Source organism: Schistocerca gregaria, chromosome 2 (assembly GCF_023897955.1).
Source record: "Schistocerca gregaria isolate iqSchGreg1 chromosome 2, iqSchGreg1.2, whole genome shotgun sequence".
Classification (NCBI taxonomy): Eukaryota; Metazoa; Arthropoda; class Insecta; order Orthoptera; family Acrididae; genus Schistocerca; species Schistocerca gregaria.
Window position 1 is genome coordinate 427,201,308 of NC_064921.1, and position 72,089 is coordinate 427,273,396.

The window sequence follows — 72,089 nt, forward strand, 5'->3', positions numbered from 1 at the left end:
TTAGGTTAGAAAATTTAAAAAGGGAAATGGGCAGGATAAAGTGAGATGAAGGGTGAATTAGTGAAGTTGAGTCGCAGGAGGAACAGAACTTGTGGTCAGGCGAATATTAGATTCTAAATCCAAAATCGAATAGGGGCAATGGAGGAATAGGTTTAATAATAAACAAGAAAATAGGAATGTGGGTAAGCAACTATGAACAGCTTAGTGAACGCGTTATTGTAGTAAAGATAGACATGCAGACCACACACCAACTAGTTCAGGAGATGACGAAGAGACTGAAGAAATGTGTGATGAGATAAAACAATTTATTCAGATAGTTAAGGGAGGCGAATTTTTAATACTTTTGAGGGACCGGATTTCAGTAGTAGGAAATGGAAGAAAAGGAAAAGTAGTAGGTGAATATTGACTGGGGGAAATGAATGAAAGGGGAAGACGCCTGGTAGAATTCTCAACGTAGCATAATTTAATCATCGCTAACATTTGGTTTAAGAATCATGAAAGAGGATTTTATACATGGAGGAGTCCTGGAGACACCAAAAGGTTTCAGATTGATTATGTAACGGTAAGACAGAGATTTTGGAACCAGACTTTAAATTGTAAGACATTTCCAGGGGCTGATCTGTACTCTGACCACAATTTATTAGTTATGAACTGTAGATTAAAACTGGAGAAATTACATGAAGATGGGAAATTGAGGAAATGGTACCTAGATAAATTCAGAGATTATTGAAAGTTTCAGAGGGAGCATTAGGCAACAATTGACTAGAACAGGATAACGCAATACAGCTGAAGACGAATGGGGAGCTTTGAGAGATGATATAGCGAACGGAGCAGAGGATCAAATAAGTAAAAAGACGAGGCTTAGTAGAAAACCTTGAATAACACAAGAGACATTAAGTTTGATGGCTTAAAGGAGAAAATACAAAAATACAATAAATGAAACAAGCGAAAGGGAATACAAACGTCTAAAAGTATGAGACTGACAGCTAGTGCAAAATGGCTAAGGGGAATTGTTAGAGGACAAATGAAAAGATTTAGAAGTGTATGTAATTTGGAGACAGATACTGCAAACAGTAAAATTAGAGAGAACCACCTATACGAATGCCTAAAGCTCAGATGGAAAACCAGTCCTAAGAAAAGAAGGGAAAAAAAGAAAGGTGGAAGGAGTATATAGAGGGTCTAGACAAGTGAGATGCACTTGAAGGCAATATTATGGGAATGGAAGAAGACGTAGAGGGAGATGAAATGGGAGATATGATACTACATGAAGAATTTGACAGAGCACTGAAAAACCTCAGTCCAAATAAGGCCCAGGAGTAGACAACATTCCATTAGAACTACTGGTAGCCTTGGGAGAGGCAGCCATGAAAAAACTCTTCCATCTTTTGAGGAAGATGAATGAGACTGGCGAAACACCCTCAGACTTCAAGAAGAATAAAATAATTTCGAATGACAGGTGTGAAAATTACCGTTTAATAAGTCACGGCTGCAAAATACTAACACGAATTCTTTGCAGGCGAATGGAAAAACTGATAGACGCCGATCACTGGGAAGATCAGTTTGGATTCCGTAGAAATGGTGGAACACGTGAGGCAATACTGGCCCTATGACTCATCTTAGAAGATAGGTAAGAAAAGGCAAACCCACGTTTCTAGCATTTGTAGACCTAGAGAAAGCTTTTGACAGTGTTGACTGGAATTCCCGGTTTCAAATTCTGAAGGTCGTAGGGGTAAAATACAGGGAGCACAGGCTATTTCCAATTGATACCGAAACAAAGAAGACGCAGTTATAAAAATTGAGGGGGCATGAAAGGGAAATAGTGGTTGAGAAGGGAGTAAGACAGGGTCGTAGCTTATACCCAATGTTGTTCAATCTGCATGTCGAGCAGCAGTAAAGGAAACAAAGGAAAAATTTGGATTAGGAATAAAAATCCACGAAGAAAAAATAAAAACTTTGAGGTTTGCCGACGACACCGACGACACTGTAATTCTGTCAGAAACAGCAAAGGACCTGGAAGTGCTACTGAACGGAAAGGACAGTGTCTTGAAAGGAGGATATAAGATGAACATCAACAAAAGCAAAATGAGGATAATGGAAAGTAATCGAATGAAATCAGGTGTCGCTGAGGGAATTAGATTAGGAAATGGGACACTTAAAGTAATAGCTGAGTTTTGCTATTTGGGGAGCAAAATAACTGATGATGGCCGAAACAGAGAGGATATAAAACGTAGACTGGCGATGGCAAGGAAAGCGTTTCTGAAGAAGAGTAACTTGTTGACATCAACTAGAGATTAAAGTGTCAGGAAGTTTTTTTCTGAAAGTACTTGTAGAACTGTAACCCACTGATGTCGGCCAAAAAAGACAATTTTTTTACTTTCGAATTGTGACAAATATGTTAAAAGTGCTGAAGAAATGGGAATGTAATTTTCGTCAAGGATGTAAAACATTGTTGAAAGATATTTAAATAAGTTTCATTTTATAAACGGTGCATCTTCAAGAGTGAACGTGAGTGCAACGCTTCTGTACGATCTTTGGATATTTGGTTCGTGATGTTTGCTGTCGAATTTGCAACACGGGTTGTGGCTACACCGGGAGGCGTTTTTACAGATGATCGAAGTAGTCTGTTGTCCGAATACACATGATCGAACCAGATGGTAACTGAAACGCACTGGATCACTTTACAAGGCTTCTATGCAAAGAGGTACATACTACCAGCAATTTACAAGCGACAGGAAGAGATCTTCAGCTGCTTCTACACACGAGATTGTCGAGAACCATTAATTACTATCTTACAATTACTGTCTTACGGGTTTAACTGAACTGAACTTAAATGAGGACTTTCCTTGTCACGAAATAACTTAATTTCAAAGCGTTTGCGTATTAGGCCTTGTTTATTACATACTTACTTACTTCAGCAGATCATTTCCTTAATGTGTAGGAGTAGTAAAGCAAGTAACAACAGTCTATTATTTATCCAACCCCCTGGCCACATGTGAATTAAAATTATAGGTAATGTTATAACACTGACCACGAGATGCGAGTTTGAGTTCAGGTCCCGGTCCATCGCACAGAAGTAATAAACCAGAAAGTTTAAAAACTGAAAATTCATTCCGACTTGTAAGGAAAAGTTCAGGGAGCTGTTTAGTGAGGAGGGACGCTACATGATGCGAAGGCTTCAGAAGCCCTATAAATGTAGATGTGAAGGAAAATTGGTTTGAAATAAAATGACGAATTAAGTTATGAGAGGATATTGAAACGGTAAATGGGGAAGAAAGTAACTAAGGACAATCAAGAGTGGTAGGTAAAACTTCTCTGTGTCATCCAGCGTGGTCGAACTAGAAATGTAAGAATGATTTAGAGAAATCTGCATTATGCATAACGCATCCCAGTCTTATCTCGAAGCACCACTCCAGTCCCATCTTATCTACAGACGCATATTTCAGGATGACAAATTTACACACACAATAATCCATGACGTCATAAGTAATGACTGTGCGGATCCACGGGAACACAATGGGCTGGCAATAAAGCCCGCCTGTGTCAGTGATACAAGTCGAGGGCGACAGCGTAACGCGACCCTTGAGTTGAAAAACAATGAGAACTGGTGGGAGGACACATGTCCTGCTGCCTTTAAATTTAAGCGCGATTCCTGAGGGACTTCTTTTTCTTCTAGGATGTGAGCGAAACTGAAGGTAACGCGCTATCACTGGAAAACGATACAGGTACTGCGTTCCTGTTAGGAACTTACAGGCTTCTATTTGTAGTTCTTCTTCTTTATAGTAGTTCATTTTAATATTTACTCAGTTAAATATCCTCCGTTATACGAGATGAACGATAATTCCAGCGACAAACTTTCAAAGGTTGTCAGGAGATACCTTCCGAGTGTTTTAGTATATGGGACCTGTGGTCTACGGCATCTCGTTACAGAGTAATAACTTGATTATGACGTATTCCGTTTGTTATAGCAATAACCCTTCTTTCTATGAAAATATTGCTTAAACAACTGCTGCAGATGCCAGAGCCATGTGGCGAACAGTAAGGTCTTCCCTCTCGGTGATGTCACGCAGCCGACCGGAGTCTGGTCTCCTTGCAACCGTTAGATTAGATTAGATTAGTGCTAGTTCCATGGATCATGAATAAGATATTTCGTAATGATGTGGAACGAGTCAAATTTTCCAATATATGACATAATTAAGCTAATTTAACAACATAATTAAGTTAACATAAGAACTTTTTTATTTTTTTGTTATTTTTTAAAATTTGTTTAATAATTATTTTGTTTGGTTTTTTCTTTTTTTCTTAATTTATATCTAAAAATTCCTCTATGGAGTAAAAGGAGTTGTCATTCAGAAATTCTTTCAATTTCTTCTTAAATACTTGTTGGTTACCTGTCAGACTTTTGATACCATTTGGTAAGTGACTAAAGACTTTAGTGGCAGTATAATTCACCCCATTCTCTGCCAAAGTTAGATTTAATCTTGAATAGTGAAGATCATCCTTTCTCCTAGTATTGTAGTTATGCACACTGCTATTACTTTTGAATTGGGTTTGGTTGTTAGTAACAAATTTCATAAGATAGTATATATATACTGAGAATCTACTGTGAATATCCCTAAATCCTTAAATAAATGTCTGCAGGATGATCTTGGGTGGACTCCAGCTATTATTCTGATTACACACTTTTGTGTAATAAATACTTTATTCCTCAATGATGAATTACCCCAAAATATGATGCCATATGCAAGCAATGAGTGACAAGAGGCGTGGCAAGCTAATTTACTAAGATTTTTATCACAAAATTTGCAATGACCCTTATTGCCTAAGTAGCTGAACTCAAACGTTTCAGCAGATCATCAATGTGTTCCTTCCAATTTAATCTCTCATCAATGGACACACCTAAAAATTTTGAATATTCTACCTCAGCTATATGCCTCTGATGAAGGTCTATATTTATTATTGGTGTCATACCATTTACTGTACGGAACTGTATGTACTGTGTCTTATCAAAATTCAGTGAGAGTCCGTTTACAAGGAACCACTTAGTAATTTTCTGAAAGACATTATTGACAATTCTTGCTTGTCAGGTGTTATTACTATACTTGTATCATCAGCAAAGAGAACTAACTTTGCCTCTTCATGAATACAGAATTGAAAGTCATTAATATATAAGAAGAACATCAAAGGACCCAAGACCGACTCTTGTGGAACCCCATGCTTGATAGTTCCCCAGTTTGATGAATGTGCTGATCTTTGCATATTATAAGAACTGCTTATTTCAACTTTCTGCACTCTTCCAGTTAGGTGTGAATTAAACGATTTGTGCACTGTTCCACTCATGCCACATTACTTGAGCTTGTCTAGATGAATTTCATGATTTACACAATTAAAAGTCTTTGAGAGAGCACAAAAAATCCCAATGGGTGGTGTTTGGTTATTGAGATCATTCGAAATGTGATTGGTGAAAGCATATATGGCATTTTCTGTTGAAAACCTTTCTGGAAACCAAACTGACATTTTGTTAGTACTTCATTTTTACAGATATATGAAGCTACTCGTGAATACATTACTTTCTCAAAAATTTTTGGATAAAGCTGTTAGAAGGGAGATTGGATGGTAATTGTTGACATCAGGTCTGTCCCCTTTTTTATGCAAAGGTAAAACAATAGCATATTTCAGTCTATCAGGGAAAATGCCATGTTCCAGAGAGCTGTTACACAGGTGGCTGAGAATCTTACTTATCTGTTGAGAACAAGCTTTCAGTATTTTGCTGGATATGCCATCAATTCTATGTGAGTTTTTGCTTTTAAGCAAGTTTATTATTTCCCTAATTTCAGAGGGAGAAGTGTGTGAGATTTCGATTGTATCAAATTGCATAGGTAAGACCTCTTCCATTAACAGCCTAGCATCTTCTAATGCACACCTGGATCCTACTATAGCCACAACGTTTAGAAAACGATTATTAAATATATTTTCAACTTTTGACTTTTTGTTCGTAAAGTTTTCATTCAGTTTGATGGTAATACTCTCTTCCTGTGCTCTTGGTTGAACTGTTTCTCTTTTAATAATATTCCAAATTATTTTAATTTTATTATCAGAGTTGCTTATTTGAGACATGCTACTCATACTTCTGGATTTTTTAATAACTTTTCTTAATATAGCACAGTAGTTTTTATAATGTTTGATAGTTTCTGGGTCGCTACTCTTTCTTGCTGTCAGATACATTTCCCTTTTCCAGTTACAAGATATTTTTATATCCTTAGTAAGCCATGGTTTGTTACATGGTTTCTTACGAGTATATTTAACTATTTTCTTGGGGAAGCAGTTTTCAAATGCATTTACAAAAGTGTCATGAAATAAATTATATTTTAAATTGGCATCAGGTTCACGGTACTCCTCATTCCAGTCTAACTGCTGTAGGCTTCCCCTGAAATTTGCAATTGTTAAATCGTTGACTGAACGTACTACTTTGAAGGACTGTTTAGTACTGCTGAATGGAGCTATGTCATATATTGCAACTAGCTGTGCACCATGATCAGAAAGACCATTCTCAACAGGCTGTGCATTTATGTGGTTAAACTTATCTTGGTCTATAAAGAAGTTATCTATCAATGAGCTGCTATCCTTTGCCACCCGAGTAGGAAAATCAGTAACGGGTGTCAAATTGAAAGAACTGAATAATACTTCAAGGTCATTTTTCATATTACCCTCTTTCAGAGAATCGACATTGAAGTCCCCACAAAAAATAATTTGCTTCCCCCTGTCTGGCAGATAGCACAACAAGGAGTCCAAATTTTTCATAAATAGATGAAAATTTCCCGATGGGGACCTATATACAGTTACAATTATAAATGTGCCTTTATTTAATTTAAGCTCACAGGCACATGCTTCTATATGTTTCTCTACACAAAACTTTTTTGTTTCTATACTTTTTGCACAATGATAACTTTTGACATATATGGCAACTCCTCCTTTCTCCATATTTTCTCTAATTACATGTGCAGAGAGCTTACATCCACTTACATTTACCTTATCCATATCAGTAACAATGTGATGCTCAGACAGGCATAGTATATCTATTTCATCCTCAGCTTCTAAATCTTCTAAACAAACCAAAAGCTCATCTATTTTATTCTTTAAACTTTCAATATTTTGATGAAATATACTTACGTTGTTCTCGTGACCACCCCTGCCAGCAGTCATGTACAGTGGAAATCTGGCTTCTTGCAGCAGTATTACACGACCTCGTTCAAACTCAGTGCGGGGTTGATAATGGTGTCTTTGTCACCTTTCTTGACTATCATAACTTACCATGTCCAACTTCAAAGGCAACTAACGCTGACGACCGTTATAATGTGTACTTAAAGCAAACCTGATTTACATCCTCATAGCCACATCCTCAGATGCGACTGGCGCGAAATTTTTATAGACATCATCTTTCTGATGTAGAAACACTCCTACCAACTATCCTTTACGTTACACAACTCCTTCTTGGTGTTGTGATTTTTTTTTTTTTTTTTTGCCTGTCTCATGTATATCTGGTGGACCATTTTAATCCATAACAGGGAATAACTCGGGATGCACGTGAGATAAAGCAAAATGTTTTATGTAAAAGTTGTAGGTGGCAAAAAGCGTTACACATTGCTACTAATAGCCATCACCTTGAAAATGATTTTCAAGCTGATTTGGAGACTAAAGTGATTTTTTTGAAATGGGAACCGTAATATTTGATTTAAAAATTGGAAAGAGCGGCAAATTTTACTTATAAAATGATACATTGTTCAAGGGTATAGCAAGACTGAATGAAGGTCCAACAAGGAAATATATTTTTAGTTGTAGTACGGATTGACTCGAAATGGAGGAGGATGCGAAGTAAATGATCGATACAAATTGCAAGAGGCATAAGGGGTGACGACGTATTATTATCAATAGCCATGATTTTAAAGGTAATTAGCGAAGATCAATCGAATGTTGTGTTTTATTTCATAGAAATACGTATTTGTGACTTTGGATTTCGAAATAATGAAGAGAGATTTGAACTTTAAATTTTAACTAAGTTGTTAGTTGGCAAAAATAAATACATCACAACGTACATTTTTTGGACATTTTCAAAACAGTGCAAACATAAATAAAACATAGATAATTAATTTACAAGTCGTTTAGTGAGTCCCCTCGACTCTCATACCTCAGGATGTCCTTTCAGTTTGTATTTAACATTGTATTTAGCTGTTTCCCTCTTCTGTTCCGAGGCAATCCAATTAGACCTAAAAATCATCTGCTCGTTTGACCTTCATTGAACATCACCGTGGTCTTGAATAATGTATCATTTTATATGTATAATTTGGCCCTCTTATGAAATCAGATTTTAGCGTTTCCATTAAAAAAAATTAACCCAAGTCTCCTTGAAAATCACGTTCAAGGTCAAAGCCATTAGTAGCAATAAGTGACCCTCTTTGCCACCTACAACTGTTATCCAAAACACGTTGCAGAATCGTATCCCTAGCCCGAGTTATTCTCCATTATGGATTAAAATGTTCCACCCTGTATGTGTATGTGTTCCTCATCTTCTAAACTACTGCAGCGATTTCAACCAAACTTGGTACACATTCCCTTCACTGTCAGGCCACAATTGATACAGGGGTAACAATGACGATTATCATAGTTTAGGAAATATAACGTTATTAACACTGAGACGCCTGAAAAATTGTCACCTTGTGAAAGACGTTTAAATTTATTTCTTTTTTTGTTATTAACTCTGTTGGCAACACAAGCAACGCAATTCAGCGTGTGTAGCTTCCATCTACTTAGCGTCCGCTGCTTCGCAAGCGTAGTCTAAATAGCCTGCACAGATTGTTTCTTTTGTATCGATTTAATCGAATTTTTATGTTTAATAAACGTAAACATGATAAACATGATCCTTTATTTTGTTCACAAATTGCAGTACTTTCTAACTTTTTCACGATAATTAAGGATCGAATGTACTTGTGAGCGAAAAGCGATTGGGTAGCTGCAGTCCGGAGCTTTTGTTAATCATGCCTCTTGCGTTCTTGTGAAGATATTTCCATAGCAACTTTCATCACCCAACAAATGTTTCTTTATATCTAACCGAGAAGTGTAATACGAATTTTCATAAATTTTGCTTTATAATTTCTTAATGTAATAAAATATTTTCTTAGAAATTTTCATCCCCTATTGCACTTTCTTAGGGGTTAAATTTCCATAAACGCATTTTTTTTATTTCTGACCGAGAAGTCAAATACTAATTGTCATAGATAGCCTTAGATATCCTTTAGTAGTTTTTTAATAATTATTTACTTATCAAAAGACTTTCACCCACTACTTTAATCGCTTAGTGGCTGAGAAATCAAATACCAGTTTTCGTAGTCCTAGCTTCAAAATTCCCATAATAGAGACATACTTTCAAAAAGCCTTTCTTCCCTTATTTCGTCCCCTTAGGAGTGAAATTTCGGACAAGCCCTTCTTAGAGGATGCCTACAATAAAAGTTCCTCACACTCCCCAAATTTCAGCTTTCTATCCTTAGCGGATTGGACTGAGCGATAATGAGTCAGTGAATCAGTCCGACCCTATTTTACCTCCTTAGGGATTGAATTTCGAAAAACAGTGAAGCACGTATTTTTCATCTCTAACCGAGAAGCCAAACTCCAGTTTTCAAAGATTTAGCTTTAAAAACGCTTTCGAAATAAAATATTTTCATAATATGTTTCACCTATTTCACCCCTCAGGTATTGAATTTCCAGAAACAATGGAATGCGTATGTTTTATTTCTAACAGAGAAGCCAAACACAAATTTTCATAGATTTAGCTTCAAAAATTGTTGCACAATGAAATATTTTCATAAAAATTTTCATCCATCTTTTCACCCCATATGGACTAATTTCAAAACAAGTGAAATACGTAGTATTTTATTTCTAACTGAGAAGCCATTTGAAATTTTCATTGATTTAGATATAAAAATGGTTTCATAATAAAATATTTTCTTGAAGAACCTCAGTCCCTATTTTACGCTCTTACAGGTTCAATTCTCAAAAACACTGAAACACGTATTTTTTTTTTTCATTTGTAACAGAGAAGTCAAATACCAATTTCTATGGATGTAGCTTTCAAAGTACTTTAGTAGTTCTTTAACAAAGACATATTTTCGAAACAAGCTTTTACCCACTGCTTCACTCCCATAAGGTTAAATTTTCAAAAATGCTGTACCATGCGTTTTTTAAATTTCTGACCAAGAAACGAAATACCGATTTTCGTTGGTCTAGCTTCAAAATTGCATTAATAGGACATTTTTCAAAAAAATCCCGCCTCACTTATTTCACCCGTTAGAGTTGCAATTTAGAAAAATCCCTTCTTAAACAACGCCTACAGTAGCACATTTTTAAGTGTAAATACGGAACGTATAAGTAGGTCAGTATCATCAAACACACCCACCGTCTCATCGATTTCAATCGCAAATTTTTCATCCATTTTCTTATTTTCTACTATTTGGTCAACAATATCTTGTCCCATATTAAGAATTTTACGCCCTACATTTGCGTCAGAATTCGGAATAGTTTTACTTATTTCAGAGGAATTTTTGGGTATAATTTTATCTGATATAACCAAAGAATCAGGAATAATAAGAGATTTGACTGTCATATAAAGTGATTTAACGCTGACTCATACGATGTATCCAGTTTGTTGATTTTGTAAAATAATGTATTAAAATGGTTCAAATGGCTTTGAGCACTATGGGACTTAACATCTGAGCTCATCAGTCCCCTAGATTTATAATTACTTAAACCTAATTGGTCTAAGGTCATCACACTCATCCATACCCGAGGCAGGATTCGATCCTGCGACCGTAGCAGGAGCGCGGTTCCGGACTGAAGCGCCTAGAACCGCTTGGTCACATCGGTCGGCTTAAGTTATGTATTATGTTTGAAGTTTTATTTAAATTTTCTTCTTTGCGGACGGAAAATCCGACTAGCTTGTCTTTAAAATTGGTGATTGGTGACCAATCCAGTTGTCTGTGACGTACAGATGGTTTCAGAAAATTATCCGACGGGGTCTGGTTGCAAATAATACATAGTGGAAGTGACGGATCACATCAAGTCGATACGAATCCTTATTTAATGTACAATGTATTATCTACACTCCTGGAAATGGGAAAAAGAACACATTGACACCGGTGTGTCAGACCCACCATACTTGCTCCGGACACTGCGAGAGGGCTGTACAAGCAATAATCACACGCACGGCACAGCGGACACACCAGGAACCGCGGTGTTGGCCGTCGAATGGCGCTAGCTGCGCAGCATTTGTGCACCGCCGCCGTCAGTGTCAGCCAGTTTGCCGTGGCATACGGAGCTCCATCGCAGTCTTTGACGGACTTTGAGCGAGGGCGTATAGTGGGCATGCGGGAGGCCGGGTGGACGTACCGCCGAATTGCTCAAGACGTGGGGCGTGAGGTCTCCACAGTACATCGATGTTGTCGCCAGTGGTCGGCGGAAGGTGCACGTGCCCGTCGACCTGGGACCGGACCGCAGCGACGCACGGATGCACGCCAAGACCGTAGGATCCTACGCAGTGCCGTAGGGGACAGCACCGCCACTTCCCAGCAAATTAGGGACACTGTTGCTCGTGGGATATCGACGAGGACCATTGGCAACCGTCTCCATGAAGCTGGGCTACGGTCCCGCACACCGTTAGGCCGTCTTCCGCTCACGCCCCAACATCGTGCAGCCCGCCTCCAGTGGTGTCGCGACAGGCGTGAATGGAGGGACGAATGGAGACGTGTCGTCTTCAGCGATGAGAGTCGCTTCTGCCTTGGTGCCAATGATGGTCGTATGCGTGTTTGGCGCCGTGCAGGTGAGCGCCACAATCAGGACTGCATACGACCGAGGCACACAGGGCCAACATTTGGCATCATGGTGTGGGGAGCGATCTCCTACACTGGCCGTACACCTCTGGTGATCGTCCAGGGGACACTGAATAGTGCACGATACATCCAAACCGTCATCGAACCCATCGTTCTACCATTTCTAGACCGGCAAGGAAACTTGCTGTTCCAACAGGACAATGCACGTCCGCATGTATCCCGTGCCACCCAACGTGCTCTAGAAGGTGTAAGTCAACTACCCCGGCCAGCAAGATCTCCGGATCTGTCCCCCATTGAGCATGTTTGGGACTGGATGAAGCGTCGTCTCACGCGGTCTGCACGCCCAGCACGAACGCTGGTCCAACTGAGGCGCCAGGTGGAAATGGCACGGCAAGCCGTTCCACAGGACTACTTCCAGCATCTCTACGATCGTCTCCATGGGAGAATAGCAGCGTACATTGCTGCGAAAGGTGGATATACACTGTACTAGTGCCGACATTGTGCATGCTCTTTTGCCTGTGTGTATGTGCCTGTGGTTCTGTCAGTGTGATCATGTGATGTATCTGACCCCAGGAATGTGTCAATAAAGTTTCCCCTTCCTGGGACAATGAATTCACGGTGTTCTTATTTCAATTTCCAGGAGTGTATATTTCACATTTCTCAGGCTTTTCGACTTGCACATATATGGTTCAGCCTCAACGCAGTTTTTATCGATGTCCCGCGGTGGAGCACGCGTTGTTGCACTTTGCACTGACGGTGGTTCAACACTAAAAATTAGTTCACAGACATAAAGAATTAGATGTGAGACTTCGAGTAAAGAAAAGAAACTTACATTCAACAGTCACGAAAATATATTGACAATGAACCCCTTGAATAAGAAGTCGCAAAAGGCCAATGATGTCTGCGGCATTCGACGACCCACATATTACCCACCATGCAATCATACAATTGGCTGCTAATTTCAGCAGGTGGCGGCACTGGAGGTATCCAGTGGTGAGTACAGAATGAGGCTACGGAGAGTAGTTGAACTGCTCAGTCGACGAGTGAATAACAACAGTGCTACAGAGTTAGTGGTGTTGACACAAAGGCAGAGCAATGGCATCGGTAAACAAAGCAAAAATTACATTATATCTGCAACAACAGTTGAAAAAGTTGGAAAGGAACCGCAGGAATTTCACTGAGTGAGAGAGACGTGACAGGTGACATATTAGTACTTGTGCATTATGATTCAGTGGATTGTGTGGGGTCGCATTTACTCGACTGCGCGGACGATGTACATGAGGAGTACAGTGTTGACAGTACGTGATTAACAAGTGAAACTGGAACTGAAACAGGTGTCGAGCTAGTTAGTTCTTCATCATCCTTGTCAGCCAGGGAGCCACAAATCCCGTCTCCAGTGAAACTTAGTGAATGACAATCGTCCAAGGAGAGGGTACTAAACATAATTAGTGCATGGAAGATCATCCGCAGCATAGCAAAAAGACGATTATGATCAGATGTCGAATATTTCCTCACCAATATTACCATGAAGTGCATAAGAAAAACCACCGATACTTAAGGTAGGACAAAGCGCACTTGTTTTCAAAAAGTGGTGTCTGCGCGTTTCAAGGATGCTCGATAAAGTTTTCAGGATATGATAGTCATTTACTACGTTATGCACTTCAAATAGCACGCTAAACAGTTAACAGTGATTTCAAGGTATGCCGTGAATGTTTCAATAACTTCAAACTGTGCTACAGAGCTGGAAATCGTCAACCTTACGATGCACAGAAAACTGCGGGATGGGCCCGAAAATTTATAGATGAGATGAATAAACTTATCTCGTCATTCAGTAAGGAATTTGTTTTCAACTCCGACCAGTCGCGATTAGAAGGGGAAATTCATATGGAAGGAACCCTGAAAATTGGCGGTACCAGGGGAGTTGTATCAGATCAGCTAACATCAATACCTTAACCCATTCGTATACAATTACGCCGACTGTTAATCTGGATGATAAATTGGTTTGAAAGTTATTTATTGAGATGCGAGAAGTTGAAGGTGTTCCGCCCCCGACGATTATTTCTCGTGTGTGTGATCCTGCAAGGGCAGCAGGGAACATTTACGTCACAGCTTGCAAGAGTGGGTAAATGGGTGTAAGAGAACTACAGTTGTGCTATTAGCACTGTTTTTTGCCAACAGCTGGTCAAAATAACTCGCTTTTGCTTGATTTCTGACTAGTGTATAAAAATTATACTCCTGAAAATTGTGTGACTTTCAAATTCATGCCACAGAACAAATTTAGCCTCTGGATGTTCGTTTTCCGTGCCCTTTAAACATATTGTCGTACTATCTGCAGATACTCCTTAAAGAATATTCAGTTTCACGATAAGCTCCACGACAGAGTGTTTCGCATTCGGTTACATACCATCACGTTCTATCATTTCGCATCATCCCGTACCACTAACATGATTCTATATGCATTATTCAAGAGTGGATATCTAGCTGAGTGACTGGAGAATGGTGTACTTCACCATCTGGCTTGCGAAGCAACAGGAACATCCACCAGAAAACTTCTTCCGGGACACACATCCAGGCCTGAGGTCGTGTCCTGGGGCGACGACGACGACGGGTCCACGTGCATCGGGTCGGCGAGCGGGGACGACGGGGCGTGGTCGTATCGTCCATCCACTCCTCCTGCAGTGTCCTGGTGTCACCAGCGAGCGGCTGCGAAGGCCCCGCGGTCCCGTGAGTCCGTGAATCTGGGAGAACAAAACCAGGAGAATCAGGGGGCAAATGACTCACACGAATTTGGTTCTGGTGGCGGCGCTGCAAACGATGGGGCCCGGCAATCAAGTACATAAACGAGTCCATCCGTTCCTGGATCACGCCTCTTTCCCAACGCCCGCCGTTGCCATAAACCCTGAAAACGACAAGATCGCGCTGCGCAAAGCGAACTTGCGGACCACTGGCAGAGCAGGACGCTGCGGTGGGTGTAACAAGTCTAGCAGCGTCCGATGGCGGCGGCCATGCCGAAGTTCCTCAGATGATGGTCCGTCTTGTGGGTGGGAACGATAAGAGACGAGAAACAGTTGCAGCGGCTGTTCCCGTGTGTGGATGGTGCAAAGCTGGGCCATCTGTTGTTTAAAACTGCTTATGAAGCGTTCTGGTTCTCCGTTGGACTGAGGTTGAAAAGGAGCACTTGTCTCATGAGGAGTGCCTTTTCCTTCACAAAACTGTTCAAAATCGCGTGAAGTAAACTGCTGCCCGTAGTCCAGCACAAGTTCTCCTGCTAAAGCTTCTATGCGAAAATGGAACATAACGCTTTAATGGTGCTACATGATGCAGTAGAAGCCGTAGGCACCGCAAATGGGAACTTGCTAAGAGAGTCTACCAGTATGAAACAACGAGTGTTCCAGAAGGGTCCTGCAAAGTGCGTTCCTTGCCATGACCATTGAGCCTTAGGCCAAGTTGAGAATGTCTGTGGCGAGCAGCTTGGGCGTCCATGCCCTGCCAAGTACAGTGCCGTCGCGCTAACGCGGAGCGTTCGCCGGATAATTACGTTATTTAAGGAAATAGGAAGTGTTCTGCCACATGTGAAACGTCAACCACGACGTGCAACAAATGATGATGCGCAAGTAGGTGTTTTAGCTGCTGTCGCGGCTAATTCGCACATCAGTAACAGACAAATTGCGCGAGAATCGGGAATCTGAAAAACGCCGGTGTTGAAAATGCAACATCAACATCGACTGCATCCGTACCATGTTTCTACGCACCTGGAATTTCATGGCCACTACTTGAAACGTCGTGTACAGTTCTGGCAGTGGGCACAAGAGAAATTACGGGACGTTCACAGATTCTTTGCACGCGTTCTTTTTAGCGACGAAGCATCATTCACCAAAAGCGGTAACGTGAACCGGCATAACATGCACTATTGGGCAACGGAATATCCACGATGGCTGCGACAAGTGGAATATCAGCGACCTCGTTGGGTTAACGTATGGTGCGACATCGTGGGAGGAATGATAATTGGCCCCCATTTTATGGATGGCAGTCTAAATGGTGCAATGTTTGCTGATTTCCTACGTAATGTTCTACCGATGTTACTACAAGATGTTTCACTGCGTGACAGAATTGCGATATACTTCCAGCAAGATGGATGTCCGGCACATAGCTCTCGTGCGGTTGAAACGGTATTGAGTAGTATAATTCGTGACAGGTGGATTGGTCGTCGAAGCACGTTCACCTGATCTGACGTCCCAGTATTTCTTTCTGTGGGGAAAGTTGAAGGATATTTGCTATCGCGATCCACCGACAACGCCTGATAACATGCGTCACCGAATTGTCAATGCATGTGCGAACATTATGGAAGGGGAACTACTCGCTGTTGAGAGGAATGTCTTTACACGTATTGCCAAATGCATTGAGGTTGACAGACATAATTTTGAGCATTTATTGCATTACTGTGGTATTTACAGGCAATCATGCTGTAACAGCATGCGTTCTCAGAAGTGATTAGTTCAGAAAGGTACACGTATCACATTGGAACAACCGAAATAAAATGTTCAAACGTACCTACGTTCTGTATTTTAATTTAAAAAACCTACCTGTTACCAACTGTTCTTCTAAAATTTGTGAACCATATGTTTGAGACTATTACAGCGCCGTCTATCACAAAGCGAAAAAAGTGGTCCAACTAAAACAATTATATTTCGTTACGCGCTACACGAATATGTAATAAAAAATGGGTGTTGCGCCATCTAGCGGGCCAATGATAGCGCCATCTGGTTTATCCATTCAAGCTAGACAAGTTTCGTTCTTTGTAATTTTTTCGTTTGAGGCTTATTTCGTGAGATATTTGGCCCGGTCACGATAAACGGACCACCCTGTATACATAGATCTAGAAGCATCCAGCGCATTTAAGTAGCATTGATTATCGATTTATGTTTTTCAGAAATGCCGGAAACTGACGACAGGCTCCCTCCGCCAGAGTGGCTGGACGAGAAGCTGGTGGCGCAGGCACTCAGGAGAGCTGAGCAGGACGAGGACCTGGAAGTGGAGGCGCTGGACGTGGGGTACGCCTGCGGCCGCGGCGTCAACTTCCTCAGCGAGATGCTGCGCGTGACCGCGAGCGTGAAGAGGTGCGCGGGGGAGGCGCGGGCGCAGCGGCGGTCGCTGCTGGCCAAGTGCCTGCTGCGCGCGGGCCCGCTGCGCCGGGCGGTGCAGGAGGCGGGCATCTTCCTGAGGGAGACGCTGGTCTACACGGTGGTGCTGCCCGCCGCGGAGGCGGCGCTCCGGGCCGCGGAGGGCGACAGGTGGAAGCCGCTGGCCGCCCGCTGCTACCACAGCGGCTCGCGGCCCACGGACTTCCTGCTGCTGGAGGACCTGGCCGAGGCGGGCTTCGCCATGTCGGCCCGCGGCCGGCTGCTGGACAGGCAGCACTGCTCGCTCGTCCTCCAGACCGTGGCGCGCCTGCACGCCGCCTCCGTGCTGCTGGCAGACCACGAGGCGCTCGCCGCCGAAAGCTTCTCGCAGCACCCCATGTTCACGAAATACGGCAGAGATCATTTCTCGGCTGTCACCGATAGGCTGTATTCCGCGCTGGCAGACGTTCTAGGGACGATTGCCGGATGCGAGAAGTACGCGCTGATGTATCGTCATACCAAATCGACCGTATTTGATAAGCTCCAGGGTGTCTTCGACAGCTGCCGGCCTCAGCTGAAAGTTTTGGCGCACGGTGATTTGTGGAAGAACAACATCATGTTCCGATACGTGGACGATCGCCCTGTCGACGTGAGATTAGTAGATTTCCAGGTAAGTCCAAGTAGATCAGTTCATAAAAAATGCTTCTTTAGATAACTATTACTTTTCTTCATCTTCAGTTTCTATTCGTCCTTTTATTAATATTCTGATCCCAGAAGAATCTGCTAAAGCCACAGAATAACAAATTCAGCACAAGAGAGTGTGTGAAATAAGCGGTTCAGTTAAACTTCCTGGCAGATCAAAACTGTGTTCCGGAGCGAGACTCCAACTCGGGACCTTTGCCTTTCGCGGGCAAGTGTTCTGCCATCTGAACTACCCAAGCATGACTCACGCTCCGCCCTCACAGCTTTACTTCTGCCAGTGTCTCCTTCCGGCCCACAGTTTTAATCTGCCAGGAAGTTTCACATCAGCGCACGCTCCGCTGCAGAGTTAAAATCTCATTCAAGCGGTTCAGTTGTTTCCCACACATGGCATGACATGCGCTAATCAAAGTACACATGCAATTCATGCGTAACGTCATTTCCTTGCCTTCAAGGTCATTTCCTTGCCTTTAGCTAAATTGTTTAGCTAAATTCTTCTCTTCGCCCACGACCAAAGCGCCAAACAGGTGCAGTTCGTCACACTAACTACGTCCAAAAGCAGAAACAGTTTCAGACGACGGTCGGTGGGAAGGCCCATATGTGAATAACTAAACAGGCGTTACAGAGTGAATCAGGAGCCCACTGAGAAAACTTTGGAAGTAGTTCAGGGATATTTCCTGAGTATTTTGGTATAAGGAACCCGTGGTCTCCGATTGCTCGTCAAACGGTAACTCTATTAGTGAGTCTTCTTACCCTCATTTATCGTTATATTTGTTTTGCACAGATAATGACTACAGAACAGTGCTAACGTCGACGATATGTGCTGTGTCTCTTGACTAAAATAAATAAATAAAATAAACTTGTTCCATTCACTCACTATACTTGCTGGTAACAGTAATACAAAAATGGCTCTGAGCACTATGGCACTTAACATCTGAGGTCATCAGTCCCCTAGAGCTTAGAACTACTTAAACCTAACGAACCTAAGGAAGTCACACACAGCCATGCCCGAGGCAGGATTCGAACCTCCGACCGTAGCGGTCGCGCGGCTCCAGACTGAAGCGCCTAGAACCGCTCGGCCACAACGGACGGCAACAGTAATACCCAGCTTTACTTTCGGAACTGAAGCTTGCACTCAGTACTGCACTGTTAATTGTATGTTGATAATGGCACACAGCATCACGGCACTGTCGACGATTTCTCTGACGAAGAGTGTATTCTAGAACACGCTTTCACTGAATGGATTGCTCTGAGTTGACAAATGCTGTGGGATACCTCCAAATATCGAGTCGGACCTTACTTTCGAGCAGCGTAGTGCACCCACACGACGTAGCATGTATTCGACAAGCCTATTGTGATTGGCAGGAGAGCCAACCACTTCGTACTAAAGGAGGCCGAGATGCACGCGTTTCAGCTCTCGCAGGCTGGCGTGAGGTCTGGAACATTTCAAGGGAATTAGAATTGAGAAAAACGGACGTAGCTGGTGGAATACTTAACTTGAATCCATTCATGGAGAACGTCACTCTTTATGGTACATGATTCACAAGATCAATAGTACGGATACTGGCGCCTCGCTAGGTCGTAGTAAATAACGTAGCTGATGGCTATGCTAACTATCGTCTCGGCAAATGAGAGCGTAGAAGTCAGTGAACCATCGCTAGCAAAGTCGGCTGTGCAACTGGGGCGAGTCTCTCTAGACCTGCCATGTGGCGGCGCTCGGTCTACAATCATTGATAGTGGCGACACGCGGGTCCGACGTATACTACCGGACCGCGGCCGATTTAAAGGCTACCACCTAGCAAGTGTGGTGTCTGGCGGTGACACCACAAAGCCGTTGGAAGTACCCTGCACAAATACTGAGCCATGCTGCCTGTGCATCGGTCTATAACTGCGAAAGTGTAGCCGGTGTAGAATTTTGTGCACAAGCCGACCTCTCGATTATATCCCATAAATGTTCGATGGGATTCAGGTCGGGCGATCTGGGTGACCAGATCATTCGCTCGAACTGTCCAGAATTTTCTCCAGACCAATTGTGAACAACTGTTGCCCAGTAACATGGTATATAGTCATCATAAAAATTGCATCATTGCTTGGGAACACGAATTCCATGAACATCTGCATGTGGTTTCCAAGTTGCAGAACATAACCATTTCCAGTCAATAATCGGTTTAGCAGGACCAGAGGACCCCGTCTATTCCTTGAAAACCGCTATGGAACCTCAACCAGCTTGCTCATTATCTTGTTGACAACTTGGGTCCATGACTATGTAACGCCTGCGGCACACTTGAGCACTAGCATCAGTTCTTACCAACTGAAATCTGGACTCATCTGACCAGGCCAAACGATATACCACGAGCCAAGGAGGGGCGCTACAGGCCATATCGGGTTGTTCGCGAAGGCACTCGCGTCGGTCGTCTGCTGCCATAGCTCATGAATGCCAAGTTTCTCCGCACTGTCATAAGGGATACATTCGTCGCATGTCCGCGGTTATTTCAAGCAGTGAAGCTCGTCTGTTAACACTGACAACTCCGCTGCTATTGGTCGTTAAGTGAAGGCCGTCGGCCACTGCGCTATCTGTTTTAAGAGGTACTGCCTGAAATTTGGTATTCTCTGCACGCTCTTGACCCTGTGGATCTCTGAATTCTGAATTCGCTAACGACTTCCGAAATGAAATGTCCCTTGAGTCTAGCTCCAACTACCATTCCGCGTTCGAAGCCTGTTACTTCATGTTATGCGGCCACAATCACGTCGTAAACCTTTTCCTATGATTCACCACCGTCTTTATTCCTGCATTTCGCTGTCCCATGCCTTTTATCACAACAGTGTGTAAGAACGGCACGACGACGCAGCGATGGCAACCATATAACAATTTTGAGCGTGTAAGGTAGTTGATGGTGCGTCGCTGTAGACTCTGCCGTCATCATAGTGGACGATATTTTGAACAAAACCTGTCAGGAAATCGATCTTCATTTGTTACGTACTATTCTGTACACTCACAGAACAGACTGAACGCACTGTGTTCTGGTTGATGATTACTGCAGTGCTCTTTATTTTGAGTTGTACATTCTGGTGATTGAATATTAACGAATTTTTCAATATTGCAAAGGTATTTCAGAGGAAGCAAAGATAACTAGGTAACAAATGGTTCAAATGGCTCTGAGCACTATAGGACTCAACTCCTGTGGTCATTAGTCCCCTAGAACTTAGAACTACTTAAACCTAACTAACATACGGATATCACACACATCCATGCCCTAGGCAGGATTCGAACCTGTGACCGTAGCAGTCGCACGGTTCCGGACTGCGCGCCTAGAACCGCGAGACCACCGCGGCCGGCAACTAGGTAACAAACTTGATTAATTATAATAACATTATTACTCTGTTACAAGCTGCCTGAGACTAAGGGTCCCTCCTAGGAAAATCCCTAATCAACCTGGGACATTCCGTCAGTGGAGTTGGGGGTTCATCGTGTATATTGTTCTACATGTCCAACACCTTGTCGCCTATTCGTGATTCCACGGTCCGACCAGCTTCGCCCTTTCCGAGATGCTTGGTCCCAGGCGCCGGGTCTTAAGATTCTACCCTTTGCCAAAATCATCTATGTCACAGGATCTCCTCGTTTGTGGTCGGTATCGTCATTAGAATGACTGACCAGTCCGGGTATCTGAGCGCCTTAAAGTTCCCACTTCCGTGACCCAGAGAGGAGCGGCGGACCCGAATAGAATACGATCTGTGGATTACTGACGAGAATCGGTGCCAGCGTGGATGTGATTTTTAAGTGGTTTTCCACATTTGACTAGGCGAATACCAGGCTGGACCTACGTCTCGCCTCAGTTACACGATTGGAAAACAGTGAAAAACGTTCTTACACTTGCACGTGAAGGTAACGCTACACACGCACACACACACACACACACACACACACACACACACACAGGTGAGGTAGACAAATTCCGCATACTGGGAAGTAGTGGTGTCATACATAGTGCCATTAACAATATTAAATCCAAAAATAACAAGCAGATTCTGTGGAAAAAAGCTTAAGATCAGGAGAGGAACAACAAAATCATTTCTAAAAGATTTCTCTTTCGTCTCTGCTCCGCTTACATTCTTTCCTCGCCGAGTTACATGCCCGTAACGTCATTCTCTCGGTGGGGAGGGGTAATAATGTTATCGTCTGCTGACTCCAGCAGTTTCTCTGTTGCTCCTACGTTCTGTGACCAGCTGTTTGTTCTTTCCAATAGGTTCATTCCGTCATTAGCTCGTTCACATTTTTAAAGTTTTAGTTCCTAGATGGTTACAAAAATCACATAGGAAAATGTGATCTTAACGTTTTAAACATTTGAGTCTCACTTTCATTTATACTTTCCACATTAAAGAATTTAACTCTTTACGGTTTATAATGCTAGGCGAATTTTGAAGCACTCTTAGGTTCTCTCGGTCAGGACGTTCCGTATTCTCCAATAGTTGACAGAAGACGGTTGATCCGTCCATTTCAAGGTCAAGTGAGACAAGGAATCCTTTGGAGAGAAGAGACATTCGGCTCTTTCTTTTTAAACAGCTGACAAATGTTTCAGAGTTCCGCAATCAAACTTCAAGCTAGGCAGCTTTGGCGGGAAGGAATTATTACGTGTCATGCGGTAAGGCTCGGGAAAGGAATGGCGTTTGACACAGTCGTAACAGATTGCGTACCCTTGTACTTCACTCTGGCAACATATCGTCTCATAAAAAATCGGATGGTTTCGTGCGTTCTACACTTTTGATGAAGCTAATGGAAATCTGGATACAAATGACATGCGTGGACGCCTGAGCTGCAGTTAATGTGGTTTTAGGGGCTGAGGATAGTCGTTTATTTGATTGTGGCACTTTTGAAAAATAAGTGACATGAGGCTATTGAGTCCAAACATGATTATTTTAACATGTGATATTTTAAATGTGATACAGGTATGACATATATTGCCTGGCAATCACCACCACCCATGGGCACCCGTAAAAGTTTGGCCAACAGAAGGCAAGATTATAAATGGCAAATTTTTTATGTAATTGATTCGGCAAATTTGACGAATTACCATGCGCCGAAAGCTACATTCCACAACAGGGACTCTATCTTCAATGATCTATAGTTCTAAACCCAAAACGGTGCAGTCCGAGTCACAGGTTCCAGAGGTAACAAAAATTCGATGTTCAGTCTTTCATATGATTATTGAGCGAATTTAAAAATTTTAAATGCTGTCGTAATCTACTCATTAAGAGGTATAATATCAAGGGAAAGGTTTAACACAAAAGTCAACAATTGAAGTTAGATACTGTGTACATATCGTGAGGCAAAACAACTCACAGCGAGCAAATACCCCGACCATATTCGTACAAATGAAACAATGTGGTTCCAGAGACCTTTCCAAGCCTCAAACATTTATAATGTACATGTGCAGACTGAAGCGACGAATGGCAGCTTGCCGGCCGGAGTGGCCGTGCGGTTCTAGGCGCTACAGTCTGGAGCCGAGCGACCGCTAAGGTCGCAGATTCGAATCCTGCCTTGGGCATGGATGTGTGTGATGTCCTTAGGTTAGTTAGGTTTAATTAGTTCTAAGTTCTAGGAGACTGATGAGCTCAGAAGTTAAGTCGCATAGTGCTCAGAGCCATTTGAACCAATGGCAGTTTGTACCGATGTCGGGATTTGAACCCGAGTCTCCTGCTCACTAGGCAGAATCCACCCAGGCAAAGTGGCTTCACAACTGTACAGACGACCCTAGCACTCCTCCTTCGTCCACTCAAATTACCGTTTACGCCTCAGCCCACATCATATCGAGGAGGGAGGAGTGCTTGATTAGTCAATGCAGCTGTGCAAAGCCATTGTGTCAAGATGGCACAGGTCCTAGTGAGCAGGAGACTCGGGTTCAAATCCCGACATTGGTACAAACTGCCATTCGTCCCATCAGACAGCATATACAGGGTGGTCCATTGATAGTGACCGGGTCAAATATCTCACAAAATAATCATCAAATGAAGAAACTACAAAGAACGAAACCCGTCTAGCTTGAAGGGGGAAACCGGATGGTGCTATGGTTGGCCTGCTAGATGGCGCTGCCTTAGGTCAAACGCATATCAACTGCGCTTTTTTTGAAAGAGGAACCCCCATTTTTATTACATATTCGTATAGTATGTAAAGAAATATGAATGTTTTAGTTGGACCAATTGTTTCGCTTTGTGATACATGGCGCTGTACTAGTCACAAACGTATAAGTACGTGGTATCATGTAACATTCCGCCAGTGCGAACGGTATTTGCTTCGTGATACATTACCCGTCTTAAAATGGACCGTTTACCAATTGCGGAATAAGCCGATATCGTCCGTGTTGATGTATGGCTATTGTGATCAAACTGCCCAGCGAGCGTGTGCTATGTATGCTGCACGGTATACCGGACGACATCATCGAAGTGTCCGGACCATTCGACGGATAGTTACGTTACTTAAGGAAACAGGAAGTGTTCAGCCTCATGTGAAACGTCAATCACGACCTGCAACAAACGATGATGCCCAAGTGGGTGTTTTAGCTGCTGTCGCGGCTAATCCGGACATCAGTAGCAGACAAATTGCGTGAAAATCGGGAATCTAAAATACGTCGGTGTTGAGAATGCAACATCAACATCGACTGCATCCGTACCATGTTTCTATGCACCTAGAATTGCATGGCGATGACTTTAAACGTCGTGCACAGTTCTGCCACTGGGCACAAGAGAAATTACGGGACGTTCACAGATTCTTTGCACGCGTTCTTTTTAACGACGAAGCATCATTCACCAATAGCGGTAACGTGAACCGGCATAACATGCACTATTGGGCAACGGAATATCCACGATGGCTGCGACAAGTGGAATATCAGCGACCTCGGCGGGTTAACGTATGGTGCGACATCGTGGGAGGAAGCATAATTGGCCCCCATTTTATGGATGGCAGTCTAAATGGTGCAATGTATGCTGATTTCCTACGTAATGTTCTACCGATGTTACTACAAGACATTTAACTGCATGACAAAATGACGATGTACTTCCAACATGACGAATGTCCGGCACATAGCTCACGTGCGGTTGAAGCGGTATTGAATAGCATATCTCATGACAGGAGGGTTTGGACGTCGAAGCATGGCCCGCATGTTCACCGGATCTGACGTCCCCGGATTTCTTTTTATGGGGAAAGTTGAGGATATTTGCTATCGTGATCCACCGACAACTCCTGACAACATGCGTCAACGCATTGTCAATACATGTCCGATCATTACGGAAGGCGAACTACTCGCTATTGACAGGAATGCCGTTAGATGTATTTCCAAATGCACTGAGGTTGACGGACATAATTTTGAGCATTTATTGCATTACTGTGGTATTTACAGGCAATCACGCTGTAACAGCATGCGTTCTCAGAAATGATAAGTTCATTAAGGTACATGTATCACATTGGAAAAACCGAAATAAAATGTTCAAACATACCTACGTTCTGTATTTTAATTTAAAAAACCTACCTGTTATAACTGTTCGTCTAAAATTGTGAGCCATATGTTTGTGACTATTACAGCGCCATTTATCACAAAGCGAAAAAAGTGGTCCAACTAAAATATTCATATTACTTTACGTACTACACGAATATGTAATAAAAAATGGGGGTTCCTATTTTAAAAAACGCAGTTGATATCCGTTTGACCCATGGTAGCGCGATCTAGCGGGCCAACCATAGCGCCATCTGGTTACCCCCTTCAAGCTAGACAAGTTACGTTCTTTGTAGTTTTTTGTTTGACGCTTATTTCGTGAGATTTTTGGCCCAGTCACAATCAATGGACCACCCTGCATGCATCATAGATGTTTGAGACTTTAAAAGGTCTCTGGACCCATACATTTTCATTTGATTAAAGCACCTATTCCTGAATTTGAGGCAGGATCTCCGTTTCGTTTGATGCTGAGCTGCTATTCCATTACAGTTTGAGAGCTTTTGTAGTGCTGTTCGAGTTTAGTAGGAGTACCAAGTGGGCAGATTTTTTTTTTTTTTTTTTTTTTGAGTGAGGCCATTTAGCTGGTTCCAACAAACCTTTTCAAAACTCTTCCTACCGGAGAGAACTCACAGAACAATGAAATGAAACAAGTTACTGCCGTTTAGCTATTCCTGTGGTAAAGGTTATTACTTCGTTACTTTTGCGCTACTAACACTATCTGTAGCAAATTTTGCCGGCAGTATCTAGATACACTATGAACGCATCTGCAAAATTATATCACTTTACGATACATAATGCAGGAGATATGTCGTTATGAATATAACGATGCGTGAAAAAACTAGCTTTTCTTAAAACGAAGATCGAACTACCCACAAGCGAATATACTCATCCAGTGTTTGACAATGAGTGCACCTAGCGAATTCCAACAAACTAATCTGTGAAGCAATTATACGTTCGAAGAACTTTTGCACAAGGGCGGCGAGTCTTTAACTCACCGTATTTTGTAATGTAAGTTACCTTGATGCCAAAAGGAAGCATATTTTTGTAATACATGCAAGGTACATGTTCTTATATTATTGATATCATTGTGAAAGCCATCTTTTCTGACTTAATGAACTGAAATTAAATCCTCGAGAGATAATATCAAATGTATTCAAATATCAATAATGTCAAGCTCACACTGAAAATATTAAGAGTCGAAAATCGAAGAAAAGTCAGCACGAGAGAGAAAACTGTTCTGGATATCAATAAATACAACAAATAAACATTCCATTTATGAATACCCTTCAAAATAAGAAATAAGAAATAAATTGTAAATAACGCTCATACAAATTTGTTGTCACCCGTAATAACGTCTTTGCTCATAAAACCTTATGTTTATATTTATGAACGGATTTATTGGAATCATTTCATACCTTCTATTATCTGATATTATGTGGCATAATTTATTTTCAATTAAATGCGTTAGGAAAGTTACATTCTTGGGCTACTATTGTCCTATTTAAGTTCCTTTATGCGCGTATGGGTCTTTAATTTATCGGGTTCGTTAAACTGCTGTTTTTAAAGTTCATATGCACTCGAACTTTCCTATTTTTCCGGGACGCTAATGCATCAATTGCGGCGGGGCGGGGTTTGTCATCGTCGCTCGTTCGTAGACCCTCTCTCTCTCTCTCTCTCTCTCTCTCATTGTCCACCTACCTCAGCACGACTTCCTTCACTCTGCAGTAGGCCGTGTAAAGCAGCGCTGACGAAACCACGACCTAATACCTACCGCACAGAAGCCGCGTAACTCAAGTTGCGAATCAGTTACTATAAGTTCATTTTAACAAATTTCGGGTGGTGGGTAAATGCCTTTTTAAATTTTAGTAAACTGGTTTTTATTCTTAAGAAAGCACATAAATTTGCTATGAACTCCGAATTTACTGTTTTTATCTGCTCTGCTATCCCCATCTTACAGTCTGTACAAGATGTTCTCACATGAAAACAAGCAGCCAGAATATCTACCAGTCCGACCCGTTTAATGTTCAATCTGACAGTTACTGACCCACTACTATAACGAGTTGAAACTTCGGTCGTATCGGTGGTCTTCAGAGTTAGAAGTGCTCGCCCACGTATTCCATAAAGTACCGTATACGGGATATGCATCTTGGAATTTCACTAAGACCGAAATATCACACGTTCATAACACATCAATTAATTAATTAAATTGTTCTCACAATGTTCGTAGCTTAAACTGCCTAAGTCACGACGCTTCCTATCAGCAATCAACTCAACTGTTCTTCATTTTACAAGTTATTTTCTCAGCACAATTTAGCACGATGTTACACGTACGAAGGTTTGCGAGCGACTCTCTCGATACCATCCCACTCTATGCCCATCTAACTTTCTGCGCATGGGAACAGCTTAATTATGGTTGGCTAATGGTTTGAATGACCGATCATAATGATCCTTCTAGATCATTCTCGCGGCAAAACTTACCTGAGCCAATCATTCTAATCAGAAAATCTTTTACATCATTCCAATGCCAGTTTTTAATATAGTATTTAATAAAATGGAACGAAATGCAAAATAATCTTTACATTACTTTAGAAACTTATTCCACTTACGACTTCTATTCTGGCTGCTCTCTTAGATAAGCAAGCACACATCGACATATGTCATTATCTTCGTGGTTACAATATTTTCCCACGGTTCATTGTCGTAAGTCTTTACATAAAATAGTACTAAGCTTTTTTCGTATATCCCACAGACACTCTCTCATTCACTCCCATTTATTCACATTGCTGGGCCATCAAAGGTGCAAACCCACTATCGTCCCTGTAGATATGGTCAGCAGCATCCATTGTGACTGTGCAGTTGCACAATCACCATTGAAGACTCTTGCAGACAATATAGCAAGTCCATAAACCACCACTTACCCACTCACAACGTTTTTGGAATGTCCTTAGAACGAGCAATGCTGTTAACCATAAATGAGAATACTCATACATTAATTTGACGCATGATTATTAAAGGAAAACATAACAGAGTAAATAATATCCAAACATTTTTTGCTGAATTATCAACACACGTGCGAGCACGAATAGTCATTTTTTAAACTTCTCACATATTGTGCATATACCATGACCAACAGAAATGTGTGCACTGAAATTAAACCCTTCTATATACTTAAATTGAATAACTGGTGTCTAACCTTATGACATGAGAATACAGTTACAAAGGTATAAAATATATTAAAAACATAATGATAACATTATTAGTAATCCAGGCATTACAAAAGAATAGAAATAAGCGTATACATGAGTATTATAGGAATGTGACATAAGTAAATAAATGAGAATATTCAAACATTAATTTGACACATGATTATTAAAGGGAAACATAACAGAGTAAATAGTATCCAAACATTTTTCCGAACTATTTGAGGATAATAGTACTCCTCATCATAGTAAATGTAACTAAGAATTAGAAAATTCTGCAACATAACTCTTATCCAATAAACACATAAAGACAGGAAGGACATAGACACACAACGGTACACATAAACACATAGTGGAATAACACAAAAGGAAAGGAAAAGGTTTTGTTTTCAGTGTAACATTTGGTACTGCAGTATTTATCGTATTTGATTTCCAAACAAAATTTTCTTTACTTCTTTGAGATCTTCCTTAGTTCATCATTATTTCAAAAAAGTTCCATCTATGCATGCTTTCTGTATTCTATTCATATCCTCTTTCAAAACAATTGTTCTTCATTGTACACTACTTTTTTTGGCCAAACATTTTCATATAACTTCTCAATGCATTCTTTCCCTATTCTTCATGGTTAGTTTCTTATATAGTATCCCCTTGTTTAAGCTAACTTAAATCTGCTAAGCTCAGATGCATAGCTAAGGGACGACGCAATGCAGCAGCATGAACATTAACACAAACAAGAATGAAAAAAGAAGCAAAGTGGCAATAAATATAAATTAGCAAAGCAAATGCAACATTACAACTATAATAAGGCAAAATGCAGCAACAAGAAGGATAAATCAGTAGTAAAACTGGCTTAGCAGAGTAATACAAAGTGAAATTCAGTAGGATTATGCCTGGCAATCAGCAGCAGCAAATGCAATAACTTATACCTAAACATGACACAGCTCCAGCAGAAAAAATATTGCAGTAAAGATGGCCATGTCTGATACATATGTCACTTCTTAACACTAGAGCGATACATCACAACTTACTCTACCAAACAAATTAAAAAGGTCTTAAAAAATTATCTATGCAATTCCCGTGAATGGAAATGTCTATTTGTGCTCACATTTCTTAAAGAAAGTAAATCATAAAATTATTATTTAATGGATCTGTAGTCAAAAAATATTTACGTTAGTACATCTATTGAATTTTATTTTAACCAATGCCGTACCGCATCTAGAAACTAGATATTAAACAAAATAGGTAAATATATATATATAAAACAAAGCATGAAACATCATTCACTAGCCATATGGCATTTCATAACTCAGTAAAAAAATCTCTCATCTAGAAAGAAAGTAGTCATAATCAGATGTATAGAGGTAAAATGTTTCTCATCATTTCATAGATATTTCAGAAAATATTATAAAGTACGAGCTCCAAATTGTAATCATATGTTTTCAAGTATGAGTGTGTCGTATTTGTGGTGCTTTCTGCAAAGAAATGTCGATAGCGAGGTTAATGGCTTCTTTTTCCTACACCTGTGCCTCTGAAAGGCACACACCAATGTTTTTTTTTTTTTTTCAGGCAACTGTCGCGCAGCTTTCCGCCCACAGCATATTACATCAAGGTCACTTACCTTCTTTGCCAAAACATTTATGACAGCAGTTTCTGCTATAGTGTCAGTCTCATATAAATAAAAAAATTCACAGGTTGAAAATTTACATTAGAAGTGTGTAGAAACAAAATCTCATATATAACAGTGTCTGTCAGCATTGTGGTACTCACATTCATGCACGCATGTACACACATTTCATAACTCTTAAAGCATGATTATTGGTTTCCAACATCCTTTTCACAAACCAGAGTCCGTAACCGCTACTCACTATCCATACACATATAAACACGTAATCACATTCCTCATATAGCATCACCTTATCGATCATTAACATATCTCAACATCATAATACACATTCTCATTATAATAACATCATCATAACAGATCAATCACATCTCAAAATCGTCACAGCTTCTTTCAATAATTTCAGAACCTAAAAGAAATTCTCTGCTCGTTTCAATAGTGTCATCTAATGTACTTCAAAAATTATGAACCCATACCAAATACATCATTCAAAGCTCTCATAGTATTACAATGATTCCGAAAAAATATGAACAGTTCACAAAGTACAGATAAAATACAGTTTTGTAAGTGTGAATTCACTGACGTAGTAAAAAAACGTTTGTCTCTCTTAAATGATAAGATAGCTGTGTAATTCTGTGTTAGAGAAATGTGATACTGATGTGTAAAACGGAATAAGAAAATACCATATTAGCTAGGGCTCCTTGCACTTGCCACATACATTGTACACAAAGTACACGTGTACCCTCTGACGATTAATGTACTTATACCCTCAGGTGTTACAAATTACAACAAGGGAATGAAATGTCTCACCGAAAACCTTCTTTGTATCTTTATAACTCGAGAATCTTTCAAAAGAGAAAATGTTTCAAGTGCAAAATTTAATCACTCAAATACATGTTCCGTAGCGCTAAACTGTGCTTCTTGCTGTAAGACAATTTCTGTCATTACTTAACGTTAAAAATATGGCAAGTGTCACTATTATCGTTGTCCGTAAGCAAAGTTCTGTAGAAGTCAATGTACTTACCTCGTCATAAACGAAGGTAAAATTCTATGGGTATAGCTGTCGTAGTTATTACGCTCATTGCAGTGATCAAGAAAGTACTGTACTGTAACGTATAGTTGTGTTCCGAAAAAGCCTGTCTCATTTAGCTATGCCACACAGGTTACTACTAAAACAAATTTTACATTGCAGAAGAATGTAGAAAAACCGTGCAGCTATAAAACAGACACAGTGCAAAAGCAATAATATAAATTGTGTCACTCATTAATAGCGTTGTGATATAATCGTGTAGCTGTCAAAGAAACCAAATACTGAGTCATCTGAGAAAGTACTTATATAAACAATGACTTTTCAAGTAAACCAAAATGTTGCATTAAAATCTCATTAGGAGTATATGTTCTAAGTATGTAAGCCTTATAGTCGTTATGTAATCGTGCAACTAACAAACGAAATGTACATACAATAACACTGTGTCGTCTGCTCACTATAACAATGCTGTCTAAATAAGTTCCCTGGGGTCTTGGCTGGATAGTTAACTTCAAAACATTGTTGCATGTTAACAGTTTCTAAGTGTGACAAAGCGTACTAGTAACGTGAAGTGAAAAATTTTGTGTCAAAGACGAATTTAAAAAGCAAATTATCTCTCAACAAACGGTTTTACATGTGAAATGTGGTGTAAACCTTTACTCTTCCTAGTTTCAGAGTTTCAACTTCAACGCAATTATCATGTGGTATATGTTGGAGTCTGTAAGGTCCTTTGTGAATCAGAACAAAATTGTGACTCAAGTGTTTCTTCTTATGTGACAATGAATGAGCTTTAATGAAAACTTTCTGACCAATATATAGTTTCTTTGCATTTGCTTTACCTTGTAGTTTTCTATTTTTGTCTACTGCAGAATTTATATTTATGATGGCCAAATCAAATTATGTCTTTGTGTCGAAGTTTATGTGTATTCGGAAACGGTACAAGCTCTCTGATTCTGTTCGGTGGTTCTTCATTCTTCAGTACAAGAACAGGTGGTAAAGCAGTGGATTCATGAGGCACTTCATTGAGCACGTTTTGAAATAAGTGTAAATATCTGTCCCAATATTGATGCTTCCTATGACAATAAAGTCTGCAAAGCTTATTGATTTCTTTCATAATCCGTTCAGACGGGTTACAATGTGGTGAATACAATGAAATAAAAACAGGTTTCATTTTATGATTCCGAAGCATGCGTGACCAAACAGCAGATCTGAATTGCGGTCCGTAATGTGAAATAACTTTAGCAACTCGTCCAACGGTGTCAGAGAAACAAATTTTGAAGTAAGTTCAACAGCGACTAGAGTACGAAAATCCATTCAATGTTCTGACAAGGGGTCCTAAGAGATCAACAGCAGCAAATATTTTAAATTCAGGAGGAATGATAGGAAACAACGAAGCACGATTTGAGATGGTAGATGGTTTAGTTTTTTGACAAAGTTTACAAATAGACAAGACTCTCCGAATTCTCTTTTCCATATTCTTAAAACAACAAGTCGTCCGAAGAATTTGATAACATTTTCGTGGACCAAAATGTGCGTAGCTGAAATGAATGTAGAAAATGAGCTTATTAACATAATCGTCACGAATGCAAAGTACCCTTAGCTTGTCATCAACAGCGCATGTTTGAAGAGTATTTTGTTTCTAAGCAGATAATAATGTCGAATCTGTTTGTGTGTCTTTTCATGTCATTTACTTTTGATGTCTTTTCCAAATCGGATCTTTATCTCGTTCATGAGCAATGTCTTTTAAGGATGTGGTGATGAAGTTTTCAAACGCGACTTGCTGAATGTAAAGAATACTGAAATTTTTCTCGGGGTTGGTTTCTGTGTTACTTTTCTCGGGTCGCCATATGACAGTGCTGGAAAAACTCTTACGTCATTTGATACAGAAACAGCTGAGTAAAACTCAACGTACTGAGTTTTCCCTTTACTTATTCAGATCATCACTAAACTGACACACAATATATTAACGCAACGCAACCTGACTTTCAATAACCCCTACAAAAGAATAGGCCAGACTAACAGTAACTTATACCTTTCATGAATCACTTATCCCACAAAAACCTTTGTTACTCTAACTACTGCAACACAGCGAGCGCTAATACTGTCAGCTACATAAAATATTCTAACTATGAAGGCATTAACTATTGATAGGTATAGTTAGCAAATGAAAGATTTTGATAGAGAAGAAACAATGTATTTACCTTAATAGTGTTCAAAAGTCATTATATATGTATATACCCAATTAAAGAAATTTCCTTTTTCTGGCGGACACACGTCCATATCGTCCGCTCATAGTGACCTCTCAAAACTCTGACATCTCTCTCCCCACATCCACCATTGCTGTGCGGCTCATCTCCAACTGCCCAACTGCCCTGCACTGTTCGCACCCAACTGCCCAACGCTACACTAGCGAATATTCCAACAATGAGTCCAACCAGCGACAGACTGCACCCGGTGCAGTCAGGAATTTTCATACAGAGCACTACGTAGCCTTATCAACATAAAAACCTAAAACAGCCTACTTACAAAATAAAGCTCACAAGCAATTTAACTCGGAATCTTAAGAACAACTGCCAGACACCATGATTAACAACCAGAGCATGTTTGAAATACATCTTAATGGTAGTGAAACCAAAATTTAAAACAAAGTCACAAGGATTACGAAAGTTGACAACTATATAACACGGTGTTACAAAAGAAACTTTTAAGAAACGTACCTTCCCTTGGGTAATGAATGTCGATGGTTTCGGGTTTGGATCCCAGATACTCTTGCTCAAAGCTGGCTACTGTTAAATACCCGCTTAGTTCCATTACACATATTTAATAGTTACTTCATAATTTTGGCTGAATAATGAATCATCATCCGTGCATATAGATTACATCAAAATTAGGCATCACTCAAAGTTTGCCCGAAACAGCTCTACATTAGATACAAGATACAAAATGTTAACAACATCAGATTGACGTTCGTCTCGCTTGTGTATCTGTTCCAAGATACAAGTTAACAACATTTCCAGCTAACTAAAACAGTTCTGGCTAATCAAGTGCAGAAGTAGCAAAACCACCAGCTTACAGGGCCTAATCGAAAATTATCCGTCTAGGAACATGCTAATCAGATTACCATGGGGGTCACGTATTAACGTGCCGTGTCCAAAATGTCAGAATTATCAGCTACATCTGCCACTTCACACTGGCAAGCCACACCTTCCGAAACGCCCCGCTTGCGCTCTGCACGACAGAAGAGAGGGGTACCTCCGCGGTTGACGCCTACCGCCTCGCGCCCACTGACCTCAGTTCACAGCCAGCTTCCCGACACGGCTCAGAGCCGCGATCTATCACTGCCTCGCCAGAGAGAGCGTACACCATCTCTGCCCAGCGACTCATGGACCCAGACATTCTAACGTAAACAAAAAGTAGTGCCAGACTTGGCGGAGTACATTAACAGTTTGTGCTAAGAATGTAAGAGACCAGTTATGAACATGGCTGTTCTTCAGCAACCGTGTGCTAGTTTCAACTTAGGATTAAACAGCCAGCCTGTTCCATATAAACGATAGGTACATTGACCTAGGGTTTGCCCTCGTCAGTATAAATTTTGCTAAATCTTATAATTACAATATTAAAAATTAATAGTCAGAATTTGGGCACACGTAGAAAAGACTACAACGTTATAATTTACTTCTGACAGGAGCATAGCTGTTCCAAATTCTGACTATTGCGTTTCAGCAATGTAATTTTATGATTTATCAACATTTATTCTGATGAGGGTACCCCTAATAGGTGTCGAAACGCAGACTGGTGTACATACAGTTTACAACTACTTCTATATGATTACTCTACTATTCACAATAAATTGCCTGACAGAGGGTTTAGTGAACCACCTTCAAGCTTTCTCTATACCGTTCCATTCTCGAACTGAGCGAGGAAAAAACGAGCACTTAAATTTTTCTGTGCGAGACCTGATTTCCTTTATTTTATCGTGATGATTGTTTCTCCCTATGTAGGTGTGTGCCAACAGAACGTTTTAGCAATCAGAGGAGAAAACTGATGATTGAAAGTTAATGAGAAGATCCCGTCGCAACGAAAAACGCCTTTGTTTTAATGATTGCCACTCCAATTCACGTATCATGTCTGTGGCACTATCTCCCCTATTTCGCGATAATACAGAACGAGCCGCCATTTTTCGATGTCATCTGTCAGTCCCACCTGATGCGGATTCCACACCGCACAGCAATACTCCAGAATAGGGCGGACAGGCGTGGTGTAAGCAGTCTCTATAGTAGACCTGTTGCCAACGAATCGCAGTCTTTGGTTTGCTCTATCCACAACATTGTCTACGTGATCGTTCCAGTTTACGTTATTTGTAATAGTAATCCCTTAATTATTTACTTGAATTTACAGCCCTCAGATTTGTGTGACTTATTGCGTAATCTAAATTTAGTGGATTTCTTTTAATACTCATGTGAATAGCTTCACACTTTTCTTTATTCAGGGTCAAACTGCCACTTTTCGCACCATAAAGATATCTTATCTAAATCATTTTGCAATTCGTTTTGGTCATTTGATTACTTTACAAAACGGCTACTAAGATTTTCTCCTATATCGTTAATATAGATCAGGAACAAAAGAGAGCCTATAAACACTTCCTTGGGCAACTTCTGTTTTGCTCCATGACTTTCTGTCTATTACTACGAACTGTGACTTTTCTGACAGGAAATCACGAATCCAGTCGTACAACTGTGGCTATATTCCGTAGGCACACAATTTCGTTAGAAGACGCTAGTAAGGAACGGTGTCGAAAACCTTCTGGAAATCTAAAAATATGGAATCAGTTTGGCATCACCTGTCGATAGCATTCATTACTTCATAAGTACAAAGAGCTAGTTGTGTTTCTCTAGAACGATATTTTCTGAATCCGTGCTGACTATGTGTCACTAAATAGTTTTCTTCGAGGTATTTTATAATGTTCGATACAGTATATGTTCCAAAACTCTATTGCAAATCGACGTTAGTGATTTGGGCCTGTAATTCAAAGGATTACTCTTCCTTCCCTTTTTGGGTATTGCTGTGACTTGAGCAATTTTCCAGTCTTTAGGTACGGATCTTTCTGTGAACAAGCGGTTGTATATAATCGCTGAATATGGAGCTATTGTATCAGCATACTCTGAGAGTACCGCACTGGCATAAAATCTGGACCAGAAACCTTGACTTTATTAAGCGATTTAAGCTGCGTTGCGACACCGAGGATATCTACTTCTATATTTCTCACCTTGCCAGTTGCTCTTCATTGGAATTCACGAATATTTACTTCATCTTCTTTGGTCAAGCAGTTTCGGAAAATAGTGTTTAACAACTCTGCTTTAGTGTCACTGTCATCAGTGACTTCACCGTTGTTATCGCGCAAAGAAGGTACTGACTGCGTCTTGCTACTGGTGTGCTTTATGTATGACCAGAATCTCTTTGAGTTTTCTGCCAGATTTCAAGACAGAGTTTCATTATGGAAATTATTAAAAGCATTTCGCACATAAGTATGCGCTATATTTCGAACTTCTGTGAAACTTGGCCAATCTTAGGGATTTTGCGTTCTTTTAAGTTTGGCCTGCTTTTTTCGCTGCTTCTGCAACAACGATCTGACCCGTTTTGTGTACCATGGGGGATCAATACCATCACTTAATAATTTATGTCGTATATGTCTCTTAATTGCTGTCAGTACTACCTCTTTGAAATCATTCCGTAACTTTTCTACGCCTACATGACCATATCGGAAGGAACGAAGACTGTCTCTTAAAATGACGTTAAGAGAATTTTTATCAGCTTTTTTAAATAGACGTACCTTGGGTATCATTTTTATGGTTGTAGGTGTTACGGTATTCAGCCTAGCATCAACTGCCTTCTGATCGCTAAACTCTGTATTCGTCAGGATACTCACTATTTGTCCAGCATTATTTGTTGCTAATAGGTCAAGTATGCTTTCGCAACCATGGGCTCATGAACTAATTGTTAAACAAATTTCTGAGAAAGCATTCAGTATAAGTTCGGGATGACGTTTTATGGCTGCCGCCGGCTTAAAACCTATAATTTATCCAGCGTATCGAGGCTAGAATGAAGTCACCTCCGATTTATTACCAGGACTAAGTCATATTCCCCCACCGGATCTCAGACGTAAAGACGTTCTCTTAAGGCAATTCAACAAAATATGGACAATCCAGAACTACAGATACATTCTGTCATCAGTAACGCAAATGTTAGGCCCCTGAATTCGAGAAAACCACCAACAAGATATGGCATGAACTTGAGGAACAGCAACTACCATACTGCTACCATTGAGTGGCAGAAGAGACCTAACGACAAATGCTTCCCAACAATGCTCCCTGTAAAGAACTGTATGAGTGGGGTACGTATTTGAAGTGAAATTTAAGTTTTCTTTGATATGTTCAGCAACTATATATTCTGAATCGAGGGGTCAGAAAAACAGTATATGTACGAGTGTCTGGTGGCCGATAGCTATACGAACGACGTAAAGGGAGCGATTTTTGTATGGCACAGGATACATATAGTATGTTTACTACATCGAGGCGGTACTCGGTGGTATATTGCTGGGTTGGAGACCGGTTTCACATTCTAATATTCAAGCTCCTGTACTCAGTCACATCATGTGACGCAGCACGTGAAAGCGGCTGTGTTTGGGCGGGCTACTCCAGTAACCGAAATATCAGATCTGAAGATGGTTCTAGAGGAACCGAACCGGTCATATGAATAAATATTTTGCAATCAAGACGGATTATAAGTAACATTGTACAAACGAATGGTGTACTTGCCTTATTAGCAGCAGGACACGAGGTGTGCTGTCTCTGGCGATCTATCCGCAATGGGTTGGCTGTTGAGGTAAGAGATTAATAATAACTAGTAACTCAAAAACGAATACATTTGTCGACGTGGTAATTGATATAATCACAGTCTCACAAATGTCATATCTTGATGGAGTGACACACCTGATTCGCCACCACGCTAGAGAACATTACTGACGTGCTCCAGAAGCCATTACTTCGAGAATAGAAGACAGGTCTAGACACTTGTTCAACACGAGAACAATGGTAATCAGAATTCAAAAACAGACACTGATTTAAAACATTTTTTACTAATGTTGAGTGCTGAGACTGTAACAAAAATAAAAGTGATGCACAAAAAAGTATTAAATGTCAGATACGGGACTACAAACGGTAAAAAGGACAGTTTTATACTACACATTTAATATTCAACAGCAATGTAGTTAATTTATGCAAGTCTTTCAGAGGTAGGATAAAATCAAACTCTTGAGATATCACTACCCAGTAGACTTGGTTGGAGCATAGGAGTTCCCAATTGGGAATATTTGAGGGGATACTTCTAGTTCTGGCGTTTTAGGGCTCAGTTGGAAGAAATGAAAGCCTTACAGGATCTCTTTGTTGTCCGTCTATCTGTCCGACTGTTAAAAGCCCCTTTTCTCAGGAACGGGTATCAGATTAAAATTTGTGTCAAATACTAAGGCCTGTGGGCCCTTGGTGATGAAGAAAGAGAAGCTTCTAGGTCAATGCACTCAAAAGATACGGTCGTTTATGTCACAGTTTTGATACTCGCAAGCTCACTCGCCAAAATCTATTGGGCACATCGCGTCGGCCTAGGATCACGAAATTTGGCAAGAGGCAAGGTTTTACAGTAGAACCAAAGGAATAAATCTGAAAACTGTTAATTTGTAAATACATCACATGAAAAATATTTCTTTTGTCTTTTGTTATCCGATATCAAACTTCAAATTAAAACAATCACAGTAGTTCTGCATCACGCTGAATGGATCGCAATGGTAAAAGTCACACATCAGGCAAGGAATGACTGCATTGCTCATACGACGCATTTCGGAATTAATCCATGCTCAGATATCCAGGTGCGGTAGTGTGCGAATGTTTGCTTCACATACGAATTGAAACGCCAGATTTACGTGCAGTAATCGCTCCTGCATATCTGATAATGGATACATTCAACAATACGTCATATCAACAATAAAGTCATTTCTTGCCTGACATCTGACTTTTCACGATTGCGACCCAGTCAGGCTGAATGCAAAACTACTGAGTATTTATAGTGAAAGTCGCCTGTCTCCTGCACGATTTTCATTCTCTAAAATCTTGGAACCTGTGGGAATGATATCTTGCCAGTAACAGTGTCGATAACAGGCAAAAATGGTCGAGATTCTCGATCCTCATAATGGATGAACTGTCTAGATAAACACAATTAAGTTTGTGCGGGACACTCAGTGAGCGTGTCCTACTCGTCCTTAGTCAATTTTTAGTTGTGCAGCACGAAGGCTGTTCTCAAACTAATTTTCCACTGTGTTGAGTTTGTTGTTTGCTTTATTTGCAATAGATTTTGAAGCTTTCCGTGGCTTCATCTCGAACGACTTAATCACAATTATCGACATAGTGCACGCACGAATTAATATCATGTTGCTATATACAGCATTCTCTAATGTGGTAAATTTAAAGGTACAGAATAAAGTCGGGGGTGTATACAGTTTAGATAACAGAGCATGAGTGCCTGAACGTGAAGCTTTAAAAGCCTTCAAAGTCATTTTCAAATAAAATAAAAACACTTAGAACTACTTATACCTAACTAACCTAAGGCCATCACACACATCCATGCGCGAGGCAGGATTCGCACCTGCGACCGCAGCTGTCGCGCGGCTCAAGACTGTAGCGCCTAGAACCGCTCGGCCACTCCGGCCGACTAAACAAAAACACATCTAAGTGGAAATTAGTATGGAAATCGTCTCCATAAGAGAGCAATTTACAGTAGAAGTTCCCTTATCCAGAATCATGGAAGCTAAAAGAGGAGTTCTATGAATCGCTCTAATAACCAAGGATGCATCTCAAAAACATTCATTGGAAATATTTTATTTGTGGAACATTATCGTTTATTTTATTTTTAACTGTTTGAATACTTTTTATTTATTGTTGTTATCCCGCCTCCTAGCCGAATGATCAGCGTAGATGGTTGGTATGCGGAAGGCCTAGGTTCGACTCCAGGTACTGCCTAGGATTTTTTCCTTACCAGGAGGACTGGCAGTAATTTAATTCAATCTCATTATACCAACTGAAGAGCTACTTAAATCATATGTACCGGTCCACAGTGTGAAAAGTCGAGCGGTGTGTTCATCACTTGCCCTTCCACACGTTGCCACATGATGCCGCCAGGCAGAGCCCGACGCCGACGAGAGGAACTGGCCGTGGCACGTACGTCACAGCACCTGACACTGCAAACCTTAGAAGTGGTAGCAGTCGTCTCCGCCGAGGAGCAAGTACCTGTTCCAGGCGAGTTGCGTCCAGCGAGCGGTCTACACACTTCATGACATGGGAATCTGAGGATGGTCCATCCAGTCAGCCAGCATGCAGAGGGCTGACTGAATATTTTGAAGGAGTTACGGAAGTCGGTCGGGAAATGTACGGCCAAATAAGCAAGACCTGAATAACTACAAGCTTTCATGTTTGTCTGAGCAGAACTGAATAAGTGACCTGAATGAAAGTGCACTACTCCTGATTGTACAGAAATCCCCGGAAGGAGGTACACGGCTAAGTGTGAACGCGAGCAGACCCAGAGCGAATACAAGTCCAGGTTCTGGGCGTGACTTGCACATACGTCCCTTCCTGGACGGGTATCTGATCTGAACTCTCATTTCAGAGGCCGCCGCCTCCACTTTATACCATGTGGCAGGCCACGCCGTCCCTCCCACATTCGCGCTTTTAGCCTCTGCCCTGAGGGGTCTCGTGTATCACTATACATGGTCACCACCACCGCACTGCTAAGCCTCACGGCTCTCCACGAAAGCTCACGTTATACCTCATGAGTCTACGTAACGTTCCCGGCCAAGTCCTTCCTGTGCTGTCTCCTTTGCACTCTGAGTACTTTCTAAAAAACTTATTCGTTTCGGGCTGCTGTCCTCTTGCCTTTCAGATGCCGAATTTTTAAATATGCCACAGATTTCAGTGATTCCTGATTGTGAGTATAAATCCAAGAGAAATCTCTACAGCACATGACAAAGGTAAGACCTTTAGTGGATACTTTTCAATCACAAATTGATTTCCCGTGGGCCCTCCACGGAGGTGAGCATACGCGAAGTCTGGCGGACAAGACAACTAGCGTGACGTCGCAAGTTCTTTTCGAAGCCAGTATTTCTCGTGAGCCCCACCAGAGGATGACGCCCGTAAGTCGTGGTAACCGGCACGGTAGCGCAGCGTGTTCGGTCAGAGGGTTAGATGCCCTGTGTACTAAAAAAACTGAGTGAATGGATCAATAACGAACTTCAACGGGCGTCGGGGAACGTCCGCCACGAACAATTGCAACGACCTATAACGAATAAAATGAGATTACAAGAAAAAAAAAGTAGTCGTGCGGTAGCGTTCTCGCTCCCCGCGGCTGGGTTCCCGGGTTAGATTTCCGGCGGGGTGAGGAATTTTCTCTGCCTCGTGATGACTGAGTATTGTGTGATATCCTTAGGTTAGTTAGGTTTAAGTAGTTCTAAGTTCTAGGGGACTGATGACCATAGATGTTAAGTCCCATAGTGCTCAGAGCCATTTGAACCGTTTTTAGAGGATGAGGCGGTGGCCGGTCGACGTCCCACGGATCTCCAGGACCCAGACGAGGCGCTGGGTTTTTTTGTCCGTTCCCTACCCCTAAATGTAAAGTTGGCTCTTCAAATAAAGACCCAGTGTTGCGTCAGAGACTTTTCCGCGAATACCAGGCGTGCTGGTAGTGGGGTACAGGTAGTCCTAATCGAGAACATTCCGGAGGGCTTTTTCGGATCTAGCCTTTTCCTTACGTCCATGGAAAGACAGCTGGAAAAGTTGCTCAGGATCGATGGAGGGGCATTATTTTCAATTTAATTTTGGGACAAATGTTTCTTTTGTTTAAAGCTCTACAAACCTCAGGCTATGTTGTTGTGAAGATTAGGTTACTGAACCTTTCTGCCAGATATAAACTGTGAGTCAACCCTGGAGCAAGTGCTCTACCAACTGAGCTACTGGAGCATGTCTCACCGTCCGTTCTCACAGCACGGCCTCCGCTAGTACCTCATCTCTAACCTTCGGAGCTCAGTTGGTAGAACAATGGCCCACGAAAGGCAAATATCTCCGATTCGAAACGCCACCCAGCACACAGTTATAACCCCCAGCAAGTTTTGTATCAGCGCACACTTTGCTGCAGCGTGGAGACTCATTCCGGAGTTTAAGCGTACTGTCTTGCCTGTGTCATAGAACTGCTACTGGTCCTCGCCTGCTGCGGACCTGCAGCACTTCCTGGGCAGCAGCGCCAGCCTGGAGGTGCACCAGCAGCACGTGGAGGGCCTGGTGTCGGAGTATCACGCCGTGCTGCAGGGCACCCTGCGCGCCCTGCGGCTGCACCGGCAAGCGGACGCCTACCCCCTGCACCAGCTGCGCCTGGACATGGACCACTTCGCCGCACACGCACTCTGCATGGCGTCAGTGATGCCACCCATGATTCTCGCGCCCGAATCCCTGGGCAAGGACGCCGAGGAAGCCCTCAACAACAGCCAACGTGACGATACATATTTCAGACAAACCGTAGCCAACCCTGAATTCATCTCACGCATCAAGTACGTCCTGCCAGCATACGAAAAGGTTGGTGCGATGTAGCAGGAAAAACTCGTTTCTGATAAACAAAGACCCTCCTTCCTTTCTTCTGGAAGGAGTCACACACTGTTCAGGCAGACTGTGAATGCTCTTCAGTACCGTTTAGGCACCCTTGGAGTCAAACTTTACGTGGACTCATGATTAGCACTGCAATCTTACGTGCAAGTATTCCTGTTTATCAAAGAGTATTTATACTCTCACTGAATGAAGTGGTTCTCCGACACGCAGAACTGTAACAGCTAAATTTATTATGTAATGCTGCTTATTAAAATGTAATTTGCTAAGATGTAACTTTTATAAAATGCGCTGAAACGAAGTGTATGGATCCATGGATTTGAGATCAATAAAGATACAATGACTCGGAACTATATCGATAAAACGGTTCAGATATACCAAACTTGCAACGTACTGTACATTATCGACAATTTATAATTTGTGTCAGACCACGATTCGAAAGCGGATCCCAATATACCCGGAGCACGCATTAACCACAGGGGAAGCGTTTTTATTGGTGTTTTAGTCGTGTGTGATGAAAAGTAAGGGTGAAACAAAAAATAAAATTATTTTCAGTATTTTCATAACAAGCATTTGTTTCTTCCAAACACTGTCAATACAAAATACTTATCAGATTTTTCCAATGCAATTTTTTCTTATTTTTCTGTAGTCAACAAATAAATGTTCTTTTCTCACAGTTCCAAGTACATACACGGTATTGAATTTTGATTTTTCTATCGACCCTTTCGTCATAATGGAAAGTAGATTTCTTACTCAGACTCTGTGCTCCCTTGTGGTATCGAAAAACATATAAGGGTTAAATCTCTTCCCATCTACAACCATCTCCAACCTGGAACAATCCTTGAATCTTTTATGGAACTCCAGTCCCCTGCTATTTCCTGAACTGGAATTTTCATTTTCTGTGCAGTGTTCACAAACTCCGCATCAAATGCCCGAAAACACACTCTGGAAGCGTAACGGTTAAACAGTTTTAACACATACTCGTATTTCGTGCCACAAAACTGTCTCTCAGAAAGCAGTCCACACACACGCAAGGAAAAACTACACTTCACTAACGTGAGAAACACTGACCGGTTAGCGATGGCCTCCTCCGCCTCCAAGTAAGCACGTGACCCACGTGCTATTGGAGTTCTACCGTCCATTCCATCTGTTGCCCTTAAATATTCGTCTAGGCTAGAGGTTTTCAAACTCTGGATACCTTTGTGGCACCATCAGCTACATCAAAAATACAGGAACTCCTCTGAACTTAAAACACCCTACCATGCATCGTCTCCTTTACCCGTTTCCAGCAAACCTAGATACTCTGCCTATTTCTGAGCCTAATTTCGTACCTTATCATGATGCAACGGAACAACTTTACCAATGCTTTCATCACTAACAAATATGGTTTCAGACCTTAGATTAGCATCCAGTTTATCGTTATTGTCCAAACACTGTTGTTAGTTCATTGTATACTTCCACTACGACATAAAGATGAATCAGCCATGTATCTTCAAGAGGAGGAAAAACTCTGGCACTGAATTTTCAACACGGAGAGTTCTACACGCATAAAAAAAAATTAAAAAAAATTACATGGCCCCAGTTCCCAGAACTCCTAAAGACAGACGTTGACTATTTATATTGTATCACAAACACAGCCCCTTGACTGTTCATAAATGTCACTAAACCCGCCCAAAGATGTAAACAACCATGCATGAGCAGCGCCTATTAGACGGCGGGGTCCGACAGCCAATCAGTTCCAGTCATTCTACCAGGTAGGAGGTACACGGCTCGTATTGTCTGTAGTTTAACCATGCCTAGACGGTCAACACCGCGGTTCCATCACGTCCGCATTTTTCCTTTGTGCCTGGAAGGATCTCAACAAGGTAAGTGTCCAGGTTTCTCGGAGTGAATCAAAGCGATGTTGTTAGGACATGGAGGAGATATAGAGACACAGGAACTGTCGATGACTTGCCTCACTAAGGCCACCCAAAGGCTACTACTGCAGTGGATGACCGCTACCTAGGGGTTATGTCTTGGAGGGATCCTGACAGCAACGCCACCATGTTGAATAAGGCTTTTCGTGCACACGCAGGACGTCGTGTTACGTCTCAAACTGTGCGCAAAAGGCTTCACAATGCACAACTTCACTCCCAACGTCCATGGCGACGTCCATCTTTGCAAACACGACACCATGCAGTGCGGTGCAGCTGAGCCCAAGAACATACCGAATGGCCTGCTCAGGATTGGCCTCACGTTCTCTTTAACGATGAGAGTCACATATGTCTTCAACCAGACAATCGTCAGAGACATGTTTATAGGTAAGGCCTTAGACACACTGTCCAGCGACTGCAGCAAGGTGGAGATTCCCTGCTGTTTTGGGGTGGTATTATGTGGGGCCGACGTATGCCGCTGGCGATGATGGAAGGCGCCGTAACGGCTCTACGATACGTGAATGCCATCATCCGATCGGTAGTGCAACCATATCGGCAGCATACTGGCGAAGCATTCGTCTTCATGGACGACAATTCGCGCCCCCATCGTGATCATCTTGTGAATGAATTCCTTCAGGATAACGAAATCGCTCGACTAGAGTGGCCAGCATGTTCTCCAGACATGAACCCTAGCGAACATGCCTGGGATAGATTGAAAAGGGCTGTTTATGGACGACGTGACACACCAACCACTCTGAGGGATCTACGCCGAATCGCCGACGGGAAGTGGTACAATCTGGACCAACAGTGCCTTGATGAACATGTGGACAGTATTCCACGACGAATACAGATATACATCAATGCAAGAGCTCGTGCTACTAGGTATTAGAGGTACCGTACCGGTATGTACAGCAATCTGGACCACCACCACTGAAAGTCTCGCTGTATTGTGGTGCAACATGCAATGTGTGGTTTTCATGAGCAATAAAAACGGCGGAAATGACGTTTATGTTGATCTCTATCCAATTTTCTGCACAGTTACCGGAATTCTCTGAACTGAGATGATATATATATATATATATATATATATATATATATATGTGTGTGTGTGTGTGTGTGTGTGTGTGTGTTTAATATAACAGCAAAGAGGTCCTGACGTCCGCTATGAATTATTGGGATAGTTTTCTTAAGGAAGCTGTAGACGTTAAATTTGCATGTCAGTTTAAAAATAGAATCGCAAATTCTTGCTTAAATTCTATCTGGAATTCTCGTCATTTGGTCAAGAAATTTGCTCACACCCTTTCACTAGCGATAACGTCTCGAGTGAGTTGTCTTTGGTTGTAAGATGGCTCAACTTGTGTACGGTGTGTATCGTCTTCCTGCGTACGCTATCTTTTGTCTCCTGGTTTGATGCAGCCCCGAACACCGACGGTCATGCATGCAATTCTCTCATTTCACAGATTTTTTTGATGTGTATGTGTTCTGAAGCCCGCCCAATAATTGGATAGTGTAGTTTTTCTATCACAGAGAGCAACAATACTAAAAGAACTACGACCGATGCTGTGAATCCAACCAACGAAGAGACAGAAGTTCTACATTTCTAGTTACAATGGTGTTTCTGTCACACGTTGTACTAACTTTTCTGATACCTTTCGTCATATCAACACTCATCCTTTCGTAGCAAATCGTGAAGGTTGTACATTTCACACAATTTTTATGAACACGTGACGAAGACACGACTGAACAAAGCATATTCTGCTATCCGATCATGGGTCGAAGCCTCACTCAGACTTTCATTTCCACAGATATTCTTACTTAAAGCTCAAAAGATTGAAAAAGGTTTCTCAGTACCAAAAATTCTACGAATTTTGAAGAATTAGTGCAGATAGTTTCCATTTTTAGGAGCAACTAATATCAGCTACTCTGACAAATCAGGAGACAAAATTTCGACTTGCTGTTTTTCCTGCTGAAGTGCTAGTCATTACAATAAGGTAAGTTAGTGAAAGTACGTAAATGTCGTTAAAATATCATGATGGAAAGTTTATTTTTGTAATACCATGTGGTATGGTACTTTATTCAACGTATATAAATAACGGTTACAAATTATTAAACTTAGGATAGTATTTCATGAACTGTTCAATTTCGCAAAGTAGTATGTGGTTCAGCTTAAATATTCAGAAGAAATGTTGCTAGATTCGAAGTGAGGTCAGCCACCATCAGTGGCGTAGCAGTCTGCCTAGGGACAGAAAACGAGTCTGAAGAAATGGAGGAGGCCTATAAGTCCTTCTCGACCTCGTCCAACTGCTCATTCAGAAGTAACAGGCATATTGTTTTCAGGACACTTTTACGCCTGTCACAAAATTTCCTGAAATGAGGTAGCATAGGTTGACAAAACATCCTATCAGCATCAACAGCTCCCGGTGTCTTTTCATTTCCATCCTTGTATCGGCAGCATATGAAAAAGAGAAACATAAGGCAATTTCACATTCTGCATAGCATGTGGCAATTGTGTAGCATATTGCACTCAGCTGTCAATCTCATCATGTACAACCTCCAATATATCTCACATATCTTCTCGATAATGTAAAAGAGGTATCGCTCTCCTTCTACTATCAGAAACAACTTCAATAAATTAGCTATATTTCGTATGCAGCAATCTACGACCTAAAACGCACCAAACGTAAACTGACCAGCGACTACATTCTTCCCTCCAGACTTTACAAATACTCCCACTGGTTTACTTATTTGCAAAGTACCACAATAATTATGGACAACAACGAAAGAAAACCTATTCATTATAAGGCTGTGATGCCAAATTATAAGATGGGGAAAAAATTTTTTTTTGTCCCATTGTTTCCTCAAAAACGAATGAGAAAGACTGCATAGAGCAGAATATGTTAGGATCCCAAAATAGCGAATTTAATTTTTTACGCGGAAATAAAAGTTTTACTATTAAACTAACTACAAAAAACGGGTGTTACTTTGCTTCGTCTACATAAAACATTTTTTAGACACTTCGCTTGACTTGAAACTTCCCACGCACAAGTTGTGTGGAGCAATCTGCGGTCTATATTTCGCCAGGCGATATGACAGAGAAACGTTTCGATGCCGTATCGCTGTCATCCCCATGTGAACCAGTTAAATCCTTCAGCCACGTTTCTGCATGCTCCATCAATACAGGTTGCTTCTATATCATAGCACAAATCGCTTCGGGTATCGGACTGGTTATCGTATTGCTTCACTGCGAGCCGTGACTAAATGTACATTCCACTGCAGCTATCTTGTCATTTAGCACAATGGTTAAGGCACCGAATTTTCATTCAAAGGAAGGAGGAAGAAAGGAATTATGCTTTCTATTGGGTCATTAGAGTCGGAGACAGCCGGCCGGAGTGGCCGAGCGGTTCTAGGCGCTACAGTCTGGAACCGCGCGACCGCTACGGTCGCAGGTTCGAATCCTGCCTCGGGCATGGATGTGTGTGATGTCCTTAGGTTAGTTAGGTTTAAGTAGTTCTAAGTTCTAGGGGACTGATGACCTCAGCAGTTAAGTTCCATAGTGCTCAGAACCATTTTTTGAAGTCGGAGACAAAGCTTGGATTGGGAATCGATGGGGAAATAGACTGCCCTTGTCCTTTTCGAACAAACCATCCCAGCATTTAGCTCAGCCGATTTCTGAGTCCATGGGAACCATAAATCGGAATTGTTCGACGAGAGATCTGCTGCTACCCTCCTGAAGGCATCTCCAGTACCTTAACCACTGCATTATCTAGCTCACTCCTATGACAAAAGTGGGATTGAATCCCTATCCAACTATTTTGATTCAGTGCGTAACTTAACTCACTTTAGGAAAGGTGAAGATGGTTTTTTCAACGAAGTCCTTGCAGATTTCTTCTCATCCTTCACCAAGTGAGCTATAATTTCGTTCTTAACAACCTCGATGTCAGTGGTACTTAAATCTCTAATGTTACTGCCCTCTGTGTCCCTGCCGCCCGGGGTGGCCGAGCGGTTCTAGGCGCTACAGTATGGAACCGCGCGGCCGCTACGGTCGCAGGTTCGAATCCTGCCTCGGTTAGTTAGGTTTAAGTAGTTCTAAGTTCTAAGGGACTGATGACCTCAGAAGTTGAGTCCCACAGTGCTCAGATCCATTTTTTTCTGTGTTACTTACAGAATTTAATCAACATAATATTCTCTCCACATGCCTGCACATACTGTAACAAAAGTTTAAGCTGAAAACTGATTTAGACAGCGGAACAGCTTCCCATCAATTGTATCTTGAGAATATTATTAGAGGAAGGACGAGAACGTTGCCTGGTTCAAGAATTGAGTGTAGAAAGATATACTAATATTAACTTGCTTGACACTCAAAATCGTAACGACCTTTGTGGAACGAGGTATAAGTCAGCTCTCTTCCCTGAACTGTACAGCGTTAATTTTCTGGAATACAAACTGACATGCAATAACCATTCCGTCACGTAGCTTAGGGAATGGAAAACATCACAGTGACGCTGCTATGAACAGTAACAGTCTTGGCTCAAGCCCACCACCGGGCGTTTGGTCTGACTGAAAGTAAAGCGAAGCATTTGTTTGCCGCAGCACTAGGAGGCACAGGGTGCTAGGCCCACCATCCTAGTTACCGTTTCACCACAGGAAAGATCACTGGCACTCGTTTGACAGTAGTCTGAGAGAGTGGTGGCCCGTCCAGGAGGATTAGGAGGAGGAAATATTCTCACCACTACCTGAAACTGAGCAAGGGACCACCGAAGCTAGAATCTGTTGCTGTATCCACTGTACCACCATGGTTCTGCAATGAGCAGTAAACGGAAGCAACTGAAAAGTCCCCACCACCTCTGTAATACCACATCCTAGTGTCTATCCCTCCCACTTTATTTTAAACTGTGGTGTAAGTTATTACACATAGTGCAAGTTACTACACTCCAGTTCTAATTACTTTCTGATGGACAGCACAGGGAGTCGAGTGGTAGGGGCCAGCCGCCATCCAACTGTAGCTCTTTCTTAAACTCCACATGCCCACTGTTGCCTCTTCGCAGACTACATGCAACACCTTGTGATGTGTGGCTGGCTGCAAGCCATCAACACTACCCCCACCAATGCAATCTGCCAATCTCAAAGTAATTTTATAGAGGGTCTAAATACTCATAAAAAATCCTCCTTGTTCAGAACAAATAAAAAGTCGTTTACATCACCTCAGTTCAGAGAGTCCCAGAACCTGTACTGAAAATTGAATGGAGATCAAGATAAACATCATTTCCACCATTTTTATTGCTCATGAAAATCACACATTCCTTGTTGTACCACTATACAGCGAGATCTTCAGAGGTGGTGGTCCCGATCGCACTACACAACGATACCTCTAATACCTAGTAGCACGTCCTCTTGCATTGATGCATACCTGTATTCTTTGTGGCAAACTATCCACAAGTTCATCAAGGCACTGTTAGTCCAGGTTGTCTCACTCCTCAACGACGATTCGGCGTAGACCCCTCAGAGTGGTTGTTGGGTCGCGTCGACCATAAACAGCCCTTTGCAATCAATCCCAGGCATGTTAGATAGGGTTCATGTGTGGACAACACGCTGGCCACTCTAGTCGAGCGATTTCGTTATCCTGATGGAAATCATTATAACAACATATCCACGATGTGGGCGCGAATTGCCGTCCATGAATACGAATGCCTCGCCAATATGCTGCCGATATGGTTGCACCATCGGTCGGAGGATGGCATTCACGTATCGTACAGCCGTTACGGCGCCTTCCATCATCTCCAGCGGCATACGTCGGCCCCACATAATGCCACCCCAAAACAGCAGGGAACCTCCACCTTGCTGCACTCGCTGGACAGTGTGCCTAGGGCGTTCAGTCTGACCAGGTTGCCTCCAAACACGTCTCTGACGATTGCCTGGTTGAACACATAGACGACATTCATCTCTGAAGAGAACGTGATGCCAATCCTGAGCAGTCCACTCGGCATGTTGTTGGGCCCATGTGTACAGGGCTGCATGTTGTCGTGGTTGCAAGGATAGACCTCACCATGGACGTCGGAGTGATGTTTGGCATCATGCAGCCTACCGCGCACAGTCTGAGTCGTAACACGACGTCCTGTGGCTGCACGAAAAGCATTATTGACATGGTGGCGTTGCTGTCAGGATCCCTCCAAGACATAACCCCTAGGTAGCGGTCATCCACTGCAGTAGTAGCCTTTGGGTGGCCTGAGCGAGGCATGTCATCGACAGTTCCTGTGTCTCTAAATCTCCTCCATGTCCTAACAACATCGCTTTGATTCACTCCGAGAAACCTGGACACTTCCCTTGTTGAGATCCTTCCGGGCACAAAGAAAAAATGCGGACGCGATCGAACCTGACACGTTCCACATCATTACGAAGTGTCGTATTCATTATCTATGGAACAAGTATTAATCTAATCTAATCTAATCTAACCGCGGTGTTGACCGTCTAGGCATGGTTAAACTACAGACAACACGAAACCGTCTACCTCCTTCCTGGTGAAATGACTGGAACTGATCGGCTGTCGGACCCCCTCCATCTAATAGGTACTGCTCATGCATGGTTGTTTTCATCTTTGGGCCAGTTTAGCGACATCTCTGAACAGTCTTAGGGATTGTAATTCAAAAATGTTCAAATGTTTGTGAAATCTATGGGACTTAACTGCTAAGGTCATCAGTCTCTAAGCTTACACACAACTTAACCTAAATTATTCTAAGGACAAACACACACATCCATGCCCGAGGGAGGACTCGAACCTCCGCCGGGATCAACCGCACAGTCCATGACTGCAGCGCCTAAACCGCTCGGCTAACCCCGCGCAGCAGGGATTATAATTACAAATACCCTAAATTGGAACGACCACATATATAATGTTGTGGGTAGAGCAAACCAAACACTGTGATGTATTGGCAGAACACGGAGAAGGTGCAACAGGTGTGCTAAAGAGACTGCTTACACCACGCTTATCCGCCCTATTCTGGAGTATTGCTGTGCGGTGTGGGATCCGCATCAGGTGGGACTGACAGATGAAATCGAAAAAGTGCAAAGAAGGGCGGCTCGTTTTGCATTATTGCGAAGTTTGGGAGATAGTGCCACAGACATGATACGTGAATTGGAATAGCAATCGCCGGCCGGAGTGGCCATGCGGTTCTAGTCGCTACAGTCTGGAACCGAGCGACCGCTACGGTAGCAGGTTCGAATCCTGCCTCTGGCATGGATGTGTGTGACGTCTTTAGGCTAGTTAGGTTTAATTAGTTCTAAGTTCTAGGCGACTGATGACCTCAGAAGTTAAGTCGCATAGTGCTCAGAGCCATTTTTGAATAGCAATCTATAAACACAGGCGTTTTTCGCTGCGACGGGATCTTCTCATGAAATTTCAATCACCAGTTTTCTCCTCCGATTACTAAAACATTCTGTTGGCATCCACCTACATAGGGAGAAATGATCATCGTGACAAAATAAGAGAAATCAGGGCTCGCACAGAAAAATTTAAGTGTTCGTTTTTCCAGCGTACCGTTCGAGAGTGGAACGGTAGAGAGACAGATTGAAGGTGGTTCATTGAACCCTCTGCCAGGCACTTTACTGCGAAGTTTGTGTGTGTATATTAGATGTCCGGTGCCAAGCACTGTTGTACAGTCGCTGATTTCGACAGCTTTCGTTGATGTGCTGCAATAAGTCCAAGTCTGTCTATCTGAAACTTACCGGCAGACTGAAACTGTGTGGTGGACCAGACTCGACACCGGAACCTTGACTTTTGCGGGAAACTCTCTCAGGATCCGCACCGCACTGGGTCACGATGGCAGGTCTCCTGTTTGTTCTGCTGACAACGCTCAACAGAAGGTGCTAGCAAAGACGCCAGAGGAATCCCTGCAGCCTGTGCTCAGGGTTGACCGTGTAGCTTGATGTGCGACTTCGAAATAAAACGAGCATGAAGAAAAAGATGTTCCTTTATTGCTGATCGTGACATAAACGGGTTGTTACACGCGATGTAGAACAATTTAAGAAACGACGGTGTTACATTTTTCATTCATGTGAGAATGTTAGTACGTTTATTTGAAGAGTTAGTGAAGTTTTGCTGAGAATAAATGAAGAAAAGACTGATTTTAATACGCTCGTATCGATTCTGCTGAGTGCATACGGTAGGTCCATAAAGTATGTGCTCGGCGCAGAGGAGGTACGCGAGTGGCCCGCTTTCGAGCACCGCGAATCGCTGAGTTGTGGTGTCTCTTGGAGGTCTCGCAGCGAACGAGAGAGGGCGCTGATCGAGAACGGTGTTGACGGCCAACACCGGTGTCGTTGTTAAAGAGACACCTGTACCGAGTGAGGGGAGCAGAGTGCACTCGACTGATGGCCCAGCCTGTCTGCGGAAGGTACAACGCAAGTTGCTGTAACCGAACTGGTGTTTGACCTCTCTTTCCTGTGGCGGGTTTGGACTGTTAAACTGTCAGATCATTTGAAAGAATTATCTACTGCCAATCAGCGTCTGCTGAGGAGGTGAAGCTTGTTCTTTAAAGTTCGCGGGTTTAGTTAAGACGGCTCGTACGTGCCACGTCCCCTGCTTGAGATTCCCAGTTAACGTAAGACGTTGTCGACACTTCATCCAGAATTGATGTCGTGCAACTCTGCATGCCTAGAAACTGGTACTGCAGCGGTCGGAGGATACTTAATTGGCATATTATTACCTGTACGTTTTTCTGTTGCAGAAGTGTATACATCGTGGTTGATGTTACACTGGTCTTAACGGAAAACTGTGCAGGACGAGGCTAGGTTCGGATCCTGTGGTGGTGTGCAACGTACTGGCCGTGAGGAGTAGGGCAGCTCCAGAACAATTACTGTACAACTGGATGGTGAAGAAATTATTCTGTTTGTTAATAACAAATAGTTCTAGTTTGTTTTTCACGATGCCACGTGATTGATCTCCACACTCAGTTCCACGTGATTGATTTCCACACTCAGTTGAGAGAATATGACGTATGAATTAGATGAATTCTTGGGTTTTGAATTGTATAATGTTTGAATCTTGGAAGTAGCTGAAGATATTAACCGGAGCGATGTTTCTGGATAGCATGGGTCTAGTTTCAAATGGGGATCACGAAACGGCAGTGACCGAGGTGTAGGTTATTGCTGTTTTCCTTCAAGGACAAGTTTATCTTTTAAACTGATTGGTCTGGCTGCACTACTTTCAAGAAATTTTGGAAGAGACATGTCAGAGTATTTAGTTACCTGCTAGGTATAAATTAAATTAAAGAAGTGTGAACAGTTTTATGCTATTGGTTGTATTTAAAATTGTCTTAATATAGTTAGGCAATCAAATTAGATTATCGCGACTGATTATTTTAATTCGTTGTTCAATTTCAGCCAACGGCCTTGACGCAGTGGCAACACCGGTTCCCGTCAGATCACCGAAGTTAAGCACTGTCGGGCTGGGTTAGCACTTGGATGGGTGACCGTCAGGTCTGCCGAGCGCTGTTGGCAAGGGGGGTGCACTCAGTCCTTGTGAGGCAAAGCGAAGAGCTACTCGATTGAGAAGTAGCGGCACCGGTCTCGGAAACTGACATACGGCCGGGAGAGCGGTGTGCTGACCACATGCCCCTCCATATCCGCATCCAGTGACGCCTATGGGATGAGGATGACACGGCGGCCGGTCGGTACCCTTGGACCTTCATGGCGTGTGCGGGAGGAGTTTAGTTTATTCTCGTCTGTTAAATTTCATTGTGAATTCGGTGACTCAAGCCGGTATTGGTTACAGAGTCTGTGTCGTTATCTTCTCTAGTTAAACTGATGTTTGGAACTTCTATTGCTGTTTTCCTTCAAGGACAAGTTTATCTTTTAAGCTGATTGGTCTGGCTGCACTACTTTCAAGAAATTTTGGAAGAGACATGTCAGGGTATAGAGTTACCTTCTAGGTATAAATTAAACTAAAGAAGTGTGAACAATTTTATGCTATTGGTTGTGAGTATTTAAAATTGTCTTAATATAGTTAGGCAATCAGATAGATTATCGCGACTGATTATTTTAATTCGTTGTTCAATTTCAGCCAACGGCCTTGACGCAGTGGCAACACCTCCCTAGGGTATGGCTGTGTGTGTTGTCCTTTGTGTTAGTTTATGTTACATAAATTAGTGTGTAGTGACCAGTGTAATCATTAGCTAATTATTTGTTGTCCGTAGTGATATCTACAGTTGTAGCTGTAACTGTAAAGTATACCTAGAAGAGATTTTTCAACTTTCCTTTAAAGTACGTTAAAATAACTGAAATTCCATTTATAAATATTTAAGACAAAAAATTGGTAACTTGCATCACTTTTGCTAACGCGTATTACTTCTTAAAATAAGTTTACTGTGTCTGATGATTAGGCCCAGTAGTATCACTTTCTGTAGCAGTTGGAGCTAGGCTATTTCGGTCTGGAAGTAGGATTTGACGAAACAGTAATGCGCTTTGCTTGTGCTGTAAAGGTCTTGTAATTGAACTGGAGTTTCGGGAAAAGGCTATAAATAAATTGAGGATCCATAATTTCCACCGTCTCCAGCAGGCCAGCGTCCAAAAGGTGCAATACTGTAGGGAGACTCTGAGTGTGGTTGTTGTGTGGAGGGACTTCATTTACGACTTCCAACACCTTTTCTTCATTTGTACTTTGAATAGTCCTGAGATGCAGTGTCCAAAATTGCTGATCCCATCTGAATGTCTCAGATAAAAGATTCGTTCTCAAAATTATACATAGGGTTCACTTGGTCGAAAAAAATTACGTTTGCGTGAGTGGCAGGCGGCAATTGTCAGGTCTGCTCGCTGGCGTCCTGGTGTGGTATCTCCCGTGAGGCGCCATGTGTTCTGCTAGCAGGGCTGCCAGGCTGCCAGAACCTCGCAGCGGCAGGTCTGCTGGCGGATCTGTCTCACTCAGGTAGACATCAGCTGCTGCAGGCGAAATTCTTGGGTCTAGCGCCTCAGTCAGCAGAGCTGCAATGGCACCGCAGTGGTACCCCAGTGCGGTAGGGCACTTACAGCTATCTAAGACGTTCTCATGGACCGCCCTCACAGCTTTACTTCGACCAGTACCTCATCTCTTATTATCCAAACTTTACAGAAGTTCTCATACAACCAGCGGGCCCAGTACTCCTGGAAGAAAGGATACTGCAGAGGTTGCCTCTTGTCAGCGCATGTACCTGCCTCCTAGCTTCTCCGCTGCAAAGAAGTTTCAAAACAGCGCATCCATCTCAACAGTGTCAGGGGTTCATTCTGGCATTGAATGTCTGCCAGGTGATAATGCCATCGCTAGGTATTGCTTAATCTTCACCTTTGGAAGATAGTGCATAAACAAAAGATAATGTAACAACACCACTTTTTTTAGAAGAAGTTAGTGTACTCCTACTGTTATTTACCTTTTCTCCATGAATAATCTAAAAGAATTTCATTTGTAGCTATTGGCGTCTACAGAAACTTACTCAAGAAGATCTAGGAGTCTAGAAATTTTATGTAAGTGATCAGTAATTTTAAATATGAACTACTGTTTTGATTCTGTTGTCTACAAAGAAAGTGTGTGCCGTTGTGGGAACTGGAACAGATAATGAGGACGGTGCTGCTTTCAACTTTATGTTTTGCTTGGAATTGGCCTCGCAGTCCTTTCAATAGATGTTGGACCAATTCCACTCTGCACCTGGATAAGGTGTATGGTGAGGAGTGAGAGAACAAAAATTCATAACGCTGTTTAGGCGCAGTTCGGTAAAGGTTCTCATCCATACTGACTGCAGAACACATCGAGATCAAACCTGCATTAAGATTTCGAAACAATTTCCCATAAAAAGATACAACCAAAAAAATTCTGGCTACACAGGCTGGTCAGAAATAGTCTGAAAAGCCTGCAACGGTGTTGCAGGAAACATTGTGCAGAGAAATAATTGTTAAGAAAAAAGTTCGATACGTTACGTTTTTTCCGGATTATTGAACACTGAAGTTAGCCAATCAGATCGTTGCACACAGAAATTCAAGCACCGTTCCAGAGACAGGGTTCTTCCAATAAAGGCACATTTTCATTGTTAATGAGCGTTGGGACAGGTGGTAACTCTCGGGCCCACAGACGTCTGTGCATTAATGCATTTTAGCGCGTGAAAGTGCTTGAATTTGCAAGCTCAACGATCTGATTGATTACCTCCAGTGCTAAATGACCCGAAAACAGCGCAAAGTGTAGAATTTTTTTCCTTAAGAATTATTTCGCAACAAAAACACCCCTGCAACACCCTTACAAGCTTTTCAGTCTATTTATGATCACCCTTTACAAGTCACATAGTCGTTGCTAAAGTCACAACATTTCCCGACGTGTGCGGCATTGTTAAATCTACAGTGCAGTAGAGTCGCAGATAACCACTGCTAGAAATTCGTGAGAGTTCTGTGACGAATAAAAGGCCTGTACCCCTGATTCCAGGAGGGGACGCCTATGTTTGTCACCCATTCCCACCATTACGGTCTCTTATCAGTTGCTTCATATTCAGTATGTACTTTCAAAGATTTGTTTTAGTCGTGAGATGTATCACTAAAATAATATGGCGCTGGGAGCATTTTACGTGCACCAAACACAAATGCAATAAAATAAAAATTGTACATAATATCTAACAGCCGTCTCGAAATCATTATTACATAGTCAACAGGAAATCGGACATTGCGGCTAAATATCTCGCAGTGAGTGCGTGAATAGACATCAGCTTTTTCTGGGTATAGCGCTAAGTCCACAAAAACCATCCTGTGTCGTAATTATAATTGTCTTCTGAGTGAACGTTAGCACGCAACATGGCAGTTGCCTAATAACTACAACGACCACCAGACGCGTGGCGGCTGCGGCCTTGGGATGCAATCACGGCGGCTGCTAGCCGTGGGAAGGGAAGTCACGTAACTGCCGTCGCAGGAGGCGCTTGTCAACTGTCCGGCCCCCACGTCATGCACGCTCATTCACAGCCACAGGCTGAGCGACGTCTCTGGAATTGAGGACCGGTGGTGGCTGCAAGGAAGGCCGCGTCAGCTGCGACGGAAAAAAACTGCCTGTAGGTAGCTGGAAGAAAGTACAATTCACCTCAGTCTACAAGAAGGAGAGGAGAAGTTATCCACAAAACTGCCGTCAAATATCTTTTATCTTTTGAAGAGTCTTAGAACTTAGTCTGAGTTCAAACGTAATGATATTCGAACAGAACAACCTAAGACATGCTAACTAGCATGGATTCCTAGAACATTGGTCTTGCGAAACTCATCTTACACTTGTGACATTTTGGATCAAAAGAGTCAGGCAGTTGCTGTATTTCTTCGAAAAGCCTGTAACTCGAGTAGCAAGTGGGTAGGTTGAGGGCACTAAGAAATTATTTAATGATGAAATCTATTAATCCACAAAAATAAAATATGAAAAATTGATTCAATAAAATAATATTTGAAAATTTAAACTCGACGTCACCTCTGGATTTAAAATTTACTCACAAAATGAACTCTAGATCGCGAAATTCGTTATTATTTTTCATTCTTCTCACCCTTTATATTTTAGTTTAATATTGAAATCTTCAAAAAACTGAAAATCCCAGTTAGTTATTATTTTATTAAACCTGTGTGGCAAAATAATTTTAAATTTATTATCAAGCTCCATACAAATTTTCTCCCCATATTTAGTTTTTAAATATTCACACCCTCTAATGTAATACAGTTGATTTACTTCTAGCTCACTAATCTTTGAAACAAATTAGAACAGCTTGCATTATTAAGCTTTTTCAGTAGAGTATCCATTTACATAGAATAAAAAATTATAATATGACAAATTTTCACTCAAAATTTTATGCTGAGCATCATATGTTAAATTGTAGACAATCGTAACTTTTACAATTTTATCATTAAAAGTGGCTACTAATTTCATTTTAGTTTTCTATGTGGCTAACACATTCATTCTCCTAGACATATTTATAACAAAAATAGGTCAATTTTAAATAAAATTGAAGGGATTGTCATTAACATCAGCATTCAGTTCAGTGGCTCTCTTAAACTGAGGAAATTGTCATATGCTTTCAGATAATTATGTGGTGGATCAAGATTCCGCAATTCTTGGTGATAAACTTCATTTCTTCCATTTTTCTGATAGATATTTTCTAATGTAATATGATCAAATAAGGAAGAAATAATTAGCTGTTTATTTTTCAATTAGTTTGAAACTCAAAAAAAGGTATATCAAATTCTGAAGAATTACAATAATTAGTAATATTTAGCTCAAAATTTCTTTTTCCTTCTAATCTGTCTATATCCACTGTTTTTGACTCAAAGAAACAAATTGCAATTTTTAGATTTTTTAGTCATTCTTCTTCTAGCTCTAGTGAATATTCTGGTTCATATTTCATAGCAGTAACACAAATTCCCATAGATTCTACTACAATTTTACTATCTTTTGGAAATGAAGTACATTTTCCACCAGATTTGTTAGGTGGATTTTTCAGAGACTATAAAGAGGTGATCTGAGAAGGAGATTTAAGTCATTTTAACTTTGGATTTTAGCTTGGAGTTCAAGTGTTGGAGATACTATTCTTAGATAGGCTCATAAAAACGTTGTTGGAATTGAAATGAAAGATACACTTCTTTTGGAAGTGTATTTTTTATTGCAGTTCCAACATAGTTTTTATCAGATCATCTAAGAATAGCATCTCCCACACTTGAATTCCAAGCTAAAATTACTCTTATATCTCCTTCCCAGATCACTTCTTTATAAACTCTGAAAAAATCCACTGAACAAATCTAGTGGAAAAAGTACTTTTTATCTTACCATTTTTAAGGCAATTTCCTTCCATGGTGAACTCATGAGCTATAGTTGAAGTTAATCTTGTAAGGACAGATGAAATGATTGGATGTTCCATTCTAGACAAAATATTGTTTCCTCCCTTTATAGTGATGACCTTGAACAACTTTGCTGCATAGTTATCAGTTAATGTTTGATTGGATTTTCCATCATATGACGAAAAATCAGTACCATAAGTGACTAATAATACTAAAACTCTTGTACTACTAAGAGCTAAAGAACATAAGTGTAGCTTTCAACTTTGCAGAAATTTTAATCAGTCAGTGAAAATTGGAAATCAAGAATATTACAAACAATACAGATTGCAAAAATGTTGTATTTATGAAAACAAATTTGGTGATGATTTTATTGTCCAAGTCTGTCCAAATTATAATAAACATGATTGTTATATCAATGGATAATTCGAAGATTTTCGTGTTTACCAATGCTGGGAATGTGAAAAAATAGTTGCTGGTGAACAGTTTGAGTGTTGCAAAGATGGATTCCCTAAGAGAGTGAATTGTATCTACACTGAAAGATGCAAGTGTTCTTTTATGAATCCTAACAAGAAACTGATGTACATCTTCCAAATCTCATAATAGTTCACTATTTTAAAGGAGATACTATTTATAAATTTATGACAAATGAAGAATTCTGTTGTTGGATGATATCTCAGAAAAACAATTATTATACACTCATAGCTCACTAAGTTAAAGGCGATGATTCACAATTCATTTTGAAGTACTGTGCTGAAAATACAACAAGCCCATATACTATCTACACAGGAACTATATTAATGTTACTTGAGATAAAACAGTTGTGCCTAAAAGTTATAGATAGTAGTAATTTTGTATAAGGTCTTCTTAGTAGTTCTCCAAAAACGTTTGATTTGAAAGAATTAAAGAAAGGATATTTTCCTCATTTAGTCAACACACAAGAAAATGAAAATTATATAGAACCAATTCCAGATACTCGATATTATTGTGTTGACACATTGAAACCAAAAGATCGGGAAGCATTTCTCAAATGCCATAGCTGCAGAGTTAAAGAAAATTTAGTCTTTAATAAGAAGGAAGAAGTTAATGATTACTCTAATTCTGATGTAGATATTTCGAGAAGACATTGCTTGGGATAAAGAAAACAGTTTCTAGAGATACCTAATATTGATCCATTCTGTTATTTAACAATTACAGATGTTTGTATGGCTATTTACAGATCTAAACATTTACCTGAAAATACAGTCGCTGTATTGGATAAAGAACAAGAAGGAAATTATAGTAAAGAATCCATAGGCTGGCTAAACAGTTTAAACAATGATAATATCTCACATGCTCTTAATGGTTGATAAGTAAAAGTAGCTGGTGCAAAAGTAGATCGATTTGATAAAGAAGCTAATACTATGCTATCAATACCATGGTTGCCTTTGGCGTGGTTGAAAAAATGTTTTAAAAGTGAGATTATTAACAATAAAAATAAAGAAACAATGGATGACCTTCATCAAAAGACTTTAACAGGAAGTGCAGAAATACGAAATGCGGGATATAATTTAGTGGAAATGTGGGAATGAGATTGGCTGAACTCATCAGAGTACAAAAACCTTGATGGGAAAAGGCCCAGCCAGTTAAACTTCTGGTTAAGGACAGCCGCACTGATAAGCAACACCCGGTCCACATTAATCAAATTAAGTTTGACTAGGCCACTAGTTGGGTTTGTCCCCATGTTTGTCCTTGAGAGGGGAAGGTTGAGCCATGCTGCGACTCACGTTGGTGCTGTTTGTAGATTTCCGCCCTCTGTTGGAGACCAGAAGGTATCGTTTAGTTGGCATGGTTGCGGTTGTTTGTCTTCTTCTCGCGTTGACTGATGCCACTCGGTTTCGCAAGCGTTGCCTGTCGCCTAGCGGCAGCAGCGGCGGTTAACGATTCGTAGTAACTGTTGCCCTATCTTTGGAGCGACGTCGTTGTTTTTCCGTGTCGTGTGAGTGGGCCAGTTCGCTTGGGGGCTCAGGAGGAGCCAGGTCCGCACAGAGCCAGAACACGCCAGGACCGGTTGCAGCACGCATGGACTGCCACATCGAAGGGCTGTGGTCACGAGGGTGCACGACCTCGTCGTAAACCGGATCTAGCAAGCTTTAAGATGAGTGCATTTCAGTCCAAGTAGTGAAACCTCCACCATTGTGATATCTCGCGCTTCTCCAGCGACTTGGGTTCATGTTGCTGCTCGTAGTGTCGCCGAGGCGAAGAGCAGTGAGTGGAGTGCCTGAGGAAGGCGAATCTGATTAGCTTTCCTCGACTTCTTATTACTATTTATTGCGTTCAGCTTGTTACAATTTGTTAAGTTCAACCAACGGTAATTTTTCTTGTCTGTTGGCCGCTAACGCCCCAGTTACCTGCCCCGGGGGTTAGTGCATGTAACGGCAACGTACATTTCCTCGCCTTGCTGCTGCTGTACGGTAAGGCGTGTAGTTTTGACAGCTTTCTTGATTGTAGGCCGCTTGGTGATTCTTCTACTCTGGTGGTAGTGGTTCCTTTCTCGCTCCGGGCGCTCTAAACACAGTATTCTGGGGACGTAGTGCAGAACGGCTTTGGCGTATTGTTCCATCGTTGCATTTGGATTATCGGACGTTAGGTATAACAGCAAGACTATCATTAGTCATTCGTTAGACTGCCACTAGTCTGAATTACCATCTTGTGATGTGAATGCAACTCTTTGCTACCTATCTCATCGCTCGCGAAAGTGTTTGTTGACAGATCTTCTCAGAGGTCGACTCCTGGAGCACCGTCTGTGGCCCCTTGGTTCTTGTAAAGCATGTGTGTTCTAAAAGAAGTTCTGATGGCCAGTAGTTCAGTGTAACGCTCCTTCAGCCCACGCCTACTGCGGGTATAATCTGCCTCAGTACCCTTTAAGGAACTTATGTACTGGTCCTTGTGTTCTGTTATTGCATTATTTATTACAATACACTGTAATGCCTACATTAAATGTTATATATGTCTTGTTAATAGTTCTGGTCGCCTTCTGGAATAAATCTAGCAGTGTAGTGTTCAGTGGATGTTAAGTTTGTTGTTGTTGTAGTCTTCAGTCCAGAGACTGGTTTGATGCGGCTCTCCATGCTACTCTATCCTGTGCAAGCTTCTTCATCTCCGAGCACCTGCTGCAACCTACATCCTTTTGAATCTATTATTATATTCATCTCTTGGTCTCTCTCTACGATTTTTACCCTCAACGCTGCCCTCCAGTACTACAGTACTAAATAGGTGATCCCTTGATGCCTCAGAATATGTCCTACCTACCGATCCCTTCATCTAATCAAGTTGTACCACAAATTTCTCTTCTCTCCAATTCTATTCAGTACCTTCTCATTAGTTATATGATCTCCCAATCTAATCTTCAGCATTCTTCTATAGCACCACATTTCGAATGCTTTTATTCTCTTCTCGTGTAAACTATTTAGCGTCCACGTTTCACTTCCATACATGGCACCACACGATAGAAATACTTTCAGAAACGGCTTCCTGACACTTAAATTCTATTCTTCAGAAACGCTTTCCTTGCCATTGCCAGTCTACATTTTATATACCCCCTACTTCGACCATCATCAGTTATTTTGCTCCCCAAATAGCAAAACTCCTTTACTTGTTTAAGCGTCTCATTTCCTGATCTAATTCCAGCAGCATCACCCGATTTAATTCGACGGCATTCCACTAACCTCGTTTTGCTTTTGTTGATGTTCATCTTATATCCTCCTTTCAAGACACTGTCAATTGCGTTCAGGTGCTCTTCCAGGTCCTTTGCTGTCTCTGACAGAATTACAATGTCATCGGTGAACCTCAAAGTTTTTATTTCTTCTCCATGGATTTTAATTCCTATTCCGAATTTTTATTTTGTTTGGTTTACTGCTTGCTCAATATACAGATTGATTAACATCGGGAATAGGCTAAAAATCTGTCTCACTCCCTCCCGAACCACTGATTCCCTTTGATGCCCCTCGACTCTTATAGCTGCCATCTTTTTTCTGTTCAAATTGTAAATAGCCCTTCGCTCCCTGTATTTTATCCCTGTCACCTTCAGAATTTGAAAGAGTGTGTTCCAGTCAATATTGTCAAAAGCTTTCTCTAAGTCTACAAATGCTAGAAACGTAGGTTTGCCTTTCCTTAATCTATCTTCTAAGATAAATCTTAGGGTCAGTATTGCCTCACATGTCCCATCATTTCTACAGAATCCAAACTGATCTTCCCCGAGGTCGGCTTCTACCAGTTTTTCCATTCGTCTGTGAAGAATACACGTTAGTATTTTGCTGCCGTGGCCTATTAAACTGATAGTTCGTTAATTTTCTTATCTGTCAACACTTCCTTTCTTTGGGATTCGAATTACTACATTCTTCTTTAAGTCTCAGGGTATTTCGTCTGTCTCATTAATCTTGCTCACTAGATGATAGTTTTGTTAGGCCTGGCTCTCCCAAGGCCGTCAGTAGTTCTAATGGAATGTTGTCTACTCCTGAGGACTTGTTTCGACTTAGGTCTTTCAGTGCTCTGTCAAACTCTTTACGCAGTGTCATATCTCCTATTTCATCTGCACCTACCTTCTCTTCCATTTCTATAATATTGTCCTCAGATGCATCTCCCTTGTATAGACCCTTATACACTCCTTCCACCTTTCTGCTTTCCCTTCTTTGCTTAGAACTTTGCAAGTGTTTCTTACCCTCATCTTATTTCACACGTTTGGTGATATGTTGCTTGTTTTCTAATTTACCTTTGCTATTGTTTTTCCTGTTTTACAGCAGGTTTCTAATGTTTTTGTGTTATTGCCGTTCCTGGCGTGTAAGTCCTTCAGCCGTGATTGTCGTCATTTGCCTTAAAATTCTAATTTAGTATTTGTATTTACGCAGTAAGTCTTTAAAACCTTATTTACAGCCATTTCTTGCGTCTGGTGCCTACTGCTGTGTTTGTGGCAACTTGCCTTTAATATTTCACTACCTGTAATTTGTAAGTTGCAGCGAGTTTTAAACAATTTTTAATTTTTTACCATTCCTGGCGTGTAAGGCCTTCTGCCCAGATCATAGGTGCTTGCTTTTAAAACATTATCTGCTGTATCTCTATTTAATGGTGATTTGCTAAATTGCAACTCACTGAAAACACTATTACGTACACAATTGTTTATTCCTTCATTAATAACGTGTGGTATTTTTATTTATTGTTCAGTTTTGATCTACTGGTTTAAAATAAATTATGTGTAACTGTGAAAGGTAACTAATAGTAACTGACTGCGTTGCCGTCCACAATCGTAACAGAATCCTGCCTTCCCTTGACTACCAGGTACGAATTAGACTCTACTTGCTTCCCTCTTGGTTTATTATTTCTATCAACAAAGATATCAAATTTAAATTCATCCCACACATTAGTCATATTTACATAGATTAAAAATTTAATGGGTTTGTCAATTTTTCTATTTATTTTTTATTGACTTAATTTTTATACTTTATTTTTGTGGATGGGTGGGTCTGATCATAAATTAATTACTTAGTGTACTCAACCTACCCCCTCACTACTAGCTCGGTTCCACACTAACGCATATTAATGAAAACACGATCTTAAGGAATATCAGGCGCAATTTCTTACGAGACTGAGGACTTTTCGGTAGGGATGACGTAGAATCTTATCTCTGATGGAGAGTCAGCGACAGAAGTAGAATTAACTCGAAAAGGAGGAAGAAAAATTCACGTTCCGTCGAGAGCAAGATCATTAGAGACGGAGCAAAGGCCCGGATCACTAAGGCATGGGGAAGGAAGTTGACTGTGCCCTTTTCAAAGGAACAGTTCCGACATTTGCCTGGAGCCATTTACAAAAATCAGTAACTATCTAATTCTAGATGGCCAGACGGAGATGTGAACCTTAGTCTTCCCGAATGCGTTTCCATTGTGCTAACTACTGCAAACATCTTACTGGGTGGAAGTAGGATAGTGTATTGGGATCAGTGTAGTAGTAGTAGTAGTAGTAGTAGTAGTTTTATTCATCCGTAGATCTCTTTTTACAAGGATATAGGACATGTCAAAGTATTTACAAGCTTAGATCAATTTACAATAAGCTAATTCGTATACACATATATTTACAGACTTCTAGTTAGAGACAATCATTAGATTTTACTCCTGGTATACAATAATTTATTTACAAATAACTCATTAAATAATGTAATGCCACACTATTCACTCATATTTCACTATCAGTCACTGCACACACTATACACACATTGTTTCATAACACTTCACTCACTACATACACACACACACACACACACACACACACACACACACACACACACACACACACACACAGGTGATCCTTGGGCCATTTTCTGTACTGCAAGTTCCCATTTGCTATCCTGAAAAACTGAATCAGCATCCCTTCATAATGAGTGAGATGTTGAGCTCAGAAAGAGGAAGAGGTGTTAGTATTGTGCTATGCATAGCTTGAGGGGAGAGTGTCTCTAGAAAGGAAAAAAGAAGAAAAATAATAAAGTGAAGGTGTTATGTGGAATACTGGATGTTTTATAATCATCATTATTATTATTATTTGTTTGTATAACATTTTTTTTATCAAACCTCTACTCTGCTTTATCTAAGTAATCCTTCAATGTATAAAATGTATTGCATAACAGGTACTTTTTAGCTGCCTTCTTAAATAAGTGTATTTTTGAAATTTCTTTAATCTCTTTTGGTAATTTATTGTACAGTTTTATTCCTTGGTAGAAAATGTTGTTTTGAGTTTTATGTTTATTTTTTCTTGGTAAATGTAAGTTGAGTCTGTCTCTTGTTGCATGGTCATGGACAGAGCTGTTTGTGCAGTAATTGCCAATGTTACTTTTGATGTGTACAACTGACTGGTAAATGTGTTCACATGGAGCAGTTAAAATTCCCAGTGTTTTGAACAGATCTTTACAATGAGCTCGACTACTATTTCTGGTTATTATTCTTATGGCTCTTTTCTGGAGTTTGAAAATTGTGTTCATATTTTGTGGATTTGTTCCCCAAAAAAGAATGCCATAGCTAAGAATTGAGTGTACATATGAATAATATGTAACTAAAAGACACTGCATGTTACACATAGATGATAGAATTCTAAGGGCATAACATGCTGATGACATTCTGTTTGCAAGTACCTTTGTGTGTTCGCACCACTTCAGCTGAGAGTCAATATTCATTCCTAGAAATTTTGCATTTGTTACACAGTCTATAGAGGTGCCATCTACATTTAATTTAACATTGTCATTTTTCCTCTTCAAACTGAAGTTCATGGCATTAGTTTTCTTTATGTTTAATGTCAATTTGTTGCTTATTGACCAATCGTAAACTTCCTTGAGAGTTTCATTTGCTTTCTCGGTAAGGAGTTCTCTTGTTCTCTCAGTGACTATAATATTGCTGTCATCAGCGAAGAGAATTTTCTCACCATGAGTAACACTACTGGGAAAGTCATTGATGTATATCAGGAATAGTATTGGTCCTAATATGCTACCTTGTGGAACCCCTATATTAATATGTTTTGGTTCTGATAAGTATTTTACTAAATGTTTAGATCTATTTGAAGTATGTGTTATCTCTACTCTTTGTACCCTATCTGTTAGGTATGATCGAAACCAGTCATTAGCTACCCCTCTTATTCCTAATGCTTCTAATTTATTTAATAGAATCTTGTGGTCGACTGTATCAAAAGCCTTAGAAAGATCCAAAAATATGCCTGTGACACACTCATCTTTATCAAGAGCATTAAGTACAACTTTTGTGAATTCTACTATGGCTGACTCCGTATTTTTGCCACTTCGAAAACCAAACTGTGATTTGCTTAAAAGATTGTATTTATTCAGATAATTCATTAATCTGTCTTTCATAATTGCTTCTATTATTTTTGAGAATGCTGACAGCAGGGAAATGGGCCGGTAATTTTCTATGTCTTCTGCATTACCTTTCTTAAGCAAAGGTACAACTCTTGCCTGTTTTAGCTGCTCATGTTGTGTATTATTGTCCTGTCAGACAATATTAACACTAGCCTAAGAATTTTTGCAGTTTATGCAGCCATTCTATGATGAAGTACTATCTTTAAAATGTCAGACAAATATCCTGTCAGCTCTTGGTAAGATTTCAGAGCGATACAAATACTGGCTACTTGCTTCGAAGTACTTGTGCTTAAATGTGTGATATCCACACCAGGACTAACTGGAGATGAACATGTGCGTAGAATGCTCACAGAATTGTCTGAGTCACGGGAGAGAGTCATGGAAATGTTGTAAAGCTCGAATTAGCAGGGCCTTCCAAATACACACAAATCATTCCACAAAAGCCTGGCTACAAAGTTTCGGGAACTAGAGTTCAGAAATATTAACCAGCGTCCAACACATCGCTTCCATGTGAATTCTGAAATAAGATTAGAAAACTGCAGCACAGAAAAAGGCATTTAAGCAGTCACTCTCCACGCGCTCTGTGCGTGAGTGGTATAGTAAGATGCCCTAAAATGTGGTATCTTGGTAATTACTCTCTGCCATGCACTTCACAGTGGTTTACTATAAACGGAGATGTAGATGCAGACAATATCAAAGTCGCATTAGACGTATCTTATTCCTAAAACATTTACAACTGTCGCTATAAAGCAGGGATGCACACAGATCCTAATTTTTTTTTCACAACCAGTTCGGAATAATAAGTCTCACAACACGCTATTTCGGAAACTGCGCAGTTACGCAATGGTCTGTAAAATAAATTGTAATTTGTTACATAAAATGAATGTTTTTGAAACAAAGTATGTTTACTTTTTTCCCCTTGTTTTCAGCCCGCAGTACATTCGTTTTCAATACGAATGGACCAAGTGATTGGTGCAGTGGTTAGGTCAATGGACGCACATTCCTAAGGACGTTGGTTCAAATCTTCATCAGACAATCCTGTTTTAAGTTTCCTTAAATTGCTTAACGCACATACCAGAACAGTTCATATGAAAAGAAAGGACTGATTTCCTTTCCCAGTCCGAGCTTATGCTGCATCTTTAAAGGCTCCGTCGTCGGCTGGACGTTAAAACCCATATGTGTTTATTTGTCTGAATCAGGCAGCTCAGAAGAATGTGTTAGGGGGATGAGGTGGGGTGCTGGAAACATTTTTCTATTAACAGATTTCTTTTGTGTTGTTGTACCGCCTTTCGTTGTTCCCATTCAGTTAGTGTATGCATGGAAGGGCAGTGCAAAGTGCCCACTGATTGATGTCGTACGATGGGGCTTCAAGAAGTAAGTAGGCCAAGTGATTTTCATTGAATGCGATCCTGCACTTCGGTGGCACAAATACATGACACTACTTTTCAAAATAGTCAAGTCTCTCTACACAGCATCGGAACTTTCTACTAGTAGTTCAATTCCTCGGCGATGGAAATGCGCTCCTTCGTCAAGGAGGTATTCCAGAGGCGCTGTATCAGCGTCCCTCTCCCGATGTTGCTTCAGCTACCGAAAAGATTACCTGGATACTGTTGTTTGCGATCGATATCGGCAGCCTTACTTCCCAGTTCAGCGTCGCCCACATCTGTGTGGCCTTGCTCAAGTTGTTGACAACGTCCCACGATGGCTGGCCGCGACACCGCCTGTCTTGAATATATCGCCAGAATTTAAAGGTGAATCCGTGTGTAATTTAGCCTTTTTGCTCCAAAAATCACGCTTTCCGTATACTTCAGCTTTGGAGTACATTTCCAATTTCACTTTAGATGGCGTTACAAACGATCGGTCTAATTTAGGTTCGCTCTGGGCACCTACGTCACTCATTCTCTCACAGCCAATAAGCGTTCAGTAGTGTTACGAGCGCTGTGCTGTGAATGTCGCACTCAGTGCGAGCATTACATGTTATCCCAGCGAATTATTTGGTGAATTTTCGTTCCATTTATTGTGAGCTGATAGCGGTGGTAAGCCACATATTCTACACAAGTTAGTGAGAGACATAAATTTCGGGATACACGCTTATATCAAGTTGCGTACCGCAACTGTTACTTGGAATCGGCAACAACCGTTCGTTTCTCGAACTCCGAGAACCACCATCGTGTGTGCGTCGGACTATAGCACAAGTGATGCACCTATATCGTGCGTTCAAAAAGTTTGTTCGTGGCCTGTAAGCGACGTCAACCCTGTAACAACGGTGGCAGCTTGCATTAACAACTGTTATAACATTCGGACTGTCAATTGTGATTTAACGGTGTCAAGTAGTGGACTTGTAGCTGCGGTGTGTTAACGTTCTTGTGTCACAAATCACAATGGGGCAGTATCTTTAAATCAAGTGTTCAAGATATTCCTCAAAATGTTTTGAACACGCAAAGAACGTGGAAGAAGTTTGTCTTGCACGCAAATACGACACAGGCACGCCTGCCGCGACCTGAGTCGAATGCAAGACGCGGACAGTTCTTTTCTGGTAAGAAGCACCACCGGTGATTATCAATAGAAACCACCACAAACGACAAAGTGCAGAAATTCACATGGGAGTTCAACGTTTTGACGGCATAATCGACATTGATGCCAACGTGACGTACAGTTTTAATATATGAAATGAGGACTTCACTGACAGTCTCACATGGGGTGTATGTGGTACCGGCGGAGGGGTATGGGAAGGAGGGAATATTTTATAGAACAACAGTAGCATTAAAACCAGTATCGCGACTTTTCTCTGTGTTTTTATAAATAGAGTCACGAAAATTTATGTACCGTGTCAGAACTGTGTCTACAAGCAATCTGCAACATGTACTCGCTTCTGACAATGCACCACTCTTGTAGAGCGGTGATGTCAGCGTTGGACGCTTTGTGTAATTTGTTTTCTGACGTCCTTGAGTACTTTATACATAGTAATTACTACTAAAATGTTTTTTTTTTTTTTGTGTCTCCATAAACACCGCATCTTGTTTACTTGAAAGTAATCAGTGAAGGCATTCTATGCTCTACTTCTTGATTACAAATGGAAGTGTTAACTGTTTGCAGATTTATAACGAATTTAATCTGTAAGCCTTTTTTCCCCATTTCGTATTCACAGAATTAGTACCAAAGCTAAAAAAATTTTTCAAATCTACATTCAGATATAAAACACTCACTGTAAAAAAGAAACAGGTATTCTGAGGTAAACGCACATTTCAACACTTACAAATGCATTATTAGAATTAATAAACTATTTATACAGCATCTGACCAATGCTTTCTGGTGGCGCCAATATGCTCAGAAGGTGTGACGATTTAATATACAGGGAGTTAGAATAAGGACTCCCTAGCTTTAATGTTCCTAGAATTTGGACAAAGTGACATACACCATTGTAGTTTGTGGTATTTGATTCATCAACTCTCCTAGTTTGGTCCCCTGCAGTTGGCAGATCTGCTTGACCTTGATACGGCACCAGTACTGTTTTTTTTCCTCTGTTTGCTCAGTTCAATCCAGGCATGATTGAGTGCAGAGCAACACAGCAACAATCTGTACTCCACAACAGAAAGCGGAGTGTGTTATTTGGCTTGTGAAAACTGAATCAGTTATAACAGTGCAACGTAATTTTAGCTGTGTGTTTTTCCAACAAGATGGAATCTGACCTCATTACAGAAACCATGTGTTTGCAGCTCTTGACACTCGCTTTCCAGGAAGGTGTATAGGCAAGGCTGGCTCACTACCTTGGCCACTGGACTTTTCCTTTTGGGGCCACATAAAAAAAAATGTTGTGTACAGTGGAAAGGTAAGGGACATCAATCATTTATGGGAAAGAATCTTGCGGTGGTTAGGACAGTTACACATGAAATGTTGGTGAATACGTGGCTAGAAGTGGAATATCTTCTCGACGTGTGCAGGGCAACAAATGGATCGCACATTGAAAACTACTAACATTAAACAAACCTCGAAGGAATTCTCTTTATGGCACCTACTCATTGATGTAATTTTTCATTAATTTTCCCAATAAATTTATACCTAAGACTAAGGAGCTCTTTTTCCGACACCATGTATTTGCATAACTTACTTGCAAATAGGGCAGTAACACAGGGTGGACAAAACAGCTGTAACGGCAATTCTTTTAGAACGGCACTTATTACTCTGCTGTAGACTGTCACAGTGCCCAGTCACATGAGCCACATTCCTGTCACAGGCATTCTTCTAAGCAGCGGACAGAATTTTCCTTCCGGAATGAGTGCGTTCCGATCCATTGTTGCACATCGAAAAACAATGCAAGATGACAGGATCTTGTCTGTTCTAATGAGGTAAGTTTAGCAATAAGCGAACATCTAAAGCTGTAAAACACCCTTTGAAGTGGACTTTGACGTCCAGCAACGGACCGTGACAAGACGCCTCAGACCGCGTGCCTACCCGGCGCGGCCTTTCCGAACAACAATCACTGCCATATTGTATTTATCTGCTGACACTAGACAAGCGACTTTCAATTACAGTGTCTCGTCTGTGTGGGAATACACGCAATGGCTATACGAGTGAAGGTTTTAGACACATGGATGATGACATATGGAAGGTTGGGTCTGGCCAATTGACATGCTTGGATAGACTAATGATCATGTGACTGCTTCCGATATGCGGGAAATCAGAGCTGGAGTCCCAGTCCAGCAAAATTTTCAATGTGGTAGTTTCATTATACAACTGATGTCCGTCCATATTTGCGACTGCGAACACATTTCGTGTAA

At 41.3% G+C, this 72,089-nt stretch overlaps 1 protein-coding gene and 1 pseudogene across 1 annotated transcript; both read left to right on the top strand.

Annotated features, from left to right (window-relative positions):
* Positions 1-3,682: 3,682 nt before the first annotated feature.
* On the top strand, positions 3,683-43,295 carry LOC126324213 (uncharacterized). Its single transcript, XM_049994942.1, has 3 exons — positions 3,683-3,722; positions 16,804-17,663; positions 42,304-43,295. Exons 2-3 carry the CDS (start codon positions 16,806-16,808, stop codon positions 42,700-42,702), a joined length of 1,257 nt encoding a protein of 418 aa, XP_049850899.1. The 5' UTR covers positions 3,683-3,722; positions 16,804-16,805; the 3' UTR covers positions 42,703-43,295.
* Positions 43,296-54,001: 10,706 nt separating this feature from the next.
* LOC126337095 (5S ribosomal RNA) lies at positions 54,002-54,119 on the top strand (annotated as a pseudogene).
* Positions 54,120-72,089: the final 17,970 nt, after the last annotated feature.

Bases quoted from the DNA above. Each gene is read 5' to 3' on its own strand.
- LOC126324213 (XM_049994942.1), top strand. From the start codon at position 16,806: ATGCCGGAAACTGACGACAGGCTCCCTCCGCCAGAGTGGCTGGACGAG. The intron at 17,664-42,303 runs GTAAGTCCAAGT...CCTGTGTCATAG, and splicing joins TGAGATTAGTAGATTTCCAG to AACTGCTACTGGTCCTCGCC.